General features: G+C 42.8%; 2 protein-coding genes across 3 annotated transcripts; both read left to right on the top strand.

The window, feature by feature from the left end:
- Positions 1–15718: 15718 nt before the first annotated feature.
- On the top strand, positions 15719–34089 carry prkcg (protein kinase C, gamma). The gene is made up of 17 exons (XM_085365545.1): positions 15719–15819; positions 16812–17058; positions 20577–20608; positions 20715–20797; positions 21660–21771; positions 22297–22425; positions 22529–22685; positions 22921–23122; positions 23640–23837; positions 25704–25877; positions 26156–26247; positions 26700–26762; positions 26933–27071; positions 31711–31791; positions 31974–32081; positions 32775–32915; positions 33697–34089. Exons 2-17 carry the CDS (start codon positions 16817–16819, stop codon positions 33856–33858), a joined length of 2115 nt encoding a protein of 704 aa, XP_085221671.1. The 5' UTR covers positions 15719–15819; positions 16812–16816; the 3' UTR covers positions 33859–34089.
- Positions 34090–42619: 8530 nt separating this feature from the next.
- On the top strand, positions 42620–49756 carry cacng7b (calcium channel, voltage-dependent, gamma subunit 7b). 2 transcript variants are annotated; one of them, XM_085365544.1, is made up of 6 exons: positions 42647–42842; positions 43145–43231; positions 44156–44296; positions 47008–47153; positions 49301–49529; positions 49698–49756. In XM_085365544.1, the coding sequence occupies exons 1-6, from the start codon at positions 42647–42649 to the stop codon at positions 49754–49756; spliced, it is 858 nt and encodes a 285-aa protein (XP_085221670.1). The 2 variants fall into 2 exon arrangements, with proteins under 2 accessions (XP_085221669.1, XP_085221670.1); XM_085365543.1 differs by having other exon boundaries at positions 42620–42842; positions 49301–49756.
- The last annotated feature ends 2609 nt before the right edge of the window (positions 49757–52365 follow it).

The raw sequence follows: 52365 nt of genomic DNA, 5'->3' as shown, positions 1-52365 counted from the left end.
CATAATGTCCTTCACTTTCCCCAAAGTAATGGTCATAGTTCCGCTGTGCTTCCCTCTGCATAGCTTAAGACCTTAAGATATAGGACTTGGAATATTTAAAAAGGGGCAGCATGGTGGTGACATGTCTGCTGTTAATGCTGATCTAGACTGGACTGGTTTGGCTCGAAATGGCTATGAGTGTCAATACTGAGTTGATCACCTAATCTTTAAATCATCTGTGTGTGCTGCTCAGCATGTTCTCCCTTCACCTTCATATCACTTATAGCCTGAAACCAGTCGGGATCCAGATGTGGCTCCTTTGCCATGTTCACACTGCAAGCCTCGGTGCTCAGTTTGAATTTCTTGTTCACATCTGCCATTTCTTCTTCTTTTTTTTCTTCTTTTTTTGCTTGTTTAAATTAGTTTTTGACCCCTGTATGAATAACCTGCATGGTAGAAAGAACAAATCCAAGGGCATTACAAGCAGAATGTTGCTGTAAATATAGAGACCACTGAACACAGCGATTAGAGCATCGTTAATAGGCTGATGAGCAGTGGAAGCTAGCAAATTTGTGAGCAGATGTTAACAAGGGCTAGGATGAGAAGAAAGAGACTTCTCAGTTCTGACATTTTTGATGCAGCGCCACTTCTGTAAAAAGAAGTGTGTGGAAGCTAGAAAAATGCACCATGCCAAGAAGGGGCAGGTGCTAGGTTGAAAACAGGCATACAGCAAAGGAAAAAAATCAACAGCTTGCACACTGCAGGGCTCCAGTTTTACCTATTTATTGCACCACAAAGAATGCCACATTTCCAACCACTGCTTTTCATCAGAACTCTTCAGCAGTGGTGCTTAAATGTCACATTCTTTGTGATGCAATAAATAGGTAAAAATGGAGCCCTGCCGTGTTTCTTTTCTTGCAAGTGCAGTTGAAGCCAGCAATGGTGGGATTATGAGGTGAATAGCCTCAGTGAAACAGATTTGGTCAAAAAAAAATTAAGGATATTTTTTTTTGATAAACTATATAGCAGTGTACCTCCATCCCAACACAGTGAAGTAGAAAAGTGTGTCATTTCAAATTCACTGTTCAGACTGAGTAAAAGTAAAAATCAGATTTGTATCCAATTTAGCAAAACGCGGAGTGGTCAAAATTAGAATTGAAAAGATAGGACTGCATGCAAGTTGTGCAGACACACACGCACACACGCACACGCGAGCACACACACATACACAAATCCACACACAAATCAGATCTAAATCTGAGCAGAAAAACAACAAAGATCAGAACACCTTTGCCTGCAGTCTGAATGTAGCCTTTGTCTGCAATTTCATATTCCTGATTTAAAAGGTTTTTGTGTTATGGTGACATATATGCACGTGTATCATGTGCATAAATGATCAAAAGCATTATTTCGAAATTTTCCTGTTCCCGCTTCACTCAAGCAACAATCTTCATCTTCTCCTAACCCTCACTGCAAATGAATCATTGCCTCAAGTAGTCTGATGATGTCACACAGGTAGATGTCTGGCTTTGAAAACGCTCAACACACACTAACACACCCTGTAACTTATTTCTTAAAAGTGTCTTTTTTGCAAATTTAGCTACCCTGTGGAGGTTAAGTACATTCACAATGACTGTTCTGCTTGTTTTAAGCTGTCGGTCTCTTGAGTTTTCTGTATAGCCCTGCACTCTGCTTTGCTCTCTAATCCTTCAATTCTTGTGTTGAATAGCCAAGTTCAATTTGTTTTACTTGCTCTTCCTTTGATTTACCCCGCTGGCTTAATCTGCTTTGATTCATCAGATTTTCCGTTTGTTCAAAATGCATGCATTCAACAGTCCAGTCCAGCCTAGTACAGTGTGCTGTAGTGCCTGAGTTTGTAAGAGATCTTGGTGCAGCCTCAAGCTTATTCCCTCTGTCTATTGGCCCGTGACCTAGGAACTAATACGTGTGGCGCTCCAGAATTCAAACAGGGTCCTCATTGGCTGAATCGGCCATGAATTATATCACGGAAATACCGGAGTGTCACACGTTAACACTCGTCAGGTCTAGGGTCTGCATGTCGCTCTGTGAAAAGCTTATCCTACCACAGTGACAGGGCACATATACCCACAGCAGCCAGTGCGTGTGTGTGTGTGTGCATGTGTGTGTTTTCGACATTGTACAAGGCCCAGTTTTGCTCTAGTAACCTTGCCAACACTACAGGCCTACTTATGGGTTGCTAAGGCGGGTTGCTAGTTGGGTGATGTCGCTCCTAGCCCAGACTGGTCTGGTCTATGCCCTAATTTAAATGTGTTAGTTTATTTGACATTGTCTGTCTGGGGTGGGGCTGGAGGGTCAGTGCTGCACTTACTTCCTGAGAATTGCTTCATAAAATATGATTCTCTTTAATTAATGCCAGTGGTGCTGTGTTTCCTTCCAATTCTGTTGTCTCGAATGCGCTCATAAATAAGGGCCGCTGAGATTGTGTTTGTGGAGCGTGGCATGTCTGTGTGAGTGTGTTTTAGCTTGTGACAGTATTTTCCATACAAGCTATTACTCAGTCAGAACTCCTTCAAAGTAAATTTATGGAGAGCTCAAAGAGTAGTTTCTTTGGCATTCTATCAGGCTGTCCTGCCAGAGTGTGCGTGCGTGTGTTTGTATATGTGTGTGTGTGTGTGTGTGTGTGTGTGTGTGTGTGTGTGTGTGTGTGTGCATGCTCTGTAGCATATTTTTCCTCAGAGTTTTCTCAGCTCCTGTCAGACTTCTGCTTTGATCTGGCCAGAGTTGACCTAACATAATCCACTTCTTTTGCCCTCAAAAAGAGGAACACACCTAACACACTGCCTTAACCCACAACTTCAGGCTACAGAGTACAAATCAGAGCCGCCTGACCAGCTCAGGACCTGCTAAAACACACAAACAAATGTGTTTTCGATGATCAGAATAGAATTTCACACACAACAGACCTTTTCCCTAATGTAAATTTCTAGGATGTCAGCTGTAGACTCTTGTAGCATGTTTGTATTGGAAGACCACTGTTTAAACTGCATGGACTGAAGTCATTATCACGAATAGTGAATATAGAAAACACAAAGTTATATGAAACTGACTTTGAAATTGTCATCATCACCATTTCTTAAAAATCTCTTATCTAGTTGCCACTGCTGAAAATATATTAAAAGATATGGCACAGCCAAGCGAGAAAAAAACATCTAAATATTACCTGACACATGATATTCGATAAGAGCGTTGAGGGGGTCTTAAATATGTTTTGTTCAGCTCCCCGTGCGCCTGTGATCTCCTAATTAGCCGTGCTTTGTTAGTGTGATGGGCTAATGGCTAATTGCATTGTGAGGCCTCTGTGTGTACATGCAGTAATGACTTAACGCTCTAATAAGATTGAGTTACAGGCAGTTGGATCATTGTGTCCCCAAGCACTGATCTGAGGTCAGTGTTATGCTTTTCTCTCTAATGACTATGATGGGAGAGTAGATGGGGATAAACTGTTCCATGATCTCCCATGTGATACTTCTATCAATTGCATTGTGTCTCATCATTTATCTTAGAGTCGTGTGCAGTTGGATGCCAGCAGTGATGTAGTTTCCCACTGAGCGCTTTTGTGAATGTCAAATACGGGAATACAAATTTTATTTGATTAAGTATACATTATATTAAGTGCATGCTGCTCAACTCTGCTTTTCTCTGGAAGTTTTATAGTAAAAACAGTAGTGTGCAAAAGTCTTGAGCCACTCCTAATCTCTTTATATTTGCCTTCCAAGGAGCCAGATTTTCTTGTAATTTTTAAAAGTGCAAGGGTTCAAGTCTTTCTGGAGTTCTGTCAAAGTTTTTCTTTTGACATTGGCTGCTTTTTTTTTCTTCTTAATTTCAGTCCAGTCTTTCTGTCTGACCATTTTCATTGGAATGTTTTTTGGTTAAACCACGACACTGACCTATGAACAGTGTTGGGGAGTAACAGAATACATGCACCGGCATTACGTATTTAAAATACAGAATATGAGTAACTGTATTCTGTTACAGTTACCGTTTAAAAAGGTGGTATTCAGAATACAGTTACTTTGTTGAAATAAATGGATTACACGGCGGTTTATTCCTGTTTCATATGTTAGGCTGTGCCCTCTCTATTTTTGGTAATTTCACGCCGTTGGAAACCCAAGTAAAACACGCACTAAGAGGCTCTAATGTCTGTGTCTCAATCTCGCGGCCCATGTCACCTCTACTTGCGGCCCGCATAATGATGTGACGAAATATTTGTAAAAATTATTATTCAAAAAATGATTTAATATGAAGGCAATAGGCAGAGTCTTACAGGCATAGCCCTAAAGAATGTAGCTTCATGGGCAGTGTAGCCCAGTTGTAAGTGAGCTATTAAGACTCGACTGTATACACTTTGTTCGTGTTTTTCTCCGAAACAGTAAATTTCGTTGGAGCAGCCTTTCAACGCCTCTCTCTGTCTCTCACTAGCAAAGTTGACCCAGACAGCAGAGCAAAGCTAGTTTTCGGCTACGAGCCCAACACCAACCCAACGTATTAGTCAGAGGTCCCTTTACTACAGTTCGGAGCCAGGGACCTGTTTTCTATACGAGATCACTGCAAAAATTGCAGCCTTACCTAATGTCCACCCTACTGTTACTCATTTTATATTAAGAATTAAAAATCTAGTTGGTATTGGTATCCGGTTGTTCAGTCTGACGTCACTAGCCGTGTCTGGACCTAAACTCCGCTGCAGGTCCATATATCAAACGATCACTATGGCATTACTGAGAGTTGAAAAACTGTCTAAAGTCTTTCATCTTTAATAAAATGATCAGCGTTCTGCTCTACCAGGTGTAACAATTGAATTTAACATCCAGGCATCCATGAAAACGGAATTTATGACATTTAACGGAGTTAGAAGTTAGCAGGGAGTTAGCTCGCTAATTTTCTATCTAAATACAATATAGCATGTCCTGACTGCTGGGTTTTGGAAACAAATTAAAACGTACAGCTCTGTTATCATTTCCAACATAAATGAAGACAGAAAACTAAACAGCAGTGACGTTTGTAGGGTTACTGAAGTTGGGCTAGCTGGTATTTAATGATGTGCTACGTGACCGCTAGCGACACAGCTATGTTAGCATAATATAAACAAGCTAACTTTTTTTCCACTCGATAAAAGTTAACGTGAGTATTCTCGGTGGTCAGGAACAAATGTAATCGCATGGCAGGATGCTGTAAAAGGACCAAACTTCAGCCAGGAGAACAACTGAGATAATCCATCCATAATACGAGGTTAGTCATTCATATACTGCTGCATGGGCTGGGCTGTAGTTACATCCTAAGATTTTAAAAACTGAGTTTAAATAAATGATTAGCGGTAATAAAAGCCGAGGGAGGTCAACAGTGATCACTGACTGTTTTAGGAGCTTTTTGAGATTAAATAAAAGAAAATACATAACATTAAACATGTTAACAACACAAAAGCCATATTAAACGCAGACTACTTTAGGCCCGGAAGTAGGATTCGTCACGTCATCACTTAACAATCGGATGGCAAGTATTCTTCAGTAATCACACAGCAATAGTACATTCATGTAGTTGTAAAAAAGTAAACCAAAATATTCAGAATACGTTACTGTCATTGAGTAACGTAAAGGAATACATTACAAAATACATTTGAGGGCATGTCTTCTGTAATCTGTAGTGGAATACATTTTAAAAGTTCCCAACACTGCGTATGAATTATTCAAGCCTGTAAAAGGCACCTAACTCAAGGATGTGTTGTGTCTACACATAAGAGACAACACCTAATTTGTTCCCATTTCTTTCGTTAAATCAATGAACACTGAAAAGATAGCAGAGTTAAACAGGCAGAAAAATAGTAATTTTGTATCAGCAAGGTGATTTCCAGAGAGAAAAAACTGAAAAAACTGAGGAAAATGTAAAAGGAAACTGAAAAGTAGAGTACAAAAGATGTGGCAGGCCTAAGACTATCTACAGTAGATGAACAGTGTCTGAACGTCATGTCTGCAAGAAAGGAAAATAATAAAGAAGTGGACTGAAAATGTGTGACAACAAGTCTTATGGAGCGATGAATCCAAATGAGAAATTTCTGGTTTCCTTATCGTCTGTATATAGGAGGTACAACTGTGAGTATCTACAGACATCTGTAAAACAGTGGTGTTGGAGATCTTGTCAAAATTGATGGGATGATGAACGCAGAAAAGTACCATCAGATTTTGATCCACCATGCAATACCATTTATAAAGCTTCTGATTGGCAGCGTCTTCATTTTTCAGTAGGACAGTGATCCTAAAGACACGGCCAATGCTTTACGAGCATAGCTGGATAGAAAAACACACAGTGGAACTATCAGTCATGGATTGGTCTCCCTAGAGCACCCCCCCCCCCCCCCCCCCCCCCACACACACACACACACACACACACACACCCTTAAAATTATTGAAGCAGTGCGAAATCAATTTGACAGAGAACCAAACAAAAGGCAGCCAAGTTTCGAAGAACAGTTTTTAATTTTGTTTAAGAATCCTGGAGAACTATTCCTGAAGACTGCTTAAAGAAATTACAAGAAAGATGCCTAAGACAGTTCAGGCTGTGATGAAGAATAAAGGTAATAATTTGAAGTACTTGCTTTCAAGCTTGTTGGGCTCCATTTTTAAAAAGCATAATGTCTCCTTTCATTGCTTTGCAGATGACCTAAAGATATATTTGCCTATAAAACCAACAGCCATGTTTCTATTCAGACACTAGTAAACAGTCGCAGAGATGTACAATCCTGGTTGGAGATAAACTTCTTTAATCTGAACAAAAGAAAAACAGAAATTGTATTTGGGTAACCCGACCTCTTAGATGGATATGACAGCGCCATCGGTCTTTTAGCTTTTTTGCAAAGAAACTTGGTGTGAGTTGACAGTGCTTTAAAATTTGATGTTAAGACAAGTTTCTTTCAACTAAGGCTTCTCAGTAAGGTGAAGGTCTGCCTCCTGCCACATGACTTTGAGAGATCACACTATAATTTACTTTTTGTCTAAACTATTGTAACACTTTATATGTTGGCTCTGATATGTCCTTACTTTGTCGCCTGCAAGCTGTTCAAAATACAACAGCTGGCCTTTCGACTGGAAAGACATGGTGTGATCACATCACACGTATACTGGGCTCCTTACACTGGCTTCCAGTCCATTCCAGTTTTATTACTTGTTTTTAAGAGTCTTAATGGTTTGGAGCCACCTTACTTAACAGAACTTTTGAAATCCTACCAGAGTACCAGAGTACCAAGGTTAAACTAGCTGCTCCCAGTCTCTCAGTCATTTTAAAACTCTTTTAAAAACGTATTTGTTGCTTTCAGGTCTAGTTGAGCATAATACCCTGGCTTTGATTATCCAATCAGTCTTATTTACTTGTTTTATTCGGTTTTTTAGTTTATTTTTATTTTTAATTTAGTAACTGTTTTCTATGGTGTATGTTTTGTATATTTTGCACTTTGGTCAACGAAGGTTGTTTAAAACATGCTATATAAATAAAGTTTCTTTGACTTGACTTATAAACTCTGTTTTTGCCTTATATACTGCTTATGTTTCAATAGATAATCGGACCTATTTCACGTTTTCCTCGCAAAATATAAAGAAATGAGAAGTGGCTCAAGAATTTTGCGCAGTACTGTAGTTTGGGTTAATCTGCTGAAGAATAACTAAACCCAACCCAACCCCCAATTTTCCCATCTTCTCCTCCACACACCACCACCCTAGCGCACCCAACCTCAGGTATTCAAACACATACAGTATGATGACACACACATTGATGAAGGGTGTGCGGGAATTGAAGGAGTGTTCTGCGTCCCTGCTGAGGTGCAGCAGATTGATCCTGTACTGATCTGCCACCGGCTCCCTGGGGATTTGTAACGCATGTCTGCAGCGCAGGGCTTAACACTCGCTCGCTCTCTTTCTGTCTTTGTCGCTATCATTCTGCCTCTGTCTAGCGTTGTGTCTTGCTAAGCAGTGCAGTGGCTCCATGCTCCTACACCTCTCCAATCTCCATCTTTCTCACTATTCTTCCAGTAACAGGTTTCCTTCATCTTGTGTTTTGATCTTCTTTTGATTCTGTTTCCTCCGACTGACTCCGTCATTTCATTTATATTCTGCTTTCTCTAGTTTATCCCTTCCTTAAAATATTTCTAACCAGTGTGTTCCTGCACTATTTGATTGAATTCCTACATTGTTTCTTCTAATCTTTTATTGTCTGTTGCACATGCCATATGCATTTTTGTATAATTATACATATTGATATGTATACATTATTATATAATTTCTTATCTTCTTTCTGTCTTTATATCTATATCCATGCGTATCTCACACACTTCACTCAGACAGCATATGTGGAAAGAGTGCTCTGTTTCTTTTTTATCATGTATGCTCCGCCACAGGGTTCTACAACTCATCAGCTTGATCTCTGAAGTTGAAAAAACATCCAAGCATCCTTTCATCTTGCTCTTTTTTTCCCCAGCTACACAGCCAATTTCTCGCTTCTTCCACACGAGCCACACAGAGCTACATCCGGGGACAAATGGGCTAACTGACCCACAGCTAAAACCAATGTTTGTTTATGTGTGTGACAGAGAGTAAGAGAGAGACAACATGTGCACAAATGTGTGTTTGTATGTTTGCACTTCCTTTATTTTGGCCATCCCAAGCAGTGTTTGTTGCAATCTGTGGCTATTTGATTAGTTTTAATGGTAATGAGAACAGAGGGTGTTTACACAATAATGCACATGCAATTTTTTATGCAAATTTTCTCATTTATTCGCATCTCTGCGGATAGTCCGTCTCAAACCATTAGAGTAAACCACAGCAACGTGTATTTTCTGTTGTTCTGCATTGTGCTCATGCTGACACAGATTACCCAAGATGATGTTTTTTGTTTGTTTTTTTTTCTCAATGAAGTGCTTGTTCTAAGAATAGTCCAAAAAAACGGCCATCACAATGGCAGATTGCTGGAGGTGATGTGTTAAAAGCCTCTTTTTAGTTCAGCCTACTATCCCGAAGTTATAGATATTATATTTACATAAAGATAAAACAGAGGAGAGCAGGGTAGTACATTTGAGTAGCCTTAAGAGAATATGAGGCTTTAAAAAAAACACTGAATGAATCATCTTGTTTAAAAAAAGTAATTTTCTATGAATGAACTGAACAATTAATAGAATAATCATTTCAGCTCTAATCTGAGCGCCGGCGCTGTTCACCCTATTTAAATTGTATTTTCTTGATTCGTCTCTAAAGTCAGTGTTTCAGTGCTGACAGTCCTTAAGAGGGAGCATTCACATCAACAGCAATGCAAGTTTGCTGTCTTGTGCAGCTAGTATGTGTGCAACAACATTAACACCGCATCTAGGACACAATAATTATTCGTATTACATCCTTATTTGCCACTGTGTGTGTGTGTGTGTGTGTGTGTGTGTGCGTGTGTGTGCGCGCGCGCGCGTAGTGCCGCCTGCCCAAAGGGAATTCATCCTAGAAAACTGGGATGAAGATTAAGATATCCTCAGACTTTACCTTGTTCTCTACATGCCTCATTATCCAATCGCCCCTCTTACCCTGAAACCCCTGCCCTCCTGCTTTCATCCTTCCCCTTGAGCGCATTTTGTTCACAACCTTCTTTTCCTCCTTGTAGCAGTAAGGAAGGTTTTGCAGCCCAAAAGCTGAGGCTTTGAGTTCTTGTTAGTTTTTTTTTCTTTTGCACATACCCAGTGGAGACAAGGTCTGCCAATGGTGAATGTTTTATATATCAAAATTAAAAAATGGTCAAGGTAGAAAGAAGTTTAAAGTTCACAAAGTCCTTATTTTAAAGTAATGGTATAATACATAACTACAGGTATATGAAAGAAGTTCATCATACAGATGTCTGTACCGCTCAGTATTCCCAACAAAACAGCTACAAGAAAAGTGAACTTACATTTACGCGAATGCTCATGTTCCTCTGTTGCTGTTGGATGTGTAAATAAAAAACTATTAGTTAACACAATCAGACATCAGGGTCAAGCTCACTGCCTGAGTGTTTCTAAAAGTTTCTAAAACATTTGTAAATCATATGCATTTATACAATCATTCAAGTTAAGCAAGAGCCATTACATATGGTTTCCCTCTGCATATGGTAATGCACAGTTACACATCAGTGGAAAGCATTATGCTGAAGCAGTATGCTAGAATGTGCTAAAACAAAATAGGAAAGCAGTTTGTTGCGCTACAGGCATACAAAGGAAAAACAGTGGTTGGTTGGAGATTAAAAAATCTAGTTACCTTTAAAAATGGCTTCTGCAAAGATGTGGACCAGGTCGGCCACCACTCACGTCTTCAGAAGTGATTTTAGTGCATCAGGACAGATTAAATGGCAATGAGATTATTAACTATTTTATAAACTATGATTATAAATTAGATGGCAATTTTTTTGCAAAGCAGTGGTTGCAGTCAGTTTTGTAAATATTTAGAGACAGGTTGGATCCCATCAGGCAGCCTCTGCACACACCTTGCAATTGAGAATAATCACCCAGAAGTTAAGGGTCTTGCACGTTCAGTCTCCGGGCAACTGCTGCAAATACTTGCAAACAGTCACTGAATGTCAAAAGATTCTGTGCAATCATCAGGCAACCACATTTTTCTCAGTCATAAGGAGGTCCTGTCCCATTTTTACTCTAGTGGGCCCGAGACATTAGTGTTGTATTTAAATCGATGGATAGATTCTTTGTATCTGAGAAATGAAGCCAGTGTGCAAAAGCCAACCTTGCATTCTTTTTAGCTTCCTAGCTGAGGACTTGTAGGTGGTCTGGATACTCCTTTGAGCATCATTTTTTGTATATGCAGTTGTAGTAGTCTGAGAGTCAGTAGGACGTACTCAGCATTTGAAATTGGTCCAGTGAGAACAGGAACAGTGCTCTGGTGGTGTCGCCTCAGTGTAACCGTGGTGACCAAGGAGCTGTCAGACAAGACTCAAACTTCTGGTTTAAGGCTGTGCAGTTGTGCCATCCACCACCCCCTTCTAACGTGGGCATAGACTGTAGGTTTTCTTTCTTCCTCACATGTAAAAAGGAAACTACAGGGAAAATGACACTAAGTGGAAATATGACTAGAAGCATTCCCTGACCACACATCAGCTTGTGATAAGATGGAAGGGAGCATGTGTTAGCAGATGGCAACTCCTGTGATTTCTAAAAAGTCTAATTGTATAGAAGTCTACGGCTCACTTGATTTAATAGGTCAGTAAACACGTTCCTATTACAGTTATGGTTTCAGATGCTAGTTTAAAGTCTTTTTTAATACACCATGAGGTTCATTTTCTAAGTTATGGCCGTATTTAGAGGAAAATAAAAAAGAAGGATTTGCTTTAGGGCAAGGCATACTTTATGAGTGTGCAGTCTTCTCAGCTCCTTGGTCATATCCACCCCACACTTGCTTATTTGGTTTCAAAACACCAAGATGGTGAACGCCTGAAATTCAATATTTCAAAATGGGATCCCACAGCTTGAGTCCATCTTTAATCAAGCTATGACAGAGACAGACTTCCTGGAACTACACCGGTTCAGCAGAGTTGTAATGAAAATCATAACTTGTAAACGACTGCACAAAGTGATGTAATATTAAAGACATTAATACCTGACACCTCTTACACGCTTAGATGTTTGATTTGCTCAAATGCCTCTGTTTAGGCGTGCGGTTTTCCACTTTGCAGCATTTCACATTGCACTGAGAGTCAGGTCAGGAGTAAAACAAATATGGAGAGCAGGCTTATTTGTTTCAGGACTGAGAGTTTTGTAGGCCATGTTGACAGACCCTAATCGCCTGCCAAATGTCTCATCTGACTGGCGTGGAGGTTTGTTGCTCTCTTTGAAAAACACAGCGGACCACACTTCATTAAAAAAGCAAATAGAAGCCAATACTGGCAAACAGAGCCAATTTGATTCTGAAGAGACAAATTTAACAGGCAGATATGATTACCTCAGACACCACTTCTCCCCTGATTCCACAAACAACAGTTAGGCAAGTCAATTTACCTTAATTTCATTGGAGAAAGCCAGCCAGCCAGCAAGGTTGAAGTCGGTGCTTGATACGACTGAGCACTCGTTAGATGATAATGGATGCATGTAATTGGTAAAGTGCTGATTGCTCCCCCCTCAAAAAGATTCTATCGGAGGAGAATTTTCTGTTTCATTAAGCCATGGTCAGAAATAATGAGATGGCCATCTGTAGACTATGAGAGAAAAAGAGTGAGTAGGGACTAGTGGTTGGTCATAACTGAGACAGGTTTTTTGTGGTGTCTTCAGCCTTCTGTTTTTTTCCATTGTCAGATATATATTTCCTTTTGGCTTCAGTTCTTTCTGTGTCTATAGCATTTCCCTTTGCTGTTAATCATGCAGGCCGAATCAGTGTGTTTTGCACACTTCCTCGTGTATATGTCTTTTTGGTTTACAGCCTTAATGCATCATTGGCTGGCTGCACACCAGCTCACTTTTATGGCCCGGGATCAAACACGCACACATGCTTCAATGGGCATGCAAAAGCACACTGATACAGACACTTTTAGAGCCATAAGTGCTTACTCATCATGCCGCATGGAGAGAACGCATTGGGAGCCATTTATGTTTTGTTTTCCAATGCATTTATTACTGAAGAGTGCATGGTCTGCTGCTTATATTTTTGTGCCCCTGTGTCTTTCTCTCACTGCGCAAGGACATCTTTCTCATTTAGTTGTGACAACAGAACAAGAACATGACTCATCCAAGATAAGACCAATGAAGACTGGGAGTCTTATGGGCCAGAAAATGAAGACAGCAAAGGCAGTTCTATAGAGAAAAAGCAAAGGAAAGCCCCCTCCCTATCATTTCCAATCAGCTGCTGGTTCTGCATGACTAATGCTGAAATGACATATATCATTGTCAGATAGGGCATGTTCACACAGCTGTTATTTTTTTTCACCAAAAATGACTGACTCTAACACACACGCACACCTTATGCACGCTAGCTCACTATTATCTTGCTGGCTGACACCATTTTGCTCTCTAACAATCTTGCTAATTATAATTGTTAATTAATTCTCTGCCAGTGTCCTCATCAGGAGACTAATAACCTACATTTCCATTAATTAGACCTTCAACCCTTCGCTCCCTCTCTCAGTCTCTCTGTCCCACTCCAATCCACCCCTCCATCCTCTGCCTCTGATCCTGCCTGCTGCTCTCTTCTCCCAGGATCATCCGTGGACCACACATGGCCTGCACACATACATGCACACATAAACTGTGATTAATTGTGTCTGTGTGCGCTTGCATTAGTAGCATTGTGATGACAAACGTTTGTTCTTGCTGTCGCTTCATGAGCTTTCAACCTGTGAAAGGGATTGTGATTTTAAAGTTAAACTAATGAATTATGAAAATGTGTTTATTTACTTCTGAGTGACAGTCAGGTGTAAAGATCATTGCAATCTCTCATGAATGACTTCTAAATATAGCCTGGCTCTTGTTGACATCTCAGCACATCCAAAGATCATAATGAGCATTGCACTGCTAACCATGGCACGTAGTCTCCAAAAACAGCGGCATCATTCTTACACTATGATTGCTGCATGAATGCTATTTATAAAGACTTGCTGAGAGCTCAGTAGTGCAGATTGGTAGCTTTTGTTACTGTCTAAGCCACAGGTGTCGAACTCCAGGCCTCAAGGGCCGGTGTCCTGGAGGTTTTAGATGTGTCCTTGATCCAACACAGCTGATTTAAATGGCTAAATTACCTCTTCAACATGTCTTGATGTTCTCCAGAGGCCTGGTAATGAACTAATCATGTGATTCAGGTGTGTTAACCCAGGGTGAGATCTAAAACCTGCAGGACACCGGCCCTTGAGGCCTGGAGTTCGACACCCCTGGTCTAAGCACAGTAAGAAGGTCCTGGGTTTAAATCCAGTCTGGGTCTTAGTCTTGATCCCTGACTTTGTGTGGGTTCTCTCTGGTTACTCTGCCCTTCTCCCACTGTCTGAGCGTGGCTGGTGGTTACCCACTGTTTTGTCTTTTTGGAAAGCTAACCAGCTCTTTGTTCCAGCTCCATATTTGCTAAACGGACATGAGATGTCATTGTTCTCATCTGGCAAGAAAGTGAAAAGGCACATTTGCAAATATCTTATATTCTAGTCTTACTTTTATAAGTAGAGGCCATTTATCTGAATTTGACGTGCTGGAGCACACCCTGGCCCTTCTGGGCTGTGGTATAGACAAATCACCCCTTCTGGTCATTTGTCTATAAATTTGTTCCCCTTCTTTTTGAGGTTATAAAGCTCTCTCAAAGGTATCAGGGGATCTACCAGGCCCATAGCAGCCACCGCCAATCCATAATGATCTCTGGCCTAGGTTGTTTATTCATTATCAAGAAATTTGTATATGAAGCTCTTGGAGGGGCAGGAGCGTGTGTGGTGCAGTGATCAGCCTAGCAAGAAGGTCCTGTGTTCAAATCTTGATTGAATGTGAGTGTGAATGGTTGTCTGTCTCTATGTGTTAGCGCGTCTACCGTTTGGCACAGGGCAAACACTCCTTTTTCCTTATGACATCTGGGATAGGCTCCAGCCCAACTGCAACCCTAAATTGGATAAGCAGAAGAAAATGGATGGATGCTTCTACTACAAATCTGGAAGCATTTAGTTCTTTGGACTCTTACCGGGTCTCAATAAATATGTGTCCCTATAGAAAAGGTAAGAAGCTACTGCTCGGCTGTGTATGCAGCAATAGGTTGCATCTACTGTTGTAGTTTGGACTGTAAGGCTTTGTGTTTTTATGGGCCATGTGTGTCTCACTATCTGCCTGTCCTTTGAATGCCCACAAACTGTAGAGGCGGCAGACAAAAAGTCCCACTCTCATGGAGACTACTCTTCCCATCAGGCTTAGCTGACCTGGTTTCAGTGCAGAGCGGAGCAGTGTTACTATATCGCCACTCTACTCCTGATCTCAGAACGCTGATGTGAAAAGCCCGAAACTGAGCCGTAGCAGCATGGACTAACAGGGTTGTTTGTTTTGCAGGCCTGTTGATCCTTCAGTCAGCTGGATCGGCAGCAAACTTGAGTTTGTTTCCACTTTTAGCTACGCTCAGCCATTTCTCAGAAGCTCTGCGTTTTTCTTTCAGACTGAATCCTCTCTCTCCATCTGGCACAAGAGGAAGTGAGAGACAGTTGGCACTTGCTTGTCCATACTGTATTTGTGGTGCTAAAATGGCATGTTCTACCTCATCCGTCCTCCTTCCTCTACCTCCCTCACCCTCTCCTGAGAGAAGTAACCCAGATTTCAAAATGAATCGCCGCCTATTCCCCTCAATCTTTCTCCTCTCTCTCTCTCTCTCTCTCTCTCTCTCTCTCTCTCTCTCTCTCTCTCTCTCTCTCTCCGTATTTCTGTTTTTACTTCCACTCTCTCTCCTTTTCTCTTTCTCTCGTCCTCCTCCTAGTAAAAACCGAATCAATCTTGGAAAGAGAATACCACCTCTCTATCTCGTCCTCCTCCTCACCCTGCCTCTGGGTTAACGGATATATATCACTTCACTTCTCTATATTTGGTTCCTAGAAAGCTTGAGTCTCTCAAAACGCTTGTTGCTTACCCATTTTTCATTTTTACATTTTTCTTTTCATTTTTTTCTTTTTTTGGGGCTGTTTTTCCCCTGCTAGCCACTGCTTTTTCTTCCCCCTGTTCTCTTTTTCCTGAGGTGACCAGCTACAGGTGTGACACCTTAGCCTTTCATTTGAAGTGAGCCAGACAGAGAGGAGGAGGAGAACACGAGGAGAAAGACATCTTCAGCTCAAAACTTTCCTCCAAAATTGTCCCAAATTCAGGTATTAAGTCTTTATTATCTTTTCCGTGTGAGTCTGTACAACATTTATTTCTTCTTGTCATTATTCTACTCATTACTGAGCCCTGTGCCATTTTTCTTACCGTCCACTTTCACGCCTTTGATTGATTTGCTCCTGCTTCTTTGCTGAGACACAAACATTTCATCACATTTCTTTTATGGTATGGGTTTTCGCTGTGGGCTTATTTATTTATTCATTAAATCTCTGTTGGTGTTTCATTTATCATTTAGTAGCGTGCAACTCTTGCACCACAATCTCTCCAGCTAATATTGCCGTTTTGCACTTTTTCCAGCGCATCTCATTCCCTATAGACATGTACATATTATTCTGGTCCAAACTTTTCTTCAGAAATGGGACTAATTGCTAAAAAAGGCAGGCAGGAAGATGAGGAGAAACCAGACTCTAATATTGGAGCAGCTGGTGGGGGTGTTGTTGACATGGCAACAGAAGTACAGTTGACATAACGACCAGGGGGTAGGAAGGGAAGGGGGGTAGTCATAGCTGCGAGGGACATGGATATGCATGGGTAGCATGGGCAGGCAGTATGTGGGATGCAGCGAGTTGCACTAATCGTTTAGCGTCTCTTAAGAGACTCCTGTCTCAGCATGTGAATTAACCTCCCTGTCTCCTTCATTATATCTCTTCTTTCTCTTTCAATCTCTACCTGCCACTTTCCCTGTGCTCCCTCTTTCGCGCTGCACTTCCGGCCCATTCATCCCTTCTCGATCTTTCTCCTCATCGCGTCACTCTTTCACCGCTCCCTACCCTACATCCCATGTGCCATTAATACAACTTCTGACCCATTACACTTTTCATCCATCGTCCTCCTCCCGCTCCTCCTCCTTGTCCTTGCTTCCTCCTCTCCGCCCTCTCCTCTGTTCTATTCAAGGTCTTCTGCTCAAAGCAAAGCCTTCGTTACTAACACTCATCATCCAATCCCCCTTACCTTTTCATCTTTTTACCGCATCCTCCAGGCATCATGTCTACCCCAGTCTCCCCGTCCCCCTCGCTCTCCCCACTGACACTGGCCTCCCCTACATCTGCAACCTCCCCCAGTGCCTCCCCTCTGCCCTCGCCTCTCTCCCCTCCACCCAGGGTGCCCGTGTTTCAGAGGAAGGGAGCGCTCAAACACAAAAGGATTGTCGAAGTGAAAGACCACCAGTTTACAGCACGCTTCTTCAAACAGCCCACCTTCTGCAGTCATTGCACCGACTTCATATGGTAACACACGTACACACAGACTCACACACAGCTACACAGAAACCACCCCAACTGTTCAAACACCACCTCCTCAGGCATCCCACCACTCCACGTAGTGCTGACTTTCACTGCTTTTTTTTCTTTTCTCTTTCTTTCACCCTTTCCAGCTGCCTGCTGGAGAGACTGCCCATACTGACCTGCTCTGATCACATAACCTCACCTCCACACTGCCGCCCACATAATCCAGGCGTTACTTTAGGAACTCACACACGCCGATGCATTGATTTATATACTGAAAAAACACACACAAACAAGAACTTAATTAGAATATGAACTTTAGCCTGACTGCATTAAAACAGACAGGCACCAACCCTGAAGTAATTTAATTTTTTAGTAATAATTAACTTTCTTTTTTTAAAGGGGTACTCTTTAGTTTCATAAATCTGAAGGACTCATAAGGGATGGACTGAAGAATCTGAGATATCCACAATAATAATGCAGGAGTAGAAAACATTCAGTCTGAAATTCAGACTGAGACTTCAAAAGGGTTAATGTTTCAGACTTCTGCAGTCTCCTCCTGAGAGGCAAAACACATCATAGGATTGTTTTCACAGAGTTAGTAGTATGCTTTTTAATGAGTAAACTAAACCAAGCAGTAAAATACAGTAAAAAGCAGTAAAATACAGTAAAAAGCAGTAAAAATTCTAAAATGCAGTCGGTTTGGCACTGATAGAGTTTTACCATGTTTACTATCTGCTGTAATTGCTCCAGATGGTGCTGGACTGCATTTGGAGATTTGAGATTAATGTTACAGAAACTCTGACATTAATCTCAGAAACACCTAAATCCCAAACTGGGATTTGGTGTAAGTATTTAAGGTTTTAAGTATCTAGAAGTACATATAAGTATTTACAGGTGACTTTAATAACTTAAAATATTAGATTACCTTTAAAAAAAAAACCTGAGAGTAAAATAACATACCAGTGCTTATCATCATTTATAACATTTATGCGCGTATACATGAATTTAGAATCAGATTTGACTTCTTTATGATCAGACGACACCCTGTGAGCGCGACCACTGAAGGCGCAGTAGTCTGTGTTTATCGTTGTGAGTGTAAGGGGCTGTGTGTTTGAACATATGGTGGGAGTGTATGTTGGATGCAGGGCGCTGTACGTGCCAGCAGCCTCTGGGTATCTTTCAGGACATTTCTCCAACTGGCTGCTGTCTTGGCAGTGGTAGCAGCTCTTAGATGAGGTTGAAAACTCTCTTATTTTGCACAAGATGTCAGAGCAGACGCTTTCAATCACGGTGTTAGAGGCCCCGGGGAGATTGTTAGATTAATTAAAGACTAAGGCAAGATTGTTCTAATTTGTAAATGTAAATATCTTGTTTATTAAGTCAAGGTCTTAAAGAGGAGTGGGTTGTACCTGTTTTGGCTCCTTTGGGTAATAACTAAGCTAAACTGTCTGAAAACATTAAAAAAGTGAAATTGCTTCGTGTCACAGTCCAGTCTTAGCATACTAACAAGGATCATAGTTTTTAAAATATTTGTTATGATACTTAAACCTTTTAACATCTACCAAGCTGCTGGTCACCTGCTTACTGTTAGGGTCAGATGGTATTATCCATATACTAAACAAGTGGATTATTTAAGGAAACATTGCATATATAGTGTCATTTTGGTCCTGTGTTTATTTTTTGTTTTGTTTTTTATTCTTTTACAAGCTTTTCCACTTGTGTGTGCCAAGTGGGACAAAAAAACCCTATCTATAAATAGACTGGATCCTAACCTAATCCTTATCCTAACCAGAGCACCTGGTGGATGTTAGGAGGCTGAAGAAGGCTGAATTGTGATTTGGCATAGATGGAGATCAGATTTGCTGGTCATAACATCACCATCAAGTGTCTCAATAAGCCATAATAGTGAGCCACATCAGAATGGTCTGAAATTAAAGCATCCGTATTGTCAAGGTAGAGACAAGTCTCCAGTGTGTCACAGAGCTAACAACAGGACACACAATTTCATGCTCACATTAGCATCTGGAGCCAAATTAGAATCACCGGTTAACCTAACATGCATGTCTTTGGGCTGTGGGAGGAAGCCAGCAAACTTGGAAAGAATCCACACAGGCACATGCATCCTCACAGAAAGGCCCCAGCCAGTCATCGGGTTCAATCTCGGGCACTTCTTGCTGTGAGATAACAGTGCTAACCACTGCACCGCTGTGCCACCAACTGCAGCATCCATCCATCTAGTTATCCAATAAGGGATTGCAGTTGGGCTGGAGCCTATCCAAGCTGTCATAGGGCGGGAGTTGGGGGGGGGGGGGTACACCCTGGACAGCTCGCCAATCTATTGCCAGGCTCACACAGAGAGGCAGACAACCATTCACGCTCACAGTCACACCTATGGCCAATTTAGAATTACCAGTTAACACCTAACAAGCATGTCTTTGGACTGTGCCAGAGTACCCGAAGGGAACCCATGCGAGCACGGGGAGAACATGCAAACTCCACCCATAAAGGCCCCAGCCGGCTGATGGATTCGAATCCAGGACCTGCTCGCTGTGAGGGGACGGTGCTAATTACCATCAGAGAGAGTGTCATAGATTCTCTATCTGCAGCAGCAAAATTCATTTGTTTATTATGTGTTTGTTCTATTGTCACATGTCAAAGTGTGTTTTTTGATAAAGAGCTTTCTCAAAAAAAAGCTCCAAGAGGGGTTAGTCTGATTTTTTTATAGAAGCATTTTATTCAATTGCATGTGTTTGGTAGATTTTTTTCACATCATTAATTCAAAATGCAGTTATCCCCTACATTAAATTCTCTGTGATATCTGGCCAGAAAGCAGCTCTGTGAATCCTCACCATATCTGGTTCTCTAATGCTCTCTGCTGGTCAAAAAGCAGAACTGGTCGGATGCATTTGGTGCTGCAGAACACGGACTTCTGTTGAGTGCCTATCAAGGATCAGATTACCCTCAGCAACCCTTTCTTTAATTATTACTCAGCCAGATGGTGAACTGATTGTAGATCAGTGATTATGGTCAGTTTCCTATGAACCCCTGAGCCTCTCCGGTATGACTGTAGAGGAGCTGTCGAGGTCTCTCGTTTGCCTGCCTTTCTAAGTCTTCTAATCAAAACTTGATCCACAACAGGCAAGCTGCTGAGTGGACTGTTTAGTCAATCAATGACTTAATTATTCAATTAAAGCTTTAAGGAGACCATGGAAGCTAGCCAACATTGCAGAAGCATTGTATTGGTGTGTGTGCGTGTAAGTGTTTGACCTGGTCAGCGGTGAGGCTTTGAAAGGAAAAGCACTCAAACTTCACACATAATGACTTAGTATAACTTAGTATATCAAGTTTTTGTCTTTTTATGAGACAATTTGTTCTCCACTAGAGTCTGCATTCCTGTCTTTATACAGTGCAGAGTAACGCAACAGCAATATCTCATTCTCCAAAGCTAAATATTTCACCTTAAGGAGGACTGCAGAAAATTGTTTTTGTATCTTAATCCATGTGTCTTTTTCACACAGGGGCATTGGGAAACAGGGATTCCAATGTCAAGGTAGAGATAAACCTAGCATTATTGCCTTTCCTTGCAGCGTTAATCTTCTCTGATGTATTTTTTGTCCTGCAAAGCAGATTCATTCTGAGATGTTTGCTTTCTCTAGTTTGCAGTTTTGTGGTCCACAAAAGATGTCACGAGTTTGTGACCTTCACGTGCCCCGGCTCTGTGACCGCCCCCAGACCAGATGTGAGCAGACATATCTTTTCCCTTCTTATTTTCGGTTTTTGTGAAGATTTGCATCGTCATCATCATTTTTCAACATCCTTTGATGACAGTAGCATGTGTGCGTGAGTCAGCCATCAGTCCATGCATCTTTCTCATCATGCAGCCTGTTTCCATCCATGACGTCTGCACTCATGTCGTGCAGTCCTAGAAGGCATCTGAAATGCTGGGAGTGGGAGATAGGGTGTGGGGGAGACACAGGTGGAGGGCAGGATGGACTGATAAGAGTGAGAATTAGAGGGGGGAGAAAGAGAGCGAGAGCCACAGACTGCTCAGTCTTCTTCTGTGTGGCATTTTGAGGATTTCAGGGAGATTTGTCTTTCACTCACATTTTTTTTCTACCAGCTAAATAAACTGCCTGAGAATTGAGGTCAATGAGAAAATGTGTGTGTGTGTGTGTGTGTGCATGTGTGAGAGATCGAAAATGGATGAGACAGTGAAAGAACACACAGAGGGAAAGAGAAGAAACAGGGTGACAGTTTTTAAATAGCGACTCAGTGCGACAAGGGAGGGAAAACAGTTTGGGAGAAGGTGGTGTATGAAGCGTGGCGGTGGGGTGGTCTGATGAGCTGAAGAGAGATAAAAATGATTCATCCCTCTGTGCACAGTATATACACGCTCACACACACGCAGACACTGTGTGTCCTCTCCGAGTGGAGAGATCTAATTGGCTTGTCCACGAATGCCCCACTCATCTTCTCTCCGCTAATCACGCTCTGCACGTGTGTGTGTGTGTGTCTGTGTGTGTGTTCCACAATCATCGTATGTATGTGTGTGTGAGAGAGAACGAGTTCTCAGCGCAGATTGTTTTTCTGTTTTATTTCAGGACCTGAAGAGTCGACACACATTTAAGATCCACACGTACTCCAGCCCTACATTTTGTGACCACTGTGGCTCGTTGCTGTATGGCCTCATACACCAGGGCATGAAATGTACCAGTGAGTTTCACTCCACTCTATGAGATACATAAATCTACGTGCTTCGAGCCTTTATTAGCTATTATGCTCAGATGAATATCACTCCACATATGCACATTGCTGAAACTCACATCTGGAGAAGACTTCCAGCTATTATTATCATTAATCTTTTTTTCTTTTCTTTTTTTTTTTGGCTAAGATAAAGGAATAGTTAGTCACTAAAAAAAGAAAAGAAAAAGCGCTTGTTCACTTTCTTGCTGAGAATTAGATGAAGAGTTTGGAAACTAGTGGAGAGTCCAGGAGGCTTCTATACCCCGTGAAGAATGTCTGGCACATACCAACCAATAATTTCAGAACTTGCTCACATAAATGTTCTTGTTTTTTGAAAGCTAGTGAAGCCCACAACCACTATTCCTCATCTCATCTTTTTAATTATTATGCTTAATAAAGCTAGTGGATTTAGACTGATTACAACTAATTACTCCACATGTATCCAGCGCATGTCTGTGTTCACACTTTGTCTTTTGTGCGTCTTTGTGTGGTGAGGCTGTGACATGAACGTCCATCGGCGATGCGAGACCAGCGTCCCCAGTCTGTGTGGCCAGGATCACACAGAGAAGAGAGGGAGAATCCATCTGACCATCAGAGGAGAAAAGGAGGACGTCTTTGTCACAGGTGGGAGGACCCGCTGGATTCAACCAATTTAAACAAAAAGCAGGCTTCTGCAGGAAATGTAAGGTTTCTCTTCTTTCCTTTTATTGTTTCACTGCTGTTTCAGTGCGGGAGGCTCGTAACTTGATGCCCATGGACCCAAATGGCTTGTCAGACCCGTATGTTAAACTGAAATTGATTCCAGACCCAAAGAGCCACAGCAAACAGAAGACTAAGACCATCCGCTCAACACTCAATCCCGTCTGGAATGAGAGCTTCACCTTGTGAGTCCTTGCAAACTTTAGGGTGGAAAATTTACAGGGTTCTGCCACAAACGTTGCTATATGTAAAATCGGATTACTCAGCGGCGTTAACCTTTACTTTCTTATAGGTGCATCTTTGATATCCAGGGGAAATAAGACATTTCAGCAAAGGTCACACTGAAAAGGGATGATTTCGTTCTATGCTTTGTGTTTCATCATGTATCAAATTGTCACAAGTGTGTGTTTGACTCCTCAGCTCCGTGCGTGGTCACCAGTGGGACAGGCGTCTGTCTGTGGAGATATGGGACTGGGACCGGACGTCTAGGAACGATTTCATGGGAGCGCTGTCGTTTGGCGTGAGTGAGATCTTCAGGCGTCCAATCAGTGGTTGGTTCAAACTGCTGGCCCAAGATGAGGGAGAGTACTACAACATTCCTGTGCCAGACCCGGACCTGCAGGTAGGCAGCAGGCTGCTTTATATGGACATAAAGCCATCAGATGGGCTCAAGGTGAACAAAAAGCAAGTGACGGGATATTTATACCTGTATTCACCAGGAAGTGGAGCAACCCTTTATTTTGTGCCATGCCTTTGACCATTCATCCTTAGACCTTGGCATAGCTTTTATCAGCTTATAATTACCTACATCTAACAAACAGCAGCTGCCACAGCTCATACTGGGTCAGCGTCTGTCCTGCTGAACTATCCCGTTTCCTACAGTTCTATCTAAGGAAGAAAAAAAAAACTTGGAAGATTAATGCCGGTGTTATTGCTAAATAATTAGATAATAAATTATACTGAGTGCCCTTTCTTCTCTGTTGCACTCTGCATCCACCAGGGTGCAGAATTGTGCTGCCTGACTGCAGTCCAAAACTGGGGGGTAGGAGGGAGTTTGAGGTTTGTCTTGGGTTCCTGTTTTATGGATCTGTGTGGGTGTGTGTCGTTTATCTCTCGAACATCCCATTTTATTTCTCCAGGAGCCTCAGCCAGATGCTACTACACCTTCTTTGCCTCAAGCGATGCCTTCCCCGCTGTCTGAACCATTTCCCGTGGCCCTGTCCCCGACCCTCATTCCCTCCTGTCCCCCTGTCCACACTCCGGGCCCTGGCAAAGTTAAAATGGGCATCCACGATTTCAACTTCCTCATGGTTCTTGGAAAAGGCAGCTTTGGCAAGGTAAACGAAATGCCATCTTTTCTTTTGTACACACAATCATCACCTCTTATCCAGCAACTGTGAATGATATCAAAGAGACCATTCATGCTGGAAACAACAAAGATTATTCCTGGATTTAAATCCTTTCTTCTATCGATGGACTTGACCTTCAAGTGGCATTTCATGCAGCAGCTCCCAGGCACAGGAAACCAGAATTTCTTTGAAAAAAATAATAAATTACCCTTTCTTACGAACATACTCACTGTCTTTACTTCTGCTGCCAAATGATTCATTTAACCCTTTTCTGCTTTTGTGTTGTCAGCAGTCGTGAGCTTCCCACATGCTACACAGGCAGTCATCCTGGAGGTGTTCATTTCAAGGGAGCCTTTGCTCTCCATTTTCTCTTTAATTCCCCAGTAGATGAGACATAATGAAGAGAGAGGAGTTTTGAGTCCTTCTTCCTCTTCTGAAATCCCCCTGTGCTGTTTCATACCTGTCAGAGGAGAGTCTACAGAGGACAGGAGAAATAGACTCGACTTACGTAAGATGTGAGGAGAGAGGAAAAAAAAAAAAAAAAGGACCCAAGAAAGGAGAGACAGACCCCGGGGCTGCTGAGTGAGGGAAAGTGAGAAGGAGACAGACAGAGATAGAGGGAAGAGAGAAGGATTACTGTGCTGCAGAAAGTGACAAAATGACCAAAAAGGAAATGGGATAACAAGAGCGGCAAATAGAAAAAGTACATGCTACTAAGATTTGTAATATTCTGCAGGGTGATGAGTCCTATTTTTATGTGAGTTGGTTTAAAACCACGACACAGAGCAGGAGACACGATCACAGATGGTAGGATTTCTCCTGCTGACTGGCAGTTCATCAATAGCCCTGCACACACACACACAGAGGGAGTGATCTTAGCGTAGTCGCACTGTTTTATATATATATTTTTAAAAACGGTGTAATTTTCAGTGCTATTCACCTCCACTTGAAAGTAAAATGAGATCCTTAATTTCCACTCGCCTCTATTACAGCTCAGCACTGAGGGTTGATCATTTCTAACAGTGTTGTTGTCAGCATTTTCCATATTTATTGACCATATTTATCTCAGTGAAACCTGGATCACGTGGCACTCATTGTGGAAAATTATAGCATCATTAGCACTCAGAGCTACCCACGAGCAGCCAGTTTAATAGGAGGGAGAAAATGTGTTTTTAATGTCTGATTAAAACACGAGAGCAAGCTTTTAGGGCTTTCCCTGTCCACTCGAGACATTAATGTCTCGAAACCCTCAGGCCTGTTTCAACTTTAATTAAACTTTACATTGAGTTATTTCATCATACATGTACATTACCAAACTTGCTGTTATCCATTCTGAAGTTATAACTTTTTCTTCTCCTCTTGCACTATATATGCCTTTTATTCATTTTACACGGGCGCTGGTTTATTTAAACAGTGGAACTAGTTTTCTCCTGCGACCAGTGCACCTCATCACTGCTAACACAATAACCTAAAAAACACTCAGACCTGACTGCAGTACAGCACGTCACATGCATGGCTGTCTTTGGAGCGAGAAGAGTTGCATTGGGGATTTTTTTTTAAGTCTGAGAGGACTTTATGCCAAAGTTATAGTCATTTTTTTAAAGCTCCTCCTGGTTTGCTGCTGTTGTGTTATCCGTTCAGAAATGTTCAAAGGTGACTTTGGAATTTTGGGGAAATTGTGTTTTCTCGACTCTCTAACATTTCAACCCGAAAGCCAGTCCTGTGTTTTCTGTAAACATTTTGTTTATTTATGGGTTTTGAAGACATACGGTAGCTGCTTTGCAGACTTTTGGGATTCACGCTTGTCTCCTTGTTTCTTCAGAAACTTTCTCTTCTCTTCCCGCTCCTGCACAGGTGCTGCTGGCAGAGGAGCGAGGCAGCGAGCGTCTGTTTGCCATAAAAGTGCTGAAGAAAGACGTTCTCTTCCAGGACGAGGACACGGAGAGTGCTCTAGTAGAGAGGAGGGTTCTGGCGCTCCTTTCTCGTCCTCACTTCCTCACGTCCCTCTACTGCGCCTTCCAGACTGAGGTGTGTGGGTATCTGGGTTCCCAAATGATCTATCTAAATTTCATTAAATTGGCCATAAAGCTGCCTGACACTTTGGCTGCATCGTCCTCCCAGGAGTTGTTTCGGTCCAGGTTGGGCGAATTCCGATTAATAAATGAAATAATTAGCTTGCTTTCTTTAACAAGGTCCTCGGTCCTGAAGGAGGTATTTTAACAGATTGCTTTTTAATTTGGACAAGAGGTGCTTATGCATGAGGAGCTTGCGCATGTGTGTGTGTGTGTGTGTTTTTGCTTCTGCAGGACCGACTGTATTACGTGATGGAATATGTCAACGGAGGAGACCTGATGTTTCACATTCAGATAGTTGGGAAGTTCAAAGAGCCTCACGCAGCGTATGTAGTCAAAAAGCTCCTTTAATCACCGTCCTTATCTACACAAAGTCTCATTTCCTGCTTTTTTGTTCTGTGCTCTCTTACATACACACTCGTCCCTTAGCTTTGTTCATTATACCTGGTGACTCATAAAAAGTCATCAACTCAAGTGCCAGCCCTTTTCTCTTCCCCGACTTTCTCCTCCCACTAATCTTATCGTATCATCTACATTCTCCCTCCCCCTGGCTGTTCTTCTAATCAATAATCTTTGATCAATCATCTAAAACAAATTTTTGCCCTGTTGCTCATTTCCATCTCTCTTTCTTCATTTTCCTGCCTTTCATCTCTTTGGTTGCTTCTCCCTTTCATCACCCTCTCCAGCGCCATTCCCTCTCTCCTAACCTCTTGTCATCATCCTCTTTTGAATTAGCTGATTCTCTGTCCCTCCTTCTCCTCCTCCTCTCTCCCTCCAGGTTTTATGCGGCAGAGATAGCGGTCGGCCTCTTCTTCCTCCACAGCAAAGGCATCATCTACAGGTAAAGAAGTGGGCTGCTTCATAACGTGGCCTGGTTTGCCCGTGTTCACTTCAGTCTGCGTTCGGCACAGACACGACACAGATTTATCATGTCTCTTGTAGCTAATGACTGTTATAAAGATGGTATCTATCAAAGTGATTCATACCTGTGTGGCGTTTCTCCCCTCTCAGGGATCTAAAGCTGGATAATGTGCTGCTCGACAGCGAGGGCCACATAAAGATAGCAGACTTTGGGATGTGCAGGGAGGGCATGTTCGAGGGCGACACCACACGTACCTTCTGCGGCACTCCTGACTACATCGCCCCTGAGGTACCGTGACCACTGCCCTCACGCTATTGTCCACAGTCACTCCTGATATTTCCCTCATTTGTTCCTTATTTTCCCTCATTTCACCCCTCTTAGTTTGCTTGACCTGTTCTGCATTGCCGCGAGACGCCGAGTTGCTTCGCTGCAGCTCCCCCTCGTCTCTTCTGTCCTCTCTGACCTTGTCAGCAGTTTGTGAATAATTAACTTCACATGATTCAGTAAGCAGTGGTGTGTGATTGTACTATGAGAGTGTTGCATAGAAGTCACTACTGTCCTTCAGAGACATTGTTTTACGAGCATAGCGCCGCTTTCTCACAGCCGCTGACAGGTTTAACTTGCATGTAAAGTCTTTATTTAAAAATAGTTAAACAAACCACTACAATGGGTAGCTTGCCCTTGCTCATACCCGGCAGTTATAAATTTTGCCAACTTTACTTTTTAGTACATTTCCAGAAAATGTAGTGAGGTTTATTTCATGTTGTTATGGGATTTCAGCAGTCTGTAAAAGTAGGTTTTTATTTAAAGTTATGGTTAATGAGTTGAAGGAAGCAAACAAAGAAGTGTTTGTGTTGAGCTGCGGTGGAGCACTTAAAAAAAATGATTCTTTGCCCTCATAAACATGAAAGATGAAAGGTTGTTAAGTAATGAATAATTAAGGAAAATATCCTTGGTATAAAATGAGTGTATACCAATAAAATACATTTCTTTTGACCAGATTCCATTGAAGTTAATGTTCCACATTGTACCTATGCAATAGTATTACATTGAGAATTTACATGTAATCACATTACTTCAAGTCAGCAGTTTATTTTTCTGAATGATAGGAAAAGGGTGGCAAAAAGCTCGGCTATTATCTGTATTTTTTTTTAAAGTAGAGAAATCCGTTTCATCGGTCAGTATAAATTTGTAACAAAGAAATTGTCACGGCTGGCGGAGGGAGCCGTGTGGTGTGGAGGAAAAGGAGGACCCAAAATGCAGCGAACTGATGATACGAATGACGTTTTATTTACAGGGTGGTAGTGGCAAAAACAGGCAATGAAGCACGAGTAATTACAAACGGAAACCTAAACTGGGAGAAACTAAAGAGCAAACCTGAAATCTTACAAAACGGAGAGCGGAGCAGAGAGACGCAGACCAAGGACCAGGATACCAAGAAACACAGATGAATGCAGAGATACGCAGAAATACACGGATGAGTGCAGACGACCCGACGAGGAGCACAGGCAGACACCAACTATAAATACACACACCAGGTAATGAGGAAATGGCACACAGGAGGGGACACAGCTGGAACTTAATGGGCATAACGAGACACAGATCTACAAAGTAAAACAGGAAATCTAGAACCCGAACCGGACACAAGGGGGGAGGACACAGAATAACTAGAACAGAGGGAAATAGTCACAAAACACAAAACGCTGGGTCAACGACCCAGGACCATGACAGTACCCCCCCTCCAAGGGCTGGCACCAGACAGCCCAAAACAAAAACAGACGACCAACCCAGGGCGGGCGGCGGGGGCCCAGGACGGAGGGACCAACACCGAACAAAACAAGCTCCAGCGGACCGAGGGAATTGTCCAAAACAAAAACACACATGCTGGAGTACTAGGACAAAACACAGTTCAGGAGGCCGGCCCAGAGGCTCACAGCTCAGAAGTCCAGGACAGTTTATCTTCTGAGGCCGGCCACGTCGGCGACGCAGATCCATAAGCCGACCGAGCGGAAGGCAGCGGTGGCGGAGTGGAGGCAGTTCAGGGGGCCGCCCGTGCACACGGCAGCGGCAGCAACAGGGAAACCGTTCAGGCGGCCGACCGTGCGGACAGCAACGGCGGCGATGACAGAAGTCTGGAGGCCGACCGTGCGGACGGCAACGGCGGCGATGACAGAAGTCTGGAGGCCGACCGTGCGGACGGCAACGGCGGCGATAACAGAAGTCTGGAGGCCGACCGCGCGGAAGGCAGCGGCGGCGTCTAGGAGGTCGTCCATGTTGACGATGACGCTCCACCAGCGGCCTGGCAGATGACCGCCGATGTCGAGGCGGCAGTTTGGGACCCGAAGGTGGCGTGGCCGTCGCAGCACCAGACGAGACCGAAGCAGAGGCTGGACCAGACGAGGCAGCTGATGAGGATGCTGAAGCAGAAGCCGGGCCAGGCGATGCTGACGAGGATGCTGGAGCCGGGCCAGGCGATGCTGAAGACACGAAGGCTGGAGCCGGACCAGGCGAGGATGAAGCAGAAGCAGAGGCCGGACCAGGCGTGGGTGAAGCAGAAGCCGGGCCAGGCGAGGATGAAGCAGAAGCTGAAGCCGGGCCAGGCGTGGGTGAAGCAGAAGCTGAAGCCGGGCCAGGCGTGGGTGAAGCAGAAGCTGAAGCCGGGCCAGGCGTGGGTGAAGTAGTGGCTGGACCAGGCGACGGCGTGGGTGAAGACACAGAGGCCGCAGCTGGCGAGGATGGAGACACAGAGGCTGCAGCTGGTGGCGATGATGGGTCTTGGGGCTGGACGGGCTCCTCGGGCCCCCCAGCAGGCGAGACAGGAGGCTGGACGGGCTCCTCGGGCCCCCCAGCGAAAACAGTCTCTGGACCAGTGGGCACCGGGGCCCCTGGAACACACAGGTCAGAACCAGTAGGCGCACGGGCCTCTGGCAGGCACAGTTCTGGCTGTGTCACTGCATCATTTCATGTTTGGCACTGATCACCACCTGCACTCATGTATATATCTTTCTACGTAGCACTCATAATTCTTATTCTCATGTATATATCTCATGTATATCTCATGCACATATCTTTCTTTCTACATAGCACTTTAATTCTTATTGTCTGCACTGAAGCACCGCAGCAATTTCCTAATGTTGTAAACCTCAACATCTGGCAATAAACCCATTCTGATTCTGATTCTGATTCAGAACCAGCAGGCGCACGGGCCTCTGGCAGGCACAGTTCAGAACCAGCAGGCGCACGGGCCTCTGGCAGGCACAGAACAGAGCCAGTAGGCGCACGGGCCTCTGGCAGGTACGGGTCAGAACCAGCAGGCGCACGGGCCTCTGGCAAACACAAAGCAGACTGCAGCTGCACAGAGCATCGACTCAGCTCAGGCAGCAACAGCCGGATGCAGTCCTCAGCTGGCTTCTTAACCTCCAGGGGTCCAGAGTCGGCCGGGGGCTGGGACCCAGCCTCTGGGGAGGCCCTGGAGTGCGTCACAGTCTCTGGGCTGGCCAGCTGTTGCGGACTGACTACTGCGTTATGTGGTGTGTCTCTCTGCTTGACATGAACAGGTGAAAAACAGTGCTTTTCCGGTTGGATGGACTGGACTTGTAGTACAGGCGGAGCTGGTGAAGATGGTGGCTGAGCTGGTAATAACGCTGATGAGTCTCTTGCCAACTGAGCTATTGACTGAGCCACGGATTGTAACAAGGTGTCTAATAGGTCTGGCTGTGACTGTAATGGAGGTGGAGATTGAGTGGCTAACTGAGGTAGCGGCTGCAGGGCAGCTAACCGAGCTACCGGCTGGGCAGCTGGCTCAACAAACACAGCCCCGGAATAAACAGTCATGCGAGCTGGCGAAACAGACGGAGTGTCTTTTCCACTCACCACAGCCGGCAGTTCCGAAGTCCCAACCTCCGGCTGTGGGGCGACGCGCCGACGGCGCGATCGTCGCTTCCTCCCGGGCAAAACCTCCGGCGGGCCGGGCAAAACCTCCGGCGGGCCGGGCAAAACAAAAAAGGACACAGAATAACTAGAACAGAGGGAAATAGTCACAAAACACAAAACGCTGGGTCAACGACCCAGGACCATGACAGTAATCCTGTTTCAGTTTTCATGTGCGCCACTGTCTGTGGTTGAAGACGGAGCTGAAATTGTGTGAACATAATGAGATGAAGCACCAAAAGACTAAAAGGGATGTCACTAATGTCAGTGCAAATATCAGCCGCAGTGAAATAATGAAAAAGCAAAGGTGGTTTTGCTTGACGTTCTTTTGATATGTAAACCATAACTGTCTGCCTGTATAATGTTTACCTTACAAATTGTTGGAAATGCGTATGTGCCCCTTACCGTGTGAAGTGATCTTAAACAATTTACTTCAGAGAAGGCGTGAAGGCGCATCTCGGTCGGTGGACTCGTAGCTGAGTGATACGGGGGGGGGAGAGAAAGTGGGGAAGCGACTGTTGTGTGCGTCTTTGATATTGTAAACCTTGCTGTGGAACCCCTGGGTATTGACTCTGTTATGTAAACACCCATTGATTCTCCTGTGTCTGCCATTTTGGAAGAGTTGCAATATATTTCCCCAGAGGCTGGGGATTGTTCCCTCGTGCCCCTCTGCACAGCACACCACCACCTCCCCCTCCTGGCATCCACACACACGCGCGCACGTATCGGGGAAACAAACAAACAAACAAACACACAAGCTTGTGAACACAAGTGCAAATCCAAATCCGTGTGTTGATTATTTCTGAGCTCATTCACACATGAACCCTCCCTTACGCCGCACTTTATCCTTTCGCTTCTCTCTGTTTTTCACCCCTGCTGTTTCTTGTAGCTGCATATCATCCAAGCAGCCAGCTGCCTCTCTCTTCCTATCGCTGCACTGCCATTCTTCCCCATTTATATCTTCTCATACATTCTCCATCCTTTTTCCCTCCCCCAGATTGTGGCCTATCAGCCCTATAATAAAGCAGTGGACTGGTGGTCTTATGGAGTGCTGCTGTATGAAATGCTGGCAGGACAGGTAACACTCAGCTTAATCCTAACAATAGCGTGCACAGACACTTTAAGCCCCCAGTACTCGTCCTTTGTAATCACTTCAAAAGACTTTCAAAGAACTTTAATTTCATTATATTCATTATCAATTTGCCCACAGGTCTGTGCTTAAACTCTTCCGCTCTCTCCCTCACTCTCTTTTCCTTTAAGCCGCCATTTGATGGCATTGACGAGGAGGAGCTGTTTCAGTCCATCATGGAGCAGAGTGTCTCATACCCAAAAAGTCTCTCTCGGGAGGCTGTAGCTATCTGCAAGGGAGTGAGTTCAATCCTCGTTTCTCATATTAACTTTTAACACACGGGCAATTAAGATAAAAGTTCATGTACTGTAAATCAGGAAATGAAATAACTCTTTACTCGTGCAAGATTGTATTCGGTCGCCTAAAGGAATAGTTTTTGGAACTATGTTAATTTGCTTCTTTACAAAGAGCTGGACCGACACCACTTTTACAACTGCCTGTTAGATATCAGGCTGGAGGCAACCAACTTTACTCTTCAGCGCAAAACTTTTTATTTTTACACTACAGTGTTTTTATCCATGTTTTGGACAGTTGAGTTTTATTACTCACAAATAGTGAGTAAGAACTGTTTTGTTTTTTTTCCGGTTGTTTATGCATAGCTAAGTGGCTGCTGGCTGTAGCTTCATAATTGGTGTACAGATAGCAGAATCTTAATGATCTTCATCTCTCTGCAAGAAGCAAACAAGCATAATTCCCAAAAAATGTCAAGGTTTTTCAAAGTGATAGTGCAATAAAAATCCATTCGTTGGCAAGACAACAAAGGAATTGGATTACAGTACATGATTCCAAAATAAAGCAAAGCTTATCATGCACACCGACTGCTCTAACCGAGGCAGATCATAAACAGAAGTCATTTATTGTATCACATTATTATCCCAGCCTAGTCGCTTTTTCTCACATTTCTCCCCTCATTTCCTCCTCTCTTGACTCAGCTCCTGACAAAGCACCCGGCCAAGCGCCTGGGTGAAGGAGAAGATGCAGAGAGGGAGATCAGAGAGCATCCGTTCTTCCGCTGGATTGACTGGGACCGTCTGGAGAGACTGGAAATCCCGCCACCTTTCAAACCCAGAACTGTCAGTTCAGTTAAACAGATGAACCACATGTTCCTTCTTTCTTCCTCCTCCTCCTCTCTTTCTTCTCTTCTCTGCCTCTCTGAGGACACTTATAGGGAATTGGAGCTGTCACTTTCTTCCATCTGTCTCCTTTTTCTCTGACTCCCACATTGTCCCTCGTTTCCCTGCGTGTTTCCTCCACATTTGCCTTGGCCTTTTCATTCCCTCTTCCTCTCTCTGTCTCTTCCTCTCTCCCCTTCACATCCCCTCTATTTCCTCATTTATCACCTCTTTGGGTTCTTAGATAGGCTTTAAGAGCTCAGGAACAGACAGTTCAGTCATAACAGACAAGACCTTCTGACCTTGGGGTCTTGCCTACTCCTCCCATATGCAAATGTATGTCATCATTAGCCTGCCACTTGCCAAAGTGCCGGCGCACTGGCGGTTTGTGAGGTGTGCCTTGAGTGAGCCGAGTATGCTCAGGGGTTAGAGGCCAGGCCCATTAGCCAAATGAGATTCATATCATTCGGCAGAACGGCTGTCATATGCTGTTAGGCATCTGGGGAGGATATGTGATCAGCTTTCTTCCTGTGTGCTTCTGTAGTGAGATAAAAGGAGGTCTCAGTGAGGAAAAAACGTGGGGGTGGATTCTTTTTATAGTTTAACATTTTTAATAAACTATTTTTGTTCCGGGGGGAGGGATTTTGTAAAGTTTATTGTGGATGCAATATCATGCATGCATGAAGATGTGCCCCAATCTCAGTCTTGTGTGTACATACCTTCTCTTCTTCTTCATCGCCAGGGTGGGAAAAAAGGTGAGAACTTTGACAAGTTCTTCACAGCTGCTCAAACGGCGCTCACCCCCTCGGACCCGGATATACTCGCAGCCATGAACCAGGAAGACTTCGAAGGCTTCTCCTTCATCAACCCAGACTTTGCTCCGTCACCGCTCACCGCTGTTTGAAAACGGCTCCCAAATCTGCTCCAGCCGCCGTTCCAAGTCTAGCCAGATGATCCTGTTATCCTTCCGATTGTAGTTTTATAGCAGAGAATTTGAACGTGAGAGCTAGCAGCGAGTATTACACCTCTCATAACCAAATTCAGACGTTTACATGAAAATGCCAAGACACCTCGATTTTCGGGCACTCTCTTTGATGCATGTCTATTAACTCACTCATCACACAATGTGTATCAACACTGCAAACATAGTCAGTACTATGGACTGCCATCTTAGACTTTTTTTTATAAGACTTAACTTGATCTAAAGGTACTGTAGTATGAACGTGAGAAAAATAATCTCTATGCATGCAGATAGATTTTATAGCACTAGACTATCCAAGGCAGATACTTTACTTTCCTTTCCTTTAAGTAAAGTAGTCATATGTTGTGCACACGTGTAATTTACCAGTTATATTTCACCAGTCAGGGTTTCATTCATGCAGCTACAATGACCACACAGTATGTAAAAGCAGGACATCTCACCATTTTGATGCCAATTCCACCTTAGCACTTTGTATTGTCCATTGCAAGTACTCAGCATCAACAGCACTTAAATGTTTCTTTCTGACTACCTACAGTATCTCACTCTGGGGTTTTTTGTGCTCTCTATTTTGGATAAATGACATGTTGACTATGAAGCAAATTGAGCGGGGAGCCATTTTTAGATATTTGTGTATTTTATAAGAGAGGCGTCCTGTGGAAGCGCTTAGTCAGACTCCTCTGACCTGGCTCGACCTCAAGGTTTAACGACTTCAGATGACCCACTGAGATGTTTAAACAATGCAGTTATCACAATGTGACAGTTAGGGTGGACCACAGCTCTGCTCCACCCACCCAGGCTCACACTGTGTGGTGTGTAATGTCACTGGAAGGGAGTCCTCATTTGACATTCACAGTTTATCTGCATTATTATTATTTTTTTATTCTTGAGCACGCTATGGAATATGGCCTATCTGCATTGCAACTACAAATATCCTATTACTCCAAGTAAACATTACAGTTTTATCAATAAAAGCCTCTTTTTAATGTCTTTCCCAGACGAGAGGCTTGTTAGCTTGCACAGGTACATATACTTATGATTTTAATGGTGTATGCCGTAAAGCTTTTTGCTGTGTAATGATGTGCTCACAGTATTGATTAGGAGTAATTAAAAGTGAGGCTCACTGGGACTGTTCAATACGTGGAAAAATAACAGCAGTGCTGTCATTAAGCCCTATCTGAGCAGAGCAGGTGGCTGCAAACTTGCTGTGCAAAAATCTCATCCCCGTGCTCTTATCTAATGAACCAGCTGGTCATTTTACACATAAATATGCTTTATTTCTTTGATTCTTTTTTTCATGTACAGTTTTGCTTTACATCTGTTTGCCTGTTATTTTAGATCCGATTGAGCCGAAGTCAGATGTCAGTGCACACAATCCCTCAGTACGATAATTACAATAGATGATGATCAATAGTGCAATAGATCATTGATAGATCATGTATCTGATAGGTTTTGTTTTTATGTGCTGGAAAAAGAAAATAAAGTTGATGGGAAAAAATGATGAAACAGCACCAGTGAAGTGTCTCTTTCTGTGATGGCGTGCGAAGCTGCTGACAAACAAACACGCACGGCCTCTCGCTTTGTCTTCACTACGAGCCTGCCTCCCTGTCACGCTCCTCCCCGCACTTTCACACATACTCACGCTCAAAAGTGCAATCCCTGGCATGTGAACACACTCACGCACGGAGAAGATGCTGACCCCTCTGTTCAGTGGGCTACTGTAGCTGTTGAACCAGCAAAAACACCTCTCAGGCATCTCCCTCCGTGCCCTCCTCCTCTGAAGCAGCCCCCCCCCCCCCCCCGGCCCCTCCAGCATCACCATGATGGGACTAATATCCCTGTGGAGATCTGAGTTATAACAAGTTGACCTTCACATTAAAATCTCATCAACTTCCCATCTCCCTGTCTACTTCCCTCCCTTCTCTATCTGCCCTTCATCTCTGTTCCCCTCTGTTTGTCTTTTCTGTCAGTTCTGCACTGTAAATGCTTTACTGCATCGTTGTACATCATTCTTCAATAATCACCTGTCCAAATTTATTGTGTTGCTTGTATCTCTTTGAAATACTCCTGTTGCTGGCTGTTGATATGTGTAGCTTGTCTTCTCCCGGCCTCTACATCAGTATTATGATCTGATTTACACTTATACAGTATTTTCTATGCTAATGGTGTTCAGGCAGTGGATATGTAGGAGTATAATTTTGAGTGGACTATATCATATAAAAGCATATTTTAATGAAAAAAAACCTTCTTGATCTTTGTGTTGATTTATTTCTTTATTTTAAAAAAAGCCATTGTTCATACTTGCTTACGTTAAAGTGACTTTAATCTGAATATACCTGAGGTAGATATGTTTGTAATGACAGATAAACCTTCTTAATTGTCTGGGATATGTTTCTAATCTGCAGTGCAGACCTGAAGAGTGTCAAACAGAAAATAAAGCACGTAATGACACTTTTCCTCATCAGCCTGTTTCTTTTACATCTAAAGCTGATTCTTAACTTCCATCACAATCTTTTCTCTAGCACTGACAGCATCAGCCTTGGTGTAACTGAACCACCAGCGCTCAGTGGTTGGAGTTGTATGTGCATTCCATCATTCACTGTCACTCTGACACGATATCATCCCCCTCCTTCGCCACTGCCTCCTCTGCTTCTATCTCTATCCTTCGTCGCTCCTATCGCGCCTCAGTCTCTTATTCTCGCCCCCCTTAATCTCTCACTCTCGTTCTCGCTCGTGCCCTGAGGTCAGAGTGTGCTGTAGACTATTGATATCGTTGCTAAAAATATATGAATCCTCCACCAGCCAGCTAAAAATAGAGTAAGGGACACAGACCACAGGAGACAAAGAAGGAGGGGACAGGAGGAGAACGTGAAGGAGAGGTTACTACACGTTTTTCTGATATTCATCAGTACTGTGGGGTTGAATGAAAGTCCTTATTCAGTCATTAGTCATCTACTGTGCGATACTGAGGGTAGGTAATCTATCGTTTGTGTTTATTTTCAAAACTCCACACAGCAAATGTGTGAAATTTGGAGTTTTTCACCCTTTCCATCCCTAAAGATACTCACTAATGAGTCCTCAACTTTTTTCGTTCAGCTTCTCTTGGCTGGAAAACGTTATATTTATTATATAGTGATATATAATATTGTATATTACTGTTCATCGTGTGAGAAAATTATTGCAAATGTTTACCACATGGACGTTATTTATTCCCTTAAAATCATTTTAAAAGATGTGACATCAAGTAATTTATAGAAACTGTATGCTCATGGCAGCTTCTGTGAAGGTTGCTGGGACAGTTTCAAAGAGTTTTAAAGAGTGAGTACAAAAGCAAGTATTAAAAAAAAAAGCCTATATTATTTTCTTTAAATGTGACAACACATCCAGAAAAATTGATGTTAAAAAGGATGAGTGAGTATTACTATACAACAGTTTATACAGTGAAGTGCGATATGACATCACTCCACTCCACCTCTCTCTCTCACACACACATACTCACATATACTCTCTCTCTTTCTCTCTCACTCTCTCTCCCTTCGACACTTTTACCCCCCTGCTCCCGCTACAGTATGTCTCTTTGGTAACCAAAGTAGCTTCCTGAACCGATCCACCGCAGTGCCTGGGACAGACGGAGTGAAAGAGAGAGTGAGGAATTTTAGAGGATGGGTAAGGGGGCTTAAGGGAAAACACACAGAGGAGAGAAGAAGACAGGGAGAGAGAGAGAGAGTAAGAAGGAAAGGGGAAAAAGGAGAGAAGAGAGTGAGAGGAGAGACAAAACCCCAGCAAGCCTCCCTGGTGTGAGGTTTCTTGGCTTACTGACGTGTGCGCACGACTCTCGTGGCACGGTGAGTATTTCCCCCTCTCATTGAATACCTGCATTTATGCGTCTTTTCGTAGGAATTATAATCATGACTCCCCGTTTTGTTTCGTCTTTTTAACCCGACTTAAAATGTACGTGCCTGTGTGACAGCTGTGAAAAGAGCTGAATTCATAAGTCGTGTTAGCGTAAAGATAGCCGCTCGTGCTCCAGTGAGAGCGCACGCGAGGTGGTGGTGGGGGGCAAAAAATGTTCTTACCTGACAGCTAAGTCGTTGAGCAGCTCTATTTATTTTACCCATTCCGGTTTTTCAACGTGAGTCGCTCACATGTTCCCTGCTCTGTGTTTATCATCTCAAAACTCCGCGTGTGAGTGCGTGTGACAGCTGCGGGGGTGGGGGGCTAAACAAACCCGTGACTGCCTCACTCAGTACTAGGGTGTTCTTTTGCGGGTACGTGAGAGTATAGTGGCAGTGTTTATCTATCCGCTTTGCACCGTGAAAAAAAGAGAAAGAAATGATGCGAGTGGATTGTCAGAGTGTGTCTGCGCAGAAACCACGAGCAAAACCTTCTACTGAGTCATGGTATCCACGTTTAGTTCCCGTGAAGTCTTTTATTTCCTAATGAGTGGTTTCATTGATTTCTCCAGGGCTGACAACCAGTGCACACCTTTTAATTCGGGGTACGCGCACTCCCGTCGTGCGCGTCCATGTCGAGTACTCCTTCCATTTTTTGGGCCAAGGTCTTTTCTCGTGTTAACCTATATCTTCTCGATACACTCCTTCTGTGCCTGTCTTTAAAAGATCTCTCCACACGTAGTTCGTCCCCATCTTCTCTTCTTTCTGCTGCTTTTGCTTTCGTTTTATTTAAGCTGGGTTGTTTCTTTCACATCCTCTCCTCTTTTCCATCACTGCCTCTTTCTTTCTTGTGTCTCTTTCCTGAGAGGCTTACAGGTGATGTCAGTCTGCAGATTGTGACAGATTGGAGTGAATTAAACCTTTTGTCCCCCTTGTGGCTCCTATCTAACCAATTCAATTGGCTCATTGCTTTCAGGATGAAGGAGCTGAGGGGCTGTGTCAGAGCACTAAAATGGGATTGTTATCACAAATCTAACAGGAAACTGATTTTTTTTTCTCCTTTGGGTTTGAGTTTGAAAAAAAGAGCAATCTTAAGTCTGAGTGCTTATTTCTTCAAAAGCCACAGCAGCCCTTTAGAAGATTTCTGGCACAATAAATCAGTGCTTTTAATTTTTAATCCCAATCTCTTACGAGCCAGCAGGTCGTATTTTTGTTGTTGTTCTTGGATTTCAGTGTGTTTCTATGACGTTGTGCTCAAAAACAGGGTGCTGTCCGTGGTGCTGAACAAGTCTGAAAACAGGGTGCTGTCCGTGGTGCTGAACAAGCCTAGGAGAGCAACTCGGGCACATCAACTCGTTTGTGCAATTTTGCAACTCCACTTTGATTCACGCTCGTTTCTGACCACTCTGGCATTTCCTCCAACAAGTTGGGAAGTGTGATTATTTCTTCGTGAGCCCACTCCTCTGTGTCCTCTGATCTTATCTTTATACCTCATCGGTCTATCCCTCCAATCATGCTGTGTCATTTCACGGAGTTGTTTTTGAGTTCACGGTGACCCTGCCTTGAACTCTTTAACTTAAACTTTTCAGCACCAGTCGACTGTTACTGTGGCAGCGGGAGCTGAAATTGGCCTGCCGTGTGATTTAGACCCCCCAGTTAAAGAAGGAAAGTTAAGACCAGGGCAGCAGGAAACTCATGTGCAGCTTAAGCCCATGCAAATCCTCAGTTGTTCCCTTGTGTGGCAGATGACAGTGCCAATTTGTATCCTGCCCTTTATGTATCTTGTAAGTTTTCCTTTTAATCTCAGTGGCTTTCCATCTTTCATGTGTTTGTCTGACTGGACTTTTTGTGGTTGTGGTTCCTCACTTCTGTCTGCCCCATTAGTAATGCAATCCTTACTTCATCTGCTTCTTTCATCCTTTCAGATGCCCAAACTTGTCATTTCTCAGACTATTTCTCTAATGTGTACCCTCTACCATCACCCAGTTCTGTTCTTACACATCATTATTGTGCCTAGCGCACAAAAGAAACTCTATTCATCCCTGCTGCTGCATAGAAACTGAGGGAACTTAGTGGTCACATCTCCCACAATGGGTGTCCAGATAAGACGAGACCAGGCTTAATCTTTAAGAGTTTGTTCCCCAGTAGACTACTTTTTTTTGTAACCAGACTTCTCAAAGACTCAAAGGTTTGTCATACAAAGAGAGAGCAGAATAATAAAGTGGTTCTCATGTTTTAGTCATTATTTGACATTAAAGTTTCTGTTGTCACAGCCGTCGGAGGTGCACGATAAATGGCCCACGCTGTTAAATTAATTTGCGACCCTGAGTGTTACTTTTTTAAGTCATTATTTTATGCAGATGTATTGTCGTATGTTTAATAGGTGTGAATAATTGATTTGCAGTTTCTGTGCAGCAAAAAGGGGGTCAGGATTTACAAGGGGTGATGCAAGAAACTGTGGAGATTTTTATTAATGACCGTGAAACAGTGTAGTGTGAGTTCAAATAAGAGCTCAGAGCAGCAGTGATATGCTGAGGAAAGGCTCAAGCGCACATTTTTCAAACCTTAAAGCAACGTGTTACATCAGCTGAAGAACATGGATGATTCCACTCCCGTCCTCTACTGAAAGAACAAGAGGTTGAAGCTTGAGTTGTTGTTTAAAGAAGTTCTTTTGCTTTCTTTCCAAGCTCCTTAGATTGCCATAACCTGGATGACTGAGAACCTACCCAAATGAGTTGCTACATGTTTACCAAAATTAGATGGTGTAAGGGTGAAAAAGGGGCAGCACGGCGGCACGGTGGTTAGCACTGTTGCCGCACCGCAAGAAGGTCCTGAGTTCAATTCCACCATCAGGCCGGGGTCTTTCTGTGTGGAGTTTGTATGTTCTCCCAGTGTCTGCGTGGGTTCCCTCCGGGTACTCCGGCTTCCTCCCACCGTCCAAAGACATGCAGCTTGTGGGGATAGGTTCATTGGATAATCCAAATTGCCACTAGGTGTGAATGGTTGTCTGTCCCTGTGTGTTGGCCCTGTGACAGACTGGCGACCTGTCAGGGTGTACCCCGCCTCTCGCCCTATGACAGCTGGGATTGGCTCCAGCACCCCCTGCGACCCTGAAAAGGATAAGCGGAAGCGAATGGATGGATGGATGGTAAGGGTGAAAAACCATCCATGGTGTGGTGAAAATCAACTCTGGTCTCAAGCAAGCTAAGGGTTATATTTTAAAGTGGCTACTTAATTCTAGAGCGCAATGGTTAGCACTGTTGCCTCACAGCAAGAAGGTACTGGGTTCAAATCCACCATCTGGGCCAGGGCCTTTCTGTGTGGAGTTCGCATGTTCTCTCTGGCTTCCTTCCACAGTTCAAAAGCATGCAGTTAGTGGGGTTGGGTTAATTAGTGATTATAAATAGGTGGAATGGTTTTCTGTGACCTGTCCAGGGTGTACCCTGCCTCTCCCACAATGGCAGCCCCACGACACTGAATTGGATAAGCAGAAGAGGATGGATGGATGGATGGATTACTTATTCTACCTATAGCCCACAGTTTCGATGAACACAGCCCTGAAAAATGATGTTTCCTTAGTAAGCACTAGGACACTAAAGTAGTTTTTAGTGGCTTATGTCAGATTGCAGTGCTTATTTAATGCTTCTATTACACTGTCAGGTTTTATTTATTTCATCTTAATTGCTGCACACACTGCAAGAATGTGAAAATCACAAACTAAAAAAGTGTGCAGCTGCTGATAAATGCAAGTCATTCCAGACACATCTCCAGCATCTAAGTGATTTCAAATGTTGACAGTTGGACCTAATTAGCCGTCTAAAGCTAGAGAAACATATTTTTCTAAGGAGTGTTAAGAATGTTTAAAGATTATATGATCATACATAGGGAAATGTGTAAAGAAATGCAAACACCATGATTAGTTAGTGGGAGTGTCTGCAGGTGATCACCACACACTATGCAGCTCAAAAAACCTGTGTTAATAAGGTAAGGGAAAAACCAGGGTGAAGACCGTCTGGCAGACACTCACGTCTGCTCATTAGGCTCATTAAGCTCGTTAGGCATGTTGTGCATCATAGTACCTGAAAGCTGTTCTCTCTTCTCTTCCTTCATCTGGATTTAAAGAGATTTTTAGCAGGAAAAGCAAAGGGGGGAAAGTATAAGATTTTGAAAAGTGAAAGGAACGTCAGCCTGATGTCCTCCACTTTTGCAAACACTGCAGTGAATACAAATCAAAGGAAAATATTCAAACTCTCAGGCTGACAAGTCATCTTCATTATTGTAATAAACCTCACAATATAGCTATAACAAATTACAGTAAGCATCAGCCTTCTCTGTGTTTCGCATGCCTCCATTACTTATGAAGCTGATGACACTGAACAAGGTTCCAAATTAAGCAGAGGCTACACAGACACAGAAACTCTTGAATCTATACAGACAGCATGTTCAACCAGAATTAAGTCACAGAAAGACCATGTGTGAGTCACGTAAGACCTCAACTCTCCTTCCTAATCTGTGTATCTGTTTTTCTGCTTTTTTTTTTTAGTCCTTTCATAATTTTATTTGTGAATTCATCATTCGTTTTGTTGGCTCCTCTCTAACCTTAAACAGGATTGGTTGCCAGTGAATGTGTCACTAACTCTTCTTTAGCAATAACAAGGCAGGACAGGAGGATAGCCTGTAGCTCTTTTTCCCCATGTGAGCGTGTCACATGTCTGTCTCAGAGTTTCCCGTCTCTAATGACCTCCCCTTAGTGAGCCCTTCCATATCTACCTATATTTCTGTCTGCAGTTTTGATGTGCCTCTCTCATCCTGCCTTCCAGATGAGTACGTGTAGCAGCCGTGCGTTAACCATCCTGTCCACAGTGTTCGGCGCCTGCGGACTGTTGCTGGTCGGGGTGGCTGTGTCCACGGACTATTGGCTCATAATGGTGGAGGGAATCATCCTACAGCAGAACCAGAGCCAGGAGGTGAAGATGGCGCTCCATTCAGGCCTCTGGAGAGTTTGCTTTGTGGCTGGTAGGAAGATACAGCACATGTATATATATATATATGCAAAGAATGACTGAATTCATATTTGATCATCACGCAGTGACAAACACACAGAAAGAGCAACAGAGTGAGAGAGCAGAAATCAGAGAAAAGACAGCTAGCAACCTTCCGGCCTTTGGAATCATAGCTGTCACAAAACATGATCGTTACCTGTGAGCAGGACTGCAGAGACCCACATGCTCTTTTGATTTTAGTGTGTTTCTTCATGCACCACTGACTTTGATCCTTGACCAACCCCAACATTTTCCACCTTTTGTGGTTGCTCACAGGATCAGAAAATGGGAGATGTGTTGCGTCAGAGTATTTCACCGAGCCCGATATAGAGATCACCACTGAAAACACTGCGAACATCCTGAGTGAGTAAAACACAGCAGCGGCATTACACTTCATCTACTGTGTGAGAGCCTGCGGCGGTGTCCCCCTGCTGACTGTTTGAGGGTACTGATGTTTGAGTGCAGCAGTTCATCAGTGTTAAAATTCATCAGCAGGTTCTGTAAGTTGACAAGTTTGAGAAAAAGAAATCCAAAGATGTTGAATTTAGAAAAATTATTCATCCAGTGATTCAAAGGTTTTTATTTTTTCATGGTAAAGACTTTGCATGAGCTATAATATGTTTTGTGTTAAACCCTTCAGATTGCAGTAGATTACCAATGAATTAGTAAATTCAGTGATTTAACTCCATAATCTATTAGATATTTCACTACAAATTTTATTTATATAGCACGTATTAAGTGTAGGACTGTGTTAATAAAAAGGTTTTGAGTCTGTTTTTGAATGTACGCACAGACAATGTATCCACACTAACTGAAAGCACCCTTTGTGGACTGAGATCTGACTCTGAAAACGTAAAACATTTGAGCCTGGTGACCTCAGTGGTCTGACTGGGTTGTAGAGAGTGAGTGATTATATTTTTGTATATCTGCAATTGCTGTAATGCCATTTATTTATATATTGTTGTCAGAAGTCAGAAAGAAGAAAATTACAAGGAATTAGAGGGGGGGAAATGACAAATTCCTGTTGTCTCCAAGTAGAAATGTTTGTGTTTTACAAGTTTTATAGGACTTTCCTCGTAGACGTGACCCCATTGTAAAAAAAAAAAAAGTTTATTCAATTCATGCTCAGTTCATCTAGGATGAGACATAAGTCTTATGAAACATGCAAGACATAAAAAAATAATGTAATTTAACTCTTTTAAGGCCAAGATTATCATCTCCTCTCTCCCCAGTTTAAGGTCACATCCTAAAACGTGCATTTAACACTGTGACCTCTCCTTCCTCCAGAGATGGTGCGTACGGCCACGCCCTTCCCGATGGTGTCGCTGCTCTTTGTCTTCACTGCCTTCGTCATCAGTAACATCGGACACATCCGACCTCAGCGCACCATCCTGGCCTTTGTGTCCGGCATCTTCTTCATCCTCTCAGGTGGGACCCATTACTCATGTCCTGCTGTTACTGCTCCCTCACTCTGTGATTGATTACAGCGTCCTGGTGTGTCCTGTGTCACACATGCAGACACTCCATCACAGCTCTATTTCTGGTCTGTGATGCAGGTGTGGGGAGTGTCAATAGAAAAGGTCAATGGATTTGCTTTGAATGTTCCCGCTGGGTTTTTCATTTGACTTTGTCTCGTATAAACTTTATTAACTTGTTAATTAGGAGTAGCTCTTCCTCCATATTTTAGTGGCATATTTTTAAAAGAGTGTTAAAAAAAATTGCAAAAACCTTTGAATATTTCTTAAGCAGCTTAAGCAGGTTTTTCAGCAGCATTTTCTTCATTAGTGCAGCCGGTCTTGTTGAACAGCAGATGGCGGTAATGCTCCCGTTTCTGGTGCTCAGCCTGATCGTCAGTGGCCACATTGGAGCTTGTGTTCTCTGGCGGTTCTTTCTCCTAACACGCACTTTTGAGGAGGAAGCGTGACTGCAGAGCTCAGAGGAGTATCACGCAGAGTCTGATTTGATTACTTCGACATGCCATTTCAGAGTATACGAGGTAATAAATGTTATGTAATGAAGGTTACATAATGTTTATAGCCTCTGCTGGAGTGTCACAGTGTTTTACTTTATGCCTTATTTTGATAATAGGGTGATAATAAGGTGCAAGTGTATCAAATTGCTTACATACTCTGCTGCACTAAGCCTCTCTGTGCCTTCCTCCTGCCTTCCCTACTACACACCCCTCTCAACCCTCCCTCCCCAGCCCCTCTCCTTCCTCCTATTCCTTTCCTCACCCCTTCATTCAAAGGATATTATTTCTGAGTCATTGTTGCTGCAGTGGTGTGTGCGGAAGGATGTTCCACTGGCATCTCTGACGCTGTAGTCTGGTAAATATTGTAGTTTGTATTGGCAGGCTGGGTGCAATGGCACCCTGTTCTGGTTAACATAACAGTATTCAGCGCAGGAAATAAAAAAACAGCATGGGGCCACAGATGTTTAATCTTGGTTAGAGGCTCTCCCGCTCTCTCTGTTACTCGCTTTCCCTCCCTCTCTTTTTCTGTTTATCTCTTCCCCCAACAAACACACCACAGATGAGCTGCACGCCTCCTTGCACCATTTACCTTCATGTTTGCTTCCCCTTTGTCTCACACTCAACACTTCTTCTTTTCCTGCCTCTGACTGTGCACGTGCCTGTGTGTTCCTTTGGATTTTCAGGCATTAACTCAGATAAAGATGTACTTCTGCTGCAGGATTGACAGCAGCACGGTTTCTGCATTTCCCACGCGTTTCAAATTTAAGTCAACAACGAAACCAGGCCATTCACGTAGAGGGCATAAGCACTTGACAGCCCTGTAGTGCACTTGAATGTTGCGGTGAAATATTCATATTCGCTGCTTACAGCATGATGCTGTCTTTGAATATTGATACTGTGATGTTGGCCATATGTTGCATCTCATAATTTTAACATAGCCAAAGTAAGGTGGAGGGCAGGTAAGTGTTCCTGGAAAAGAGAGGTTTAAATGTTGTATGGGATGCTTCTGGCTGATTCCAGATCATCCGTTCACGTTTGAAAGGCACTTCTGTTTCCAGTACAGTGAATATACTGAATTTTTCACTATAACATATTCAAGTTTTCACAGCATGCTGCATCAATTCTGACTGCATGACTTTAATTAGCATGCTATGTTAGAGGAGCAGAATTATTCTCTTTCTTTTGTTACATTTTAAGTGGGTTTTTTTCAGGGTTTCTTCTTCTTCTGCCTTAAGATAAATAGCAAGTAACTGTTAACTGTTTAATAAAGAGAAATATCCTTACATACACCTAATCAGAAACAGCAGTCATTATAAGAGAACCTTATAATACTTAAATTATAATTTTCCTCCCAGTAATTCATTTTCCCACCTTTCATACCCTGACATGCTGCCAGTCTGTCTTAGTGAATTAAGTTATTAATTAAGTTGTGCTAGCATAATAAGACATTTTTATAATGAAGATTTATTATTATGTATTTATTTATTTGCCTGATGAGGATATGAATGACATACAGTATGCCAGCATGTTCATTCATCCACTCATATATTAAAAAGAATGTGGCTTTCCTTGTAATGTGTTGCAATCCTCACATCATAAAAACTAAAGGATTTGAAACTTTTTTACAGGGTTATGTTTGAGGTGGTTAAAGGTGTGTTAAGCACTTGGTTATAGAAACACTGGTGTTATGGTTAAACCTGGAAAAACACAAAGGTGGTGTGACAGGTTACGTTGATATATCCTGATATATCCTTTTTAAATCAAATTGTCACAAAAGTGCTTTTGAATCCTGAACCTAGTTACATGTTAACTGCATGTTAAAATCATTTGCCGCTGAAAGTAATCCACAGTGACAGTATGCTCTATTTTATTTCTTTTTATTTTATTTTTTGCAAAAAGAATCTTATTTTTTAAAAAGACTGTTTTCATTGTAAAAGGAAAAATGTTCAAAGGTCTTTGTGAATAACTGATATGAAATTTCTCGTCTGTCTCTCTGGTGTCTTTTCCATTTCTCGATCAGTGTAAGTATTTTGAAAGCTAATTAGCTGGCCTGGCCCCTCCCCATCTTTCTCTTTCACTCTGCACACATTGGTGTGGCTGTCTGGATCACTTTTGTATGTGACTTTCTTTCTTACGCTCAGTGTCATTGTTAATGTGCTGTGTGCAGGCCTCAGTCTGGTGGTGGGGCTGGTGCTCTACATCTCCAGTATTAATGACGAGGTGATGAACCGTCCCAGAGAGCCTGAGCAGTTCTTCAATTACCACTACGGCTGGTCCTTTGCCTTCGCTGCCTCTTCCTTCTTACTCAAAGAGGTCAGTCGAGGCTCTGTGTGTGCTAGTTAGAAAATTTGGGAAAGAGAGTGAGAGGCCCTTTTCAGACATGAAAACGTGAAGCTGCTTCATCTTTTTGTTAAAGCACAGCATTTTGTCATTCAGACATGGTTCGCTTATACAATATTTTCCTCACTGCTTCATTAAAATATTCCCACTGCATCAGGGGCATCTCCAGATTCCCATTCCTGTGTTAGGTGTCTGCCTCAGAGTATCAGAGTGTGCAAAAGCACTATATTGCCAAAAGTATTCACTCACCCATCCAAATCAATGAATTCAGGTGTTCTTTCCTTTGTACACCTGTGGCCACTTCCATGCCACCTTTACAAGTGCGAGCGTGAAATTTCCTCGTGGCTAACGGTCAGCTGTTAGTGGTTTTATAACAAAGTGGAAATGAGTGGGACTGACAGCATTTTAACTATGAAGTGATAAGCCACGTAAAATCACAAAGCAGGGTCAGCAGATGCTGATTCTTTTAGATTAGCTCGAGAACAGTGCATAGAGAGCTTCATGGAATGGGTTTTTATGGACACCCAGCTGCATCCAAGCCTTACATCACCAACCACAAAGTAAAGCGTCACGTGCAGCGGTGTAAAGCATGCTGTCACTGGACTATAGAGCAGTGGAGATGTGTTCTCTGGAGTGACGAATCTTCTCTTCTCCATCTGGCAATCTGATGGACGAGTCTGGGTTTGGCAGTTGCCAGGAGACCAGTAGTTTTTGAGTATAGGGGATTATGGGGGATTCTAGTGTGGGGTTGTTGTTCAGGTCTGGGCTCAGCCCCTTATTTTATGAACATGTGTTTAAAAGTGATTTGTACTCTAATGCACTGTAGAAATTTGGGTGGCTGTAGCTCAGGTGGTGAAGCAGGTTACCTAGTAATTGGAAGGTTGGTGGTTCAATTCCAATCTGCATGCCAACTATCGTTGGGCCAAATGCATCCATCAGAGTGTAAATGTTAGATAGAAAAATATTAAGAGCATTGAAAAAAGTGTATCAGAACACAACAGACTTGAAGATCACTTCTAACCAAATTTTCAACACAATCCTTATTTTTGAAAGACATTTATGTTTTCCCATAGTCTCTATGACTCCTTCTTATTGTGCCATTCCTCTTAAAAATATATATATCCTAGAAACACACCTACACTAATCAATTACGTTTGCTTCACATCTGTCGAAAAACATTGCCAGTATTGACTGTTGTGAAGTATAACAACACTTTTGAACACAACAATTTAAAGTGTCCTATCAACACTTTGTTGTTGTTTCCACTAGTGTAACTAAGAGCAGGATCTCTGCAGCTGAGAGAAAGCTGCGATACACCGCTGGCACACAGGCTTCAAGAGAAAGACTTTTCTTGTCTCTTGTGGATTTAGAATAGCAAAAATGCATCATGCCAAATGTCCCCATGTTAGGAGTTTAACAGCTCACAAAGTAACAGAAGACACACGTGAAGTTGTAATATTGTGCCTGCTTTCCTGTAATGTGACTGGAGGTAGTTCAAACTTGTGCTGCTTAAAAATTGACAAGCCAGCATTAAGAAAAAGTGACCATGAAGCTGATGCTGTAATATATGAGAGATGTCTGACAGGGGCTATAGTGTGTGCTTGAGTGTCTGATTGCACACGTGCAACACAGTTTGTATGGTGCAGGTACTCCCTGCTGAGTGTGATGATCTGTATTCTGAAGGTAATGTGAGGTATTAGTGGTTATGATGCAGAACAGCAGGGTTTCCGTACAGCTGTGCTCATGTGTGAATTCGTGCATGGTGCAGTTTCACGTGAGTCCTCATCTTCACATATCCCTTCCGTCTCTCCTTCCTCCTCCCCGTCCTGCAGCTTCCTTTCTCCTGTCATCAGTGGCCCTGCTCTTAATGTGCTGCAGTGGCTGATTCAGTGTAAACTAACTGTCTCCTCTGATTTTTCCCTCGTCTTTTCTTTTCTCCGGACTCCTTGTTGGCTATTGTTTTACCTTTAAATTTATTTTATACATTCTTCTTCATGTCTCCTTTTATTAGTCATTTATAATCACATCCCACACACCTACTCGTTACTGTTTCTTTGAAATGTTGTCTCTGAACAAAATACGCACTGTCACATATAATCTAATCTCGCTCATCTCTTTAGGGGGCCGGTGTGATGTCAGTCTATCTGTTCATGAAACGTTATGCAGAAGAAGAGATGTACCGCCCCCACCCTGCGCTCTACCGCCCCCGCTTGTCTGAGAGCAGCGACTATAGCGGCCAGTTCCTCCAACCAGACTCCTCCTGGCCCCCACCAAAACGTGGACGCAGCACCTCTGAGGCCTCCAGCGACATCTCCATCCAGCTTAACCAGACTCCGCCAGCCCCATCAAAAAGCAACCTCCAAGCGGTTGGTCCAGGCAGCCCACCTTCTGGCTCTTCTTCCGCAGGAAGCTACCAGATGCCCCCACAGCCTACCGGTTATCCCTCCACACACACCCTGCCCAGGTCTCACTCCTCACATCCCCAGGGCCAGGCTCTTCCAATGGCCATGCCTCCATCACCCGTACCTCCCCCTCATTATCACACACACGTGCACATGAGCGCTTCCCCCTGTTAGGAATAAGGAGCTTCAGGAAGGAAAGTAGACTCTTCATAATCATGTACATTTATATGTGATGACAGTAAATGTTGAGCTTGAATTGCAGATCATGTCAGAGGAAGTGGAAGGAGACCAAATATATTTTCAAATGTTAGTTTTGGAGCAAATATGAACTGAGATCAAAGGCAGTTTTGGAGATTGAGCAGGAAGCTTTAACAAAAACTGTGGACTGAGAGAAACAAATAGGACAAAACATGGAAGAAGGGAGAAATAAATGGGAGGAAAAAGTGATTCCTAGAAAGACATAGAAGGTTAAGCTGAGTTACAGAGGAGATACCAGCGAGGGAGAGTGAGGCAGACAGAGCGTGGGGCTGCGGTATAATACGGAGATACTGCAGTGCTGCAGGAAATTTGTATGCACTTGGAAATGTACAATGCAAAACACTCTTCACAAAGAGAGAATGCACATAGCTTTTTTTTTTTAAATACATATACTATGCCGATACATGAACTATGTACATTTTTACCAAATGGCAAATGCAGTTAAATATTCTATTGTCTTCTCTGAATTTAGTAAATCATCAATTCAGTTTCACAACTCACACTGTCAAGTTAGAGTGATCAATATCATGAATTAAAAATAGTTTTAAAAAGAAGTTAAGTAATGCTGAATTGAGAAAACTGTGTATGGATATCGTGTGAAAATAAAAAAAACACAGAAATTGATGATGCAATGAAACATCGTCAGGAGAAATCAACTTACTGTTTTACATCTTTGTATAAGATACAAATTTCTAACTTGCTGTATATAATTGCTCACGAGGGTGTCTGTAGTAAACTGTAAATGAAGCTTTGGCACAAATTACATCAATGAAAGGTCTGACTCATTCTGCTTTGGAGGAAGACTCTGCAACAGGCACACCACAGTCAACAACACGCCCTCAGGATGCAGGCATGCTGGTTTGAAGGAGGAACCACCCAACAATGATACAGGCGGCTGATGCCCTCTACTGGCCACTGTCCTGCACTGACCCCAGTATCAGCCATGGGTCTGGTTCACTACTTTAATGCACTCTTCCTGCTTCCCTGACCTCCACTGTGTGTCTATGGCTGGTGCAGCACAGATGACAAAGTTACACTCATGTAAGGAATGTATGACGATGATGAGACGAGTGTTTGTGAACGATACAAATCAGGAGTGACACATAACTTTAAAGAATGATTAGAAAGATTTTAAAAGCTTTGTAGCTGTAAATGTCTATCTGGAAAAAGTCACAACTAAGTATTAATTGCATTTTTACTTGCTGCTTAACGAACAGCGGCACACACCATTAAAGGCAACATTTAATTTAACATTTTATTATTGCAGCTTGTTTGGCAGGCATTTGTGACAGCATTAGTACAAAGTTTTTAGAATATCTGAAATAATGTGAAAAACTAAAAAATATAACGTTGAGCTCTTTCTGTGTGTTGATGAGTCTCTGAGTGATCCCTGTGTCTATGAAATGCCGACAAATGACGATTAAAAATTTGTTATAATTTTTCATTGCAGTTCCAGAGTTTTCAACACATTCAGCTTGCTCTCAGGCAGGGAACATAAAATCCTCACATAATGATGCAGATTTTTTTTCAGTAATAATTAACATGATTTATAGATTTTAATAGTTGCAGATTAATTTTCTGTTAATAAACTACGGATAAACAGACTTCAGCATCTCTCTCTGGGATGGATTCCCTGTACCAGCAGACATAGGAGGCTCTTCTGTAAGATGTTTGTAGCCACACGTGATTATTTTGTGGTGGTTTTGAAGTGTAGTGAGGTGCTTTCTCAGACGGTCTAGAACAGGGGTGTCCAAAATAAGGCCCGGGGGCCAGAATCTTCCCAGAAAAGAGTCCAGTTGTGAAGAAGGATACACATTTTGGATTTTTAACTGTGCTTTCATAAGTTTTACAACTTTTCCTTCCCCTTGGCTATTCATAAAACACTAATAGATAAACATTTAAGTGACAGAAAAGTTTACACTTTTCCACTTACTAAAGAAATGTCTGTTTTGTTTTTTGTTTTTTACATTGGATCCACAGTAAAAAACAACAACAACAACTGTTTTATAATTACAGGACAGTGGGAAATGAGCTACTAGAACTTTTTCAGTAATTTTACACATCTATTTCTGACAATTTTAGCACAAAGAGTCATGCTGACCGATTTCTTTCATTTATTGCAGCTTCATTTCTTTATCACGTAGAAGAATTGAGACACGTTGTTGAAAGTGCACTTCTTTTTCTTATATCAAGATAGCGATTAAAGGCATAGTTAAACTTCTTCACACTGACAGAAAGGGGTGTTTCACTGGTCCGGCCCATGATGTACAATGAGTTTGACATCCCTGCTCTAGAAGTTGAACGCTTGTTAAATGATGCAGTATCACAAAACCCAGAGCAAGGCAAGAAGAACCTGCACATCAGAAACATAATTCTTTCCTCTATAATAGACACATTTGCTGTTTGTTTTAAGGTGCATCTCTCACAGCGAGACATCCCTATAATAATAGTGTATATGGGCTCATTATAAAGATCACTGTGATGCTGGAGATAGGGAAACACACTGATGTCCTTCACTGCATGAG

Source organism: Diplotaxodon limnothrissa, linkage group LG11 (assembly GCF_057381915.1).
Source record: "Diplotaxodon limnothrissa isolate DT_005_m linkage group LG11, D_limnothrissa_male_GT1.1, whole genome shotgun sequence".
NCBI classification, from domain to species: Eukaryota; Metazoa; Chordata; class Actinopteri; order Cichliformes; family Cichlidae; genus Diplotaxodon; species Diplotaxodon limnothrissa.
The sequence above is the reverse complement of the archived record's forward strand: the minus strand, read 5'-3'. Positions and strand labels throughout refer to the sequence as shown.

Bases quoted from the DNA above. Each gene is read 5' to 3' on its own strand.
- prkcg (XM_085365545.1), top strand. From the start codon at position 16,817: ATGTCTACCCCAGTCTCCCCGTCCCCCTCGCTCTCCCCACTGACACTG. The intron at 23,838-25,703 runs GTAAACGAAATG...GCTCCTGCACAG, and splicing joins GAAAAGGCAGCTTTGGCAAG to GTGCTGCTGGCAGAGGAGCG. The intron at 25,878-26,155 runs GTGTGTGGGTAT...TTGCTTCTGCAG, and splicing joins ACTGCGCCTTCCAGACTGAG to GACCGACTGTATTACGTGAT.
- cacng7b (XM_085365543.1), top strand. From the start codon at position 42,620: ATGTGCCTCTCTCATCCTGCCTTCCAGATGAGTACGTGTAGCAGCCGT. The intron at 42,843-43,144 runs GTAGGAAGATAC...GGTTGCTCACAG, and splicing joins GAGAGTTTGCTTTGTGGCTG to GATCAGAAAATGGGAGATGT. The intron at 44,297-47,007 runs GTGGGACCCATT...TGCTGTGTGCAG, and splicing joins CATCTTCTTCATCCTCTCAG to GCCTCAGTCTGGTGGTGGGG.